General features: G+C 31.8%; 6 protein-coding genes, 2 long non-coding RNA genes and 1 pseudogene across 10 annotated transcripts in view; 5 read left to right on the forward strand and 4 right to left on the reverse strand.

Moving 5' to 3' along the window:
- The first annotated feature begins 13575 nt into the window (after positions 1 to 13575).
- LOC107893181 (uncharacterized) lies at positions 13576 to 17588 on the forward strand. Its single transcript, XM_016818103.2, has 7 exons — positions 13576 to 14337; positions 14424 to 14510; positions 14625 to 14897; positions 15397 to 15567; positions 15823 to 15876; positions 16586 to 16732; positions 16824 to 17588. Exons 1-7 carry the CDS (start codon positions 14104 to 14106, stop codon positions 17199 to 17201), a joined length of 1344 nt encoding a protein of 447 aa, XP_016673592.2. The 5' UTR covers positions 13576 to 14103; the 3' UTR covers positions 17202 to 17588.
- Positions 17589 to 20291: 2703 nt separating this feature from the next.
- LOC121212345 (secreted RxLR effector protein 161-like) lies at positions 20292 to 20981 on the reverse strand. Its single transcript, XM_041084815.1, has one exon. The coding sequence runs from the start codon at positions 20979 to 20981 to the stop codon at positions 20292 to 20294; it is 690 nt and encodes a 229-aa protein (XP_040940749.1).
- Positions 20982 to 29677: 8696 nt separating this feature from the next.
- Positions 29678 to 30313, forward strand: LOC107894779 (uncharacterized; annotated as a pseudogene).
- A 2317-nt stretch (positions 30314 to 32630) lies between these two features.
- LOC121203562 (exosome complex component CSL4) lies at positions 32631 to 35395 on the forward strand. Its single transcript, XM_041085518.1, has 6 exons — positions 32631 to 32918; positions 33370 to 33444; positions 33603 to 33691; positions 34589 to 34673; positions 34813 to 34894; positions 35038 to 35395. The coding sequence occupies exons 1-6, from the start codon at positions 32754 to 32756 to the stop codon at positions 35127 to 35129; spliced, it is 588 nt and encodes a 195-aa protein (XP_040941452.1). The 5' UTR covers positions 32631 to 32753; the 3' UTR covers positions 35130 to 35395.
- Positions 35396 to 36659: 1264 nt separating this feature from the next.
- LOC107894431 (uncharacterized) lies at positions 36660 to 39847 on the forward strand. The gene is made up of 9 exons (XM_016819707.2): positions 36660 to 37008; positions 37093 to 37152; positions 37281 to 37328; positions 38181 to 38313; positions 38410 to 38486; positions 38907 to 39005; positions 39097 to 39167; positions 39254 to 39344; positions 39416 to 39847. The coding sequence occupies exons 1-9, from the start codon at positions 36766 to 36768 to the stop codon at positions 39524 to 39526; spliced, it is 933 nt and encodes a 310-aa protein (XP_016675196.2). The 5' UTR covers positions 36660 to 36765; the 3' UTR covers positions 39527 to 39847.
- Positions 39848 to 39894: 47 nt separating this feature from the next.
- On the reverse strand, positions 39895 to 46494 carry LOC107893182 (uncharacterized). 3 transcript variants are annotated; one of them, XM_016818107.2, is made up of 10 exons: positions 46259 to 46494; positions 45497 to 45553; positions 44661 to 45103; positions 44401 to 44476; positions 44143 to 44218; positions 43470 to 43547; positions 42972 to 43108; positions 41974 to 42229; positions 41369 to 41432; positions 39895 to 40835 (listed from the first exon to the last, which is right to left on the reverse strand). In XM_016818107.2, exons 2-10 carry the CDS (start codon positions 45505 to 45507, stop codon positions 40219 to 40221), a joined length of 1758 nt encoding a protein of 585 aa, XP_016673596.1. In that variant the 5' UTR covers positions 45508 to 45553; positions 46259 to 46494; the 3' UTR covers positions 39895 to 40218. The 3 variants fall into 3 exon arrangements, with proteins under 3 accessions (XP_016673596.1, XP_016673594.1, XP_016673595.1); XM_016818105.2 differs by having other exon boundaries at positions 44655 to 45103; positions 46259 to 46469; XM_016818106.2 differs by having other exon boundaries at positions 44655 to 45103; positions 46123 to 46430.
- A 1140-nt stretch (positions 46495 to 47634) lies between these two features.
- On the forward strand, positions 47635 to 49844 carry LOC107893184 (uncharacterized). Its single transcript, XR_001682755.2, has 2 exons — positions 47635 to 48411; positions 48862 to 49844. It is a non-coding gene; the product is annotated as an uncharacterized lncRNA (long non-coding RNA).
- On the reverse strand, positions 49334 to 50022 carry LOC107893183 (uncharacterized). Its single transcript, XR_001682754.2, has 2 exons — positions 49828 to 50022; positions 49334 to 49667 (listed from the first exon to the last, which is right to left on the reverse strand). It is a non-coding gene; the product is annotated as an uncharacterized lncRNA (long non-coding RNA).
- Positions 50023 to 71018: 20996 nt separating this feature from the next.
- LOC107893185 (inositol phosphorylceramide glucuronosyltransferase 1) overlaps positions 71019 to 72089 on the reverse strand; it is a 3536-nt gene continuing 2465 nt past the window's right edge. The window contains exons 7-9 of the mRNA XM_016818108.2: positions 71725 to 72001; positions 71489 to 71609; positions 71019 to 71369 (exon numbers count right to left, since the gene is read on the reverse strand). Of these exons, the coding sequence (XP_016673597.2) occupies positions 71228 to 71369; positions 71489 to 71609; positions 71725 to 72001 (540 nt within the window). The 3' untranslated portion in view covers positions 71019 to 71227. The remainder of the gene's footprint in view (positions 71370 to 71488; positions 71610 to 71724; positions 72002 to 72089) is intronic.

Here is a 72089-nt window from a genome sequence, read left to right on the forward strand (position 1 = left end):
GTATTTGAAAAATATATGTCTACTTCAGTGGTTATGTGCTCTGGGAAGTGATTGAGAGGTCCAAAGTTCAAGCCTTAGCTTGGGGAAAAATTTTGGTCTTTGATGGATAAAACCTTACTCTTGTTCGGTGGGCTTAAGTTTAAATGCTAGTAGGATTATATCAGAATGGGCCTGCTGGTTTGGTGGTTAAGGTTTATACTGGAGTGAGGGAGGTATTGAGTTCGAATCCCAGCGTGAGAAAGGGATTTATTTTGCTGCTATTGCCGTGTGGAAGTTTGAGATGGACCGAAACTCTGTTAGTAAGGAGGTTGAGGGAGAAAATTAAGGGGACTAAGATAGGGAAGTTATCAGATTGCAGTTTTTTTGCCCAAAAAGTTTCATCTATCATTTTTCCTCTGCAATTGCTCTCTCCATACTTTTTCTATTTCTTTTTCTTCCCCAGCCGAAAAACCCCTGTTGCTGTCGATATTATTTCTTGATAATATCAGTCTTTGGTCATTTTTCTTTATCATTACCCATCTCTATGGTTGGTATGAAATCGATAAGTGTAGGGATACTTTTGGGTCTCGTTATTTTATTATAAGGTCGTTAAGAGACTGTTATTTTGTTTAGGAAGCATCCAAGATGCTGTGTGTTGCTAAAACGGTGTTCTAAACAGCGAGGAATCACCGTATTCATTGAAGGTAAGTAGATCTCTCTTTCAGGATTTGGTAGTTCTTAAGGAATTTGATTTAAGTGATTGATATTGGGCTCGACATTGTCGATTTTAGGCTTTGGAGTGCTCGTGGTTGGATTAGCAGCGAAAACAAACCAGGTGTGTACTCTGATTACGCAGAAAACGAGTTTCAACGAAAGCCGAAAAGTGGCTTGTCGATGCCACACGGGTGTGTGGACTGCTCGTGTGGTAGCCTGCGTCGCGAGACGCAGGCGTATCACTAACGAGCCAGACCGTGCGCGCACCATATGGGCGAGACGGACGCAGGCGTGTGAGTTGCGAGGCCGTGTGTGAGGCACAGGCTCAACCATTCGAGCCGTGTAAGCCACACGAGCATGTGGTATTCTGGGCTAGGCCGTGTAATCCAAACGGGTGTACAGGTCCACACGGGCGTGTAAGCCCAATTTTGTTGAAATGTTCTGTAAGGTTGCACGGGTCATCTAAGTCGACTGTGACCTGACTGTAGGGGTGGTAAGTATTACTTAGTCCTCATACTCTGATTGGTTATTGAAAAGTATTTCAATATAAGCATGTGTATCTGTCTGATTCTATATATCTGCTCTAACATGATGTTGATATGATCTGCTATCTGCATAATAGCATACCATGATATTTATGATGCATTGCATTGGGCTGGGATTGTAGTGAAGAGAAGGAAGTCTGAGAGGTGATTAGCCTGTTGTCGAAACCATTTTTCGACTTCTAAAATCGAAAATGTGAGTCGCCACCAATCTTTTGTTTAGGTGTGATTGGATCACCTAATAAAATATTTTGTTCCACTTAAAACAATTTTGTAAAATTTTTAAAAAATGGGTTCGGGAGTCGGTTACGCATGAGGAAGGGCGAGCATCTTCATTACGCCAAAAAATTGATACCAGATTGATTCAATGCTATCCTTATATCAAAGATTTTAAAAAGGGTCTTTCGAAATATGGTTCTTTTAAAAATGTTTTAGTAGCTCAAGTTAGCTGTCAAAATTCTCTCGTTTCAAAGATATGCAGCATCATATCCAGCACGATTGGACACGATCCTTTATACCTTCAAAAATATGATTGATTTTTGACTTTCAAAAGATCGTACGTTAAAATTATAAAAGGATATCCAAATATTTAGTTCAACGAAAAATCATACCCAGCACGGTAGGGCACAATTTCCCGAATTCCCAAATATTGAATACTGCCTTATTTCAGAACTTTTGAATAATAAGGAATATGGGAAATTAGCTCCAAACACTTTAATTTTTCTTGAAATAAAAACGAGACAACTAATATCAATCAAAATATTGAAATTTGAATCACGATGCAATAATATAGAAAAATCAAAGTTACAAACATGGATTACTATACGAAATATTATACAAGTAAACAAAAAGAACAAATTAACATACACACAATAGCAATGAGCTCGCATCCAAGAAACTAATTAGAAAGAAATATAACAGGTTCCGAACATAGATGGACAAAAATTTAAATAATAGTGTAAAAGGCTAATAATCAATATAAAATGATAATACATGAAACAATATGAAAACTAAAGCAACACATAGCATACAAAACAATTTGGAAATAATTTGAAAACTATAAAATATATGAAAATTTACAAAATGAACAACACATGATTGGGTTTGAAATAATGTACATATATAAAAATAAAACTAAGAATATGTAAATGAGTATTTAAATAAATATTGTGAAAGAAGAAATTTGGAGCCAAAAACATAAAAAAACAAATCTAATTAAAGGTGATAATGTACATGCCATAATAGAAAAAATCAATGTACACAATATATAATGGAAATATAATAAAATAAAGGATAAACAATATACATGAAAAAAAACAAACCGATATATAATAAAACAATATATACATGAGAGAATCTTAAATAACAAAGAAATAATAATATATGTATTTTTTAAAGAATAAATTATATACATAATAAATTTAAAAGGAAATACAAATAAACATATTTAAAAGAAATTATATATATATAATAACATAGAATTAATAGTGTTTATAATATAAAACTAATTTTAATATAAATTATATTTTACTAATATATATATAAGGGTAGTTGAATTAAATATTATGAAAAAATCTCAAACAATATGATAATATAGAATATCTTAAAATAATAACTATATAATTAAACAAATAAAGAAAAAAAAAACAAATGTAGATGAAATAATAGATTGAAATGAAGTAAAAAAAATGATTAGAGCAATTCAAAATGTATATATAAATAATTTTCTAAAGAAATGAATATTAAAAATATATATATATTGAGATGAAAGAAAAACTTAATTGAAGTAAAATCAAACTTAAAAAGATAATTAATAAAAAAAATATTGAAATAATGACTAAATCACAGTACGCGCGAACGTTCAGGGATCAAAACTGAAAATAACCCAGATCTCAAAACATGGCGCCTAGATGCGTCCCTAATTGGAAAGACAGGCAAATTCTAGGGACAAATTGTAACAAAATTAAATGTAAATAAGGATCAATTTAATGGTCTGCGCGAGGAAGAAGGACTAGTCGCGCAATTTGATCATTCGAAGTGCCAAAGTGCGAATCCAGTACATGGATTGGGTGTGCACGCGAATTTTCCCCCTTTTCTACACGGCACCTCTTCAAATATTTCATAAAAAAAAGGAAAAAAAACCTAAAATGAATCCCTAATTTTTCTAAACAAAATCAAAACAAAGAACCCTTCTCATCTCTCTCTCATTCAGCCGAACTTGACGGTTCCTTGCCCCATCACCGTTTTGCTTCCATATTTTAGCCGGCGGACATCGTCCGAAGGCCTAATCTGGCCTCGTTCGAACACGAATCCGAGAGTTTTGCTAGGCTTAACCTCAATCCTCATCTAGGCTTCGACTACCATGAAGCAAAACGCCATAGAAGGTCTGGAGAAAGCTGGTTTTTCATAGTTTTACATCATGTAAGTTTAATTCTTGCTTTTTCTTGATAATTTTTATGTTTTTGTGACTTTTACAACTAGGTCCATATGTTTAATTCATTAGTTTTTGATTATATGGATAATTTTGAAAGTTTCCATGAATAAGTACTGAAAGTTTATGATGATTTATCATGGAATTGAGGTTTTAATTCTATAATATGATGATTTTATGAAGAGATTTTCATAGAAATCATTATTTAGGACCTAATTGTAAAAGTTATAAAATTAGGGTTTTGTGATGAAACTTTGAATGTCAAAGGCTGTGAAATAGTTTATAATGTTTAAATAAAGTGTTATTTGAGAAGAATTAGTTCAATTGATGAATAAATTGAGCAGGGACTAAATTGTAAAAATTGAAAAGTTTAGGGTAATTGTGTAATTTCAAAAATTTAAGGGCATAAATTGTGAAATAGAATAGAATTGAAATGGATGCTAATGAAGGAATGATTTTATAATTATAGATCAAGAAAACGAACTGAATCGTGGAAAGGAGAAAATTCAAGAATAGTCCCTGAATTTCTACGACTTTTGCAAATTAGTCCAGGTAAGTTCATATGGCAAAGTTCAATGTTTTGTTATGAAAATCTTATGATTGTTAAAGTATTTTATTGTTGATGAATACTATCAATTTGCATTAACTAATAAATAATGTGTAACTAAAAGTACAAATTAGTAGGAACAATGGATTTGAGTGCTTCTATTCTGTGACCCTGATGAATTGACGAAAAATATGTGATAAGTGCGCCCGTTTAAGACCATAGCTAGGCTATGGCATCGGTGCAATGTGATAATGTGACTCCGTATAAGACCATAGCTAGGCTATGGCATCGGTATAATGTGATAATGTGATTCCGTATAAGACCATGTCTGGGATATGGCTTCGGTATGATATGTGAACTGTGTAAGACCATGGCAAGGTGATGGCTTTGGTGCGTGATGCGTAACAATGTGAAAGTCCATAGTTTACTATGTCAATGTGATAATGAAGCACTCAATTCCCTTATTGTTCCCTAATTTGACAATGAAGTAAATGAGAAATGGGCCTAAGGGAGTTAAATTGTGAGTAGCCATATGGAAATTATTCAAATGAGTTATTAATGAAATTGTGATTTGGAGGATGAAATATTTAAACTAATAGATATATGATTGTGTACAATATTGGATAAGATTTGTGTTTTTATGCCTATGAGCTTACTAAGCTTCAATAAGCTTACTTGTGTGTGTTTGATAATTTCTTTTGTTGATTGAATTAAAGAGAAGTTGGTAGATCGGATCAACACAACAAGGCACACTATTCAGATCAATTCCGGTAGTTTTTGTTTTATGTTTAAAGATTTATATGGCATGTATAGAGTTTGAATGAATTGAAGTAAAGATGTTATAAACTAGTTAACAATATTTGTACTAAAACAGTTTTTGGTAAGTAGCAATAGTTTGACTTTGAAAATTCACCATAATTGTGAAAATTGAGTTAAGGGCTAAGAAAAAAATGAGATTAAAGCCTAATGAGTCTAGTTTCATATAGAGAAAACGGTGCATGCAATTGGATTTTATGTTATGAGATATTTAAATTGTTGTGAGACAGAGTTTGAATGACTTCGAGTTCCCTTGTTCTAATTTTTAAAAATCATTAAAAATTGCAAAAAAATAATTATGAGTCATACTGTATATGTATGGATTCCTTATTGGGTCTATTTTTAAGAGAAACAAACGGCATGGTTATTTGAATTCTGTACAGGGAGAAATTTGGTTCGTAGTGCACAGGGGTCAAAGTAGCCAAAACCTGAAACAGGGGAGAATTTAACTAATAAACTGTACTAATTGGACCAACCAAAAATTATATAAAAAATTTGTAAGTAGATATATGAGTATAAATTTGGGGAAAATTTACGGATTTGGATTTCGAGTTTTATAACTCGAGATATGATTTTTTTTAGCAACTATGACGCAGTTGGACAGCTTGTTTGAAAAGTATGATATAAATTATCTGAATTTGGTTAAGTGCTCAAATAAGTTTAGTAGTGCCTTGTGCTCGACTCCGGCGACGGTCTCGGGTAAGGGGCGTTACAATAAAGGTCGATCTTAAACATGATATTTATTTACATGTGAGGGTACTATCATATCATGGTGTTCGACAAAGCAAACATTAGCCGCTGCTTCTTTAAATCATGTAGAAATAACTGCAATGCATGAGGGAAGTTGAGGGTGTGCTTGGCTAAGGTTATTGATCCAACATATCTAGAAGATATGTAATTGGTCTTTATAGGAAAAGATGCCAACTATTTTATATGAAGATAATGCAGTATGTATAGCTCAATTGAAGGGTGGTTACATCATAGGTGATAGAACGAAACATATTTCCCCAAAATTATTCTTCACTCATGATCTTGAGAAAAAAGGTGATATAAATGTTCAACAAATTTGTTCTAGTGATAATTTAACAGATCTTTTTACTAAGGCGTTGCCAGCTTTAACTTTTGAAAGCCTACTGCACAAAATTAGAATGCGTCAACTTAAAGATGTAATGTAATGCTACCATTAGGAGGAGTCTAAAACAGGTTGTACACTTTTCCTTTAACCAAGGTTTTGTCCCATTGGGTCTTCATGGTAAAGGTTTTTAATAAGGCAACCTGTAATAAAAGATTGTGTACTCTTTTTCCTTCATTAGGTTTTTATCCCACAGGGTTTTTCCTAATAAGGTTTTAATGAGGCACATTATCTACAAATTGACATATGAATATCTTATTAAGTGGATGTCTATCATGATTAAGATAAAGTTTTGATGTACTTTAAATTCTAATAATTATTAGAATTAGATTTCTTCTTCTTTTATACTTCTTATGCCTATAAATAGATACTCTGATAAAGCATTGTAATCATCCCATCGATCAATAAAATACATTTTCTATTGCTTCCCATATTTTCTTTGTTCTTTAGTCTATCTATCTCTCTTTATTTTATAACATAACTTATTTTATTTTGGGTTTTTAAAACTCTTGTTTTTTTATTTAATATTAATTCGTTAAGTATAGCTCAATACAAAACAAATTTAATACAAATTTCCTCTAATACTATCGATATTTTAAAGGAATTGAGAGCTTTGTGAAGACCAAACTATGCTTTAAGTATGCAGTCTCTCTTGAATCATTCTTTCCATTAACGGTCAAAACAATCTTAACCTCAATGAAAAGTAAAATTTGAGCATAACGTTTATCAAAATATAGAAAATTCCAAATAAATGTATTCATTCCTACCATTATATTCCGTGTCATCTGTCACATGTAAGTCATATATTAGCTATTTTTGTTCCATAAAACATAACATCGTTAGTGTTTTGGGGTAATTTGTTGTTGGACAAAACACGTTAGTGAACAAATATAAATATAAATATTTATATTAAATACAAGATCTAAACAAATAATTATATTTATTTAAAACATCATATCTGAAAAACCATACCTCTGTAGTGATCAATGACAAACTTGTGTGTCTTAAGCTTTTAGGCATTCAATATGGAGGAATTTTGAAAATTTCTATGAATAAAAATATTCGCAAGGCTAGAATGGCTCAACCAGTCTAGACATTTTACGTCGCCCACGTCGTGCAGGTGGCACCCTAATCCCAATTGTAACACCCCAAGCTCGGCCTAGACGTTATGGTCGTATTTGGCAATATCACATGATAGTGTTTTTGAAACCTCGTTGTTACGATGAAACATTTCATGTTATTATCTTTAGTAAACTTTTGTTAGAACTTAGGAAGTCGTCTTTATTCATTTAAAACATTTGTTTTGAAACATCCCTCGTTGTGGAAACTTTAAAAAAGTAGTCTAAGTGATCATACGTTTAGAAAATACTTTAACTTTTTGAAAATCGAATGTTCTACAACCAGCAGGTATAAATCCATAAAGTAAAACAAATAAATAAAAACCCAAATTTAAAACCAAAGTCTCAGAGGGTCCTTAAGTTACAACCCAAATAATCAAATTATAAATTGTAAATTAAAAACCATGAAGTCTAAAAATTATTGTGGTCACCGCTAAGTCTTCCGTTGCACCGATCTGTTTAAATCTGGGGATTACCTGTACAGATTAAACAAAAAGGGTGAGTTTACGTAAACTCAATGTGTAATCCCGCAGAAACAAACAAACAATCAGTATTTACAGTGCACAGTTGAACAGTCTTGGGCCTAAGCCCTTTTCAGTATTAGTGACAGTTTGGGTCTTTGCCCATCTCAGTACAGTGTCAAAAATGCAGTAGGGCCTTAGCCCATCACAATATTAGTAGCAGTAACAGTTATGCATTAGCAAAAACCTACCTAACAACCTCTACACACCATCTCCATCTAACCCTACACTCCATGAGGGGATATAATCAACCCACCCACCCCTACACTCCAAGTAGTACCGAATGCGGCACAAAACAGTAGTTTGCAGCTGAGCTGCCAGTAAATTAGGCTTAAAGCCTTTCAGTACACTTCCTCAAAATAACAACCCCCAACCCAATGCAATGCAACATACAATGGATGATATGCTATTACGCAATTTCAGTACATATATTCAGTTCAGATATTAACATGCTTAGTACAGATATCATTCAATCAATTTCACACATTTAGGGGTCTAAGTAGTGCTTACTGACCTTACAGTAGGTTCACAGTCGACTTGGGCGACCCGTGCAACCTTAGAAAAATTTCGGTAAAAATGGGCTCACACGCCCATGTGATCTGCCCGTGTGGCCCACTCAGCCCAAATTGGCCTTGACCGTGTGATCCATTTTTAATGTAACCCATGCTAGCTAAATATTCATATATGTTTTCACTATTTACTTATATGTTCATTCAAAGCTGTCTACTTGAGTCATTATCACTAAATTATTTATATCTTGAGCTACAGAATTCCAAATTAAGATCCGCTTGATGTTTTTGAAACTAGACTAAAATACCTTTCTACCATAAAATTTTCAGAAATTATAGTTTATCAAATAAGTACAGTAAAAGCTTCAAATTTATCCCTATTCTACTGTTTGACAACTTCAACTATTTTTGATAAAGTTAGACTATTGCTATTGCTGCTGTCCAAAATTATTTTAGTGCAAAATGTTGATTTCCAAGTTTATAACACCCTTATTTCCTTTATCTACAAATTTTTTCGCATCATTTTCTCTTATTTCTCTTATTTCTTGACAGCAAGCAATTTTGGCTTTTCATCGATCCCGTTTTTTGCGTTTCGGGTACACACCTGGTATCTTTTATGATGCGTAAGCACTCCTAAGCCTCCAGAACGTAAAAATCGACCAACATATCTCTAGATTAATCACTTAATTCATTTTTAATCAACCAATTTCGGAAGGAACTTGACTAAAAACCTAACAAAACCCTTACCTCACTTGAGTAACCACGACTTCGCACAATCATAGCGTCGATTCAAAACCACCAACCCCTTGATTAACTCCTAAACACCAAAAAGGAATTCTCCTTTTAGAGATTAACCAAGAACGATTAATAATAGACAAAACCTTTACTTACCAAACACGTGCAACCAACGATGAACAACCGAATCAATTGGAGAAAAAAGAAAGAAACGGAAGGGGAAAAATAATGGAAATTACAGCTGCAACTAGGGGAAAGAATCGGTAGAGGAGAGAAAAGAATAAGAAGAAAACGTTAGAAAAAGTTTGGGTAATTGGAGAGAAAATCGAAACTCTATTATTATTATTATTATTATTTTGCAACAAAAAGATATCAGATTATTTTCTGATAACCTCAAATTGGAGCAAAAATACTATCTCCACACCATCACGGAGAATTGAACACAAGACCTCCAACACTCCACTTAACCACTAGACCCACAAGCCCATTCTAATATAAACTTACCAACAATTAAACTTAAGCCCTTTGCACAATATTAAAGCTTTATTTATAAAAATATCAAAATTTACCCAAGTAAGGCTTGAACTTGAGACCTCACACACACACCTAGAACACTTAACCACTGAAGGAAATACACACTTATGTATCACACATACATGAAATTAAAAATCAAAATTTTGGGGCGTTACATTGATGGATTTGCACCTCCCCTTTGCGCATGAGGGAAAACATTAATTTGGTCTTTCAATAACCACTAAGTTGGTTTACATATATATACAAGTTCCACACTTGATTCCCAATCAATGTGGGACTAATGCTTTTCATTTTCCTCGACATAATTCACAAGAAGCTTATTTTGAGCATCAATTTCTAATTTATCACTCAATCATTTTGAGCATATGATATCATGTTGTAAAGGTCTTATGGGGTAGAACATAAAATCATAATTTTATGATTCAAAACTCCTCATTTACTAATCGAAAATATGCCTCAAAGATTCCAAAAATCATATTTTTCCAACATTAGTAAATATTTGGCAAGTTTAGATATCAATTAAACCCAAAAAAGCTCAAGTACCAAATTAGGAAAAAGTGTTAAGTTCATATTGAATCAAAAAATTCAAATGACAAATTTAAAAAAAAAAATTAAATTCAAATATCAAATAATATCTATTACGAATTGAACAAGTCAAACCTAGGCAAGCAATTTCTTTCTATTTCAGCTTAGTTGGATCCAATTCAATTTTTTTGTCTTTGGTACCATAGAATTTAAAACTCACACGCCTGTATCCACACTTATTTAAATTAGCACATAAACACGACTTGTAAATAGATACTACGACTTTAGAATATAATTAACACTTTTGACATATAATAAAAATGTTATAAAATTTAAATCTCAATTTCACAACATTTCACGCTAAACATAAACATCTAATAAAAATTATTATAAACATTATAAAATATGAATCTCAATTTGACAACAATTCACGCTAAACATAGCCATTTGAATTAACTCTTAAAACATCCAATGTTGCTTAAGTATGTGTTTGGAGGGGTATTGGAGTGTGATGTAGTGGGTTTTTATGATATCTAATCGCATCATTATCACTGTTTTTACACTAATTGTAAATAAATGCATTGTCCATCTAAATTCACCTTAAGTCTGAATTTAAACCTTTGCTATCTATAATTTTTATATCTAATTTTATGTTTTAAATTTTGTTATATTTTAATTTTATATGCTATCAATGAATTTAAAATTTTTAATGACTAGAGAATTGAAACCCTAAAATTAAGATGAATTAGTTTATCTAAAATGATAACAATAATCTTCTCTACACAGGATAAAAAAAATAAATAAATTATAAATAGGGGCATATAGGTTCTTTCATGAAAACATTATTTAATTTATTTTTCATTTGTAATTTATTTCAGTCAAAACCATAGTTCCAGGTTGATAGAGTTAAGGAGGCTGACAAAAAAACAAACAATATATATATATATATATATTTAATTATTTTATGTAGTTTGAATGAAAAGTGAAGAATTCGAGATTCCAGAATAGAAGCATTGCAATCTTCATTTAATTTCATCTCACCCCATATTAAATACCTACATTCATTTTCTTCAATTGCATTCAATATTCGTTAAAATTATTCATTATTTTTTTTATTTTTCTAAATAAAAATAGTAAAAAAGATATGCAAACCATAAATTTTAAATTATTTTAAACTTAAATAATTCATTTTATCGATTTACTCCCTCACATTGATTTAATGTATTTCTAGATGGCATCTCCCCACATAGAGATGAGTGTTTTGCAGCACATTTCAAGGGGTTGGATTGCTTCCATTTTACATTACCCAAAAAAAAATAGTTTAATCTAAACTTATTATAAAAGGAAAAAGAAAGAAAATTACAAGCGTAGAAGCCTCCCCAATATGTTGAAATTTCAACAAACAACACTCCTTTTTATTTTCCTTGAGTTTCTTTAATCTCAAATCCCAAGCACATGTTTGTTTTATAATTTATGTTCGAATTTTGTAACTATTTTTCTCAATAATGCTGTCTCCAAGAGACGAATTTATATTCTCCCTTTAAAAGTGCAACGTGTCTTACCATTATACATAATTACTTATTAGTGTTTAATATACTACTTTATAACAAAAATGTTATTATATTAAATATGATAATTGTAATTTTTTTATTTATTATCAATATATTAATGAAAATTACTATATTTAATTGTCATTGTGGTCCAAAAACAATCAAACATGTCATGACAATTAATAATTGAAATTAACCAAAACTATATATTTATATTATATAGTGAAAATTGAGGAATGGGGATGAAGAATATGGTAAGGTTTCATATTCAAAGAAAATGGCAAAAATAATTATACCTAGAAATTAGGTGTGAGGAAATGTTGATGAGAAGGCATGGACATGCGGTGGCCTTAAAGGGTGGATAAAAAAGATAATACCAATTGAGTGCTACTTGGAGTTCAATAAAAGGTAAAAACCAAAAGAAATGGAGAGACTGTGAAGTAAAGAAAAGCTAAAGGTAGAACAACCTGAAAAGTTGTGTATATATTTTTTAAAAATATATATATATATTTTAAAAATTTTAATATGATATTTATAAATAAGAAAAAAATTAATGCATGAATAAAAAATAATTAAATAATGTTTAATCGGTGCCCATGAGTAGGAGAGTAGGGAGAAAGCTAGGGTTTCATTCTCAATATTTTTTTTAAATTGAATTAATAGTTAAATTGATTAATTCTTCGATTATTAGTACAATTGTTTAATTAGATTTAATTAAATATTATTTTAAATTAGAAAGAAAATCAATTCAATCATCTGATGAATCAATTTATATCAATTTATAAATTAATTAATTCAACTGTTTGAATCCAACAATCTTGCTTTTAAGGTTGGTGCCAATAGGGGCTACCCAGGGCACTTAAAACGGGAGCATAATACTTTTACCCTTTCAATTCTATAAAATTATAAGTTACCAAATAGTCAAATTGTATTTTGTCCCTAAAATAATAAACTCTTAGTTTTATCATTTAAAAATTATAAAAATATAAAATAATGCAATGAAAAATTTATATTTTAGCTTTCATAAAAATACATATTTTAAATTATGTGAGTCTCCAGGCCCAATTTCAGACTTATGGATGTGATTGGCTTACAAAGTCCAATAATAAAGTTTAAAGTCAAGTAAATCAAACCAAGATTCGATCAAAGACAATATGTGATGATGAATCTTTTTGAGAAAATGTGGAATGATACATGCACGAAATGGGTGAAATTTATTAAAGTCTATTTAACCAAACTGTCAATTTTCAAATTGAAAAGATTAGTCAACTTGCGATGAAATTTTGGATGAAATCCAAACATTTATGGGCTTAGATGTCTACATAGTATTTGAAGATATATCTCTTCGTTTTGAAACACACATTGAATCATTCGATTTCGAGGTCAGAAGCTCAAGTTATGACTATTTTAGTGAAGATTACGCGAACAGAATTTCTGGACGGGATTATTTCAGAAATTACGAGTTTTGGGCTTTTAATTTGAGTTTAAATCATATTGGGTTCAGTTTTTAGACTTCATTTTTATTATATATTAGCCTAATATTGTATTTTGTAGATTTTATTATTTTATTATTTATTTATTTTAAAATATTGAATATTATTTAAGTATTTTAAGTTGTTTAGGAATTTTTGTTTCAATAAAATTTAGTTTAAAACTAATTCTTGTTTAGATTAATTAGAGTTTATACCTCTTCAAGTTTTAGTTAAATGTATTTAGTTAGTCTATATAAAAATTTACGATTATTTTTCAAATTTAATTTTTTTAATACTTTTTATATAAAAAATAATTATTTTTATCCTTAAAAATTAGTAATTTAATATAGTTTAGCTTGATGTTTCTAATATAAAATTCTTAGCTGTAAGAGACAGAGAGAGAAAAGAAATATTAATGGCAAAGTATAAGGTGGCAGATACACACATTGAAGGAGAACTGCAATTGAAATAAAAGGGGGACCTGTTTAGTTGGGTAGGTCAGGGATTTTATTAATTGCCTTCAACTCTCTTCTTTCTTCCTTCTTCTTCCTTCCTCATTTCTTTGCTTTTGGTGCAAATTAACAACGCAAACAAATATTTAAAAAAAATGGGGTTTCGATAAAAATATGAATATTTTTAGTTCATTATATGAAACCAATGCAATTGCAGGCAATCATGATTTTGATAGTGAAATAGAAAGCTAGCCTTTCCCTTTGCCATTGCGTTTGTCTCTCTTGTGTTCACTGTTTCAGGGATAATTAAACCCTTTCAACCACCTCTCTTGTCTCCGCCATTAAAGCTTCTGAAAGAAAAAAAAAGAGTCAATTTTCATTCATTTAATTCCTTTGTTTCTCTGGTACAAAAGATCCAAGGGGAGATAAAGTGTTGTTTGTTTTTAGCTATTGTTTTATTTTTATAGTAATGCATTGCTAGCTTCTCCAATTTCATCACTTTCCTTTGGCACTGAATGAGATAATAATGGCTTCTAACGCTTACATTATTGCTAATAAGAGAGCCGTTTCGTCTCATCCTCATCGTCAACCCCATCTTCCTCTTCTTCTTCTTCTTTTCTCTCTCTTTTTCATCGGGAAATTCGATATTGTTTCCGCTCTAAATTACACCAAGTATACTAGGAAAGTGAGTAACTTGAGGCTTCAAAGAATTCAAAAACACTTGGAAAAGATCAACAAGCCTGCTGTCATCACCATTGAGGTATATATATATATATTGCACCCTAAACTATGTACATAATTTTCTTTCATTTCTCATGGGGTTTTTTTTATTTTCTTGTTTTTCAGAGCCCAGATGGAGATATCATAGATTGTGTTCATAAAAGAAAACAGCCAGCTTTGGATCACCCTCTTCTGAAAAAACATAAGATTCAGGTAAATACCCAAAAAAAGGGGTTTGATCATTTTCAATCAAACAGATACATTTAGCACGAAATTTGAGTCTAGTCTTTGAATTTTGAAAGCTTTGAATGGTGAAATATGTAACAGAGAGTTGCACCGGAGATGCCAAAAGTGAAAACGTTGAAAAGAGATGAAGGAAGTGGAGACTCAAAGAGGAAAGAAGGAGAAGATTTAATATGGCAAATGTGGCATAGGAATGGGACAAGATGCCCCAAAGGAACTGTTCCAATACGGCGGAGCACAACTCGTGATGTTTTGAGAGCCAAGTCTTTGTTTCACTTCGGCAAGAAACAATCTACCACCACCAACCCTACTCGCCGTGCCGACGCTCCCGACGTCGTTAGCAGTAACGGACATGAGGTACATCAATTTATTTTAATTTATTCAATCAATAAAATTATTAGTTATAATCAATGAAAATGAGGAAAATTAAAATTTGATAAACAACATGTAGTATATAAAAAAGGGCATTGACTTACTAGGGTTTCATGCTTTTGGGTTATTGAAAAGTGTAATGACACCAAAATTAGTGGATGAAATTTTTAATTAAAAGAAAAACTGGAAAACATGTGATTGAACATCTTCTTGAAAATGGGCTATTGACCTTTCCAAAATGAAATTGGAATTTTTAACCTTCTTTCAATTAATCACATACTTTATTCCTTAATTAACGTACACCAATCAACTCTAAAAGCATCAAGAAACAACTGTAAAAAGCTCAATATATTGTTCATATTTATCATAGCTTATTTTTAAAAAGGTCCCAAAATATTAATTCACTATTGACAACTCAATTTCTTGAATAAAGTCAAGAAGTAATAAGAATTGGATGGTGATGGATGCATGTGCACGTTTGCAGCATGCGATTGCATATACGGGAACATCCCAAGAGGTATATGGAGCAAAGGCTACGATAAACGTGTGGGACCCATCCATCCAAGAGGTCAACGAATTCAGCCTATCACAGATTTGGATTCTTTCGGGGTCATTCGACGGCTCTGATCTCAACAGCATCGAAGCTGGATGGCAGGTACTCCTTCCATTTCCTGTCCTTACATGCACACTATCATTATTCTTCACTTCAAGATTCTTCTTTGATTGTGGATATTACTAATCTATTAAATCTAATAAATACATCCATTTATTAATTATGTATTTTATTTAAATAAACAAGTTGAATTTTTTTTTAAAAAAAAAAAGAAAGAATAATTTAATTTTATAAATATAAAGAATGGAAAATTTAGGTTGTAGAGTATTCTGAAGTTTTGATAATTCTACTAGTCAGGTCAGTCCGGAGCTTTATGGTGACAGCAGGCCAAGACTCTTCACATATTGGACGGTGAGTTCTCCATATTTCTTTTTTATTATTATAAAATTCCACTAATCATTACCAATTAAAATGTTAAAAACACTCATTACCAAAATGCAAAAGAAATAGTGTCCAATAATTAAATTAAACCAACCAACAAAAGCTTCATTATTGTTGCGGATTCTTTAAATTAACTTTCTGGGTTTCTTCCAAACAATTTTCTTTTTTTTTAGTTTACACATACATATATCTACATGAATTTTCAATAATGAATGCTTCTAGGATTTGTTTAAGTATTATTGATACGCTATAATTAGTAGATTGATGGAATTTGGCATTTGTTTGTTAAGGAGAATATATTTATTTTCATATAATATGAAGTCAACATTAATTATTTCAGTAAGATGTGGATATTTATTATTAGTGAATCTCATGTAAGTTGTCACTTTCATAACTGAGGTGAAAATTAATTAGTTTTCTTTTTAATGGTTGGGTGGATTTTATTTTTTATTATTTAAATAATAGTTCCGGCTTAGCTAAATCTTTTTTCGATCGGAGGCGGATCGTTATGGTAGTTTAAGAAACTTTATCCCCCTCGAAATTTAATATCAAAATCCGTCACGATTAGAAATAAGCTTATCTAGTTGTATACGTAATTAAGCATTAGAAAAAATATTACAAGGAATACAATTATTTGAATTGTTAATTCAATTATTAATTAACAATATCTTTTTTACAGTCTGATTCCTATCAAGCAACTGGATGCTACAACCTTCTCTGTGCAGGCTTTGTGCAAACAAATAGTAGAATTGCCATTGGGGCTGCCATTTCTCCTGTCTCACAATATGATGCTAATCAATATGATATTACCATCCTCATTTGGAAGGTAAATCACTTACTTTCAAATAAAAAACTGCAAATATTTAACTTAATATAAGGTCGGTGTTCCAATCTAAGATTTTTTTTCTCAATTTTAGGATCCTAAGGTAGGAAATTGGTGGATGGGGTTTGGTGATAATAACCTGGTAGGTTATTGGCCAGCAGAGCTATTTACTCACCTAGCAGACCATGCCACCATGGTGGAATGGGGTGGTGAAGTAGTGAACTCAAGGGCCAACGGCAAGCACACGTCGACTGAAATGGGCTCCGGTCACTTTGCTGAAGATGGGTTTGGAAAATCGAGCTATTTCCGAAACTTGGAGCTTGTTGATGCCGATAATAGCTTGAGTTCGGTCCACGACATATCAACCCTAGCTGAGAATACAAATTGTTACAATATCAAGAATTCTTACAACAATGAATGGGGAACATATTTCTACTACGGAGGGCCTGGGAACAATCCACAGTGCCCTTGAGCATCACCGTCCGATCAACTTTACGGCAAGATATGATTTTTAAGATAACGTAAAAAGAAATTATTGTCAAAATATTCTTTATTTGTGTAAGTATGGATTATGCTATTCCCAGTCTTGGAATTTTGCTAATTTTGGTTAGCCTTGATTTGGTGAGGAAGGAAATGTGTATTATTAGTGAAAGAAAGACTAAAGGCAAATTGCATAAACAGGCATGGGAGTAGCAATATTTTGGGAATAGGGTATGGTTTAATGTGAATTTTTCCTCGATTGTAACATTTATAGTACAGTTTCATTGTTGTAGACCCAAATGTTTATTGCTAAGCTAAAGTCTAAGCTTTTCAATTAGAAAAATAAAAATGAATTAATGATTAAATTTAATATTTATAATTGTTTGTCTGTTACAATCTATTTATACTAAAAAAAAAAGAGGTTGATTGAGTTTTAACTCGATTGGCATGGGTATTGTTGTCAATGCGAGTTTGAGTGCGCTGAAGCTATTATCTTCCTATTTATTGGCTCGAGAGGAGTTATGAATAATTCTAAGTATTGTATCAAAAAAATAGATATAATCAAAACTTAAAATGAAATTATTCAAAAACAAATATTTACTATTTTATATAGATAAACTCCAATATTTTTATCACACAAATAAACTCTTAAATTTTAATTTGTACCCAAACTCAAAACCAAAACCCCTAAACACTTTAAATAAATCAATCTCTCTCTTTTAATATTAAAAAATAAATAAATCTTTCATTCTAAATGGTTAGGGCAATTAAAAAATGGGCAAAGTGCAAGAAGGAAGGAGCATGTTATTCCCAAGAAATATAAAAATAGTAAGGCAGCATATTGAGTGGAGTCAAATGGATTTGAGGAAATGAAGGCAGGCAGTTGAGTGAAGTAGCATCCTATTCAATGTCATTCAATGTTTGATGTTGGGAATTGAGCCTGCTTATTTAGTTTATAGTTTTCATCTTAAAAATGAATAAATATTGCTCTTTTAAAAAAAAAAATTCCTGGTTCCAATGAAACCTGTTAGTAACAACTATTAGCACAAGATTATCCATTTTTGTGTTTGCAATCAAATATTTAGTAGATGTTAAACATTCAGAAAATATGGTTCAAATTGTGTTTACAATTTACATAATTACATGAATGGACTTGGTGATTCATCACATTAATGCTTTTCTTTCATTATGGGATTAACACATGCTTCTTCATAATGTTGTCAATGTAATCATGCTTCTTCCTCTTGATGATAATTAATTGATGTAAACATGTTTTTCAATACATGTATAGATATGTAAGCATATGGTGATAATACGCTTATTATTAATTGGTTAATATATATAGATATGTACGATTAGTTTATATATAGTTATGTATGCATATGAACTAATTTTAAAATTTTAAAAAATTTAATGGACATGTTATAAAATTTTATTTTAATTAAGTTTTGTACCATATATATATATGTTTTGTGGTAAATATTTTGTCATTCTCAACCGAAGCTACTCCGAGTTACCCATTGAGCAATAAAAAATGTACTGTGGTTGTTTTACGATCATCAACCGTTCCTGCTTCTTTGCATGCTCTGCTGACTGTGTGGAATCTTGTTTCTGTCAGAGGAAGAAGGAAGAAACCGAATGAAGCCGCAAGGGCATGTTTCTTTGTTTGTTGTGGTAGCATTAATGGATTTTTCTCATAACTAGATCTTATCATCTGTTGTGCCACTCAACTTAATTTGAATGATCGAGAATTTGAATAAAAATATAAATTTAAGAATAAGACTTATTTTTTAAATATATCGGGTCTTGAGTAAACTTTTTTATCTTAGCCCAGCTTGACTCAAACTTGCCAAAAAAAAATAATGTTGTTTCCATTGTTTTGGTTATGCTTTGGTTATTTCACTATTATATTACTACTATTTTGTTATTCTTATTTGAATATTGTATTACTTTTATTTTATTGTTAATTTTACCATTGTTTTAGAGGCATTTGCTTGTTAAATTGCACATATCTTAATGTTATTTAAGCATAAATATTAATTTTTTAAAAATTTATTTTTAATTTATTGAGAACATTTATTTTAATGTTTTTAGTGTATTTAATGTATTATAATTTTTAAATTTCTTTTTATATAAAATAATAATATAAATATATTTAATACGAACGGGATGGATTGAACTCGAGTTTTAACATTTTTATTCAAGCCAGGATTGGATAAAATTGTAAACTCATTTTTTAGATGAGCTGAAGCCTAAACCTAAAAAACGAATCTAAAATTATGTTGAAGCCCAACCATGATCACCTGAGTTTTTAGCTTTAATCGAATTGGGCTCTAAATGCAATAAGCCACTACTGGGCTTTGAATTTGATCCATTTAGTTCATGAAATTTTTGTATATCTATCTTCTATACTATATTTAAGTAAGTTGGTATTATCCTTAATCTGTTGTGAAATAATAAAGAAAGAATAAACTAAAATGTGATAGAAGAAAGAGTGTAGAGAGAATGTAGAAGAGAGAGTGTATCTTCTTTTTATATATTATTATTCATGAGTACATGAGCCCCATATATATAGGGGTTAAAAGTAACTCTCTAATTATTATAGGGCATGTAAAGGGTCATGACCTTTTATCTCCCATATTAATGGGGTATAGGAAATAACTTATGGGGTATAGGAAGAGTTTTATAACTTTTGGGGTTGATAATGACTTCCACATAAATATTTCATAACACTCCCCCTTGGATGTTCATTATCTAATTATGCCTCGTTAAAACCTTACTAAGAAAAACCCAGTAGGACAAAAACTTAGTGAAGGAAAAAAAGTACATAATTATACGCATGATATGCTGCCTCATTAAAAACCTTACCTGGAAAACCCAGTGGGATAAAACCAAGGTTAAGGGAAAAAGAGTACAGCGCGTATTAACCCCCCTAATGGCTACATCACTTGAGATCTCGAAAGTGACGCATTCCAATGCAGTAAACAAGTTTTTGAAACACTGATGTAGGAAGTGCCTTAGTCAATAAATCTGCTAAATTCTCACTTGAACTGATCTGCTTAACTTTTATCTCCTTAATCTTCTAGAGGTCATGAGTGAAGAAGAATTTTGGTGCAATGTGTTTTGTTCTGTCACCTTTGATGTATCCACTATCGAGCTGATCAATGCATGCTGTGTTGTCTTCAAACAAGACAGTTGTAGCTTCCTTTCCAGATGATAAACCACAATTATTCCTTATATGCTGGATCATAGATCTTAGCCATACACATTCACGACTTGCTTCATAGATTGCTAAGATTTCTGCATGATTAGACGAGGTTGCTGCAATTGTTTGCTTTATTGAGTGCCAAGAGATTGCAGTACCTCCATATGTAAAAACATATCCAGTTTGTGATTTTCCATTATGAGGGTCTGACATAAATTCTGCATCTGCAAAACCAATCAACTCTGTCTTTGATTTATTAGGGAAAAATAGACCCATATTCTTTGTGCCTTGGAGATAACGAAATATTTGTTTTACTCCATTCCAATGTCTCCGAGTTGGGCATGAGTTAAATATTGCTAGCAAATTTACAGAAAAAGATATATCAGGTCCGATATGGCTAGCAAGATACATTAATGCCCCAATTGCATTGAGGCATGACACTTCAGGACCAAGAAAATCTTCACTATCTTCCCGATGACGGAAAAGGTCTTTACTTGGATCAAGTGATCTTACAATCATCGGGGTAGTTATGGGATGCGCCTTATCCATATAAAATCTCTTTAGCATCTTTTCAATATACGTTGATTGATGCACAATGATTCCTTTTTTTAGGTGCTTAATTTGTAACCCCAAACAAAATTTCGTTCTTCCAAGGTCTTTCATTTCAAATTCTTTCTTCAAGCATCAACAGTCTTTTGGATCTCTTCAGGAGTTCCAATGATATTCAAATCATCAACATATACTGCAATAATTACATATCCAGATCCAAACTTCTTAATGAAAATGCATGGGCAAATTGGATCATTCTTGTATCCTTCTTTCAACAAATACTCGCTTAGGCGATTATACCACATGCGTCCGGATTGTTTCAATCCATAAAGGGATTTGTGTAATTTGATCGAATAATGTTCTCTAGAACCTGAACTCACTACTTCAGGCAGTTTAAATCCTTCAGGGAGTTTCATATAAATGTTAGTATCCAGTGGGCCATACAAATAAGTTGTTACTACATCCATTAGGCGTAAATCAAGCTTATAGCCAGACTTATCAAAAATCTAAATGTAGTTGCATCCACCACAGGAGAATATGTCTCCTCATAATCAATTCCAAGTCTTTGTGAGAATTCTTGTGCAACTAAACGTGCTTTATACCTTACAATTTCACTCTTTTCATTTCTTTTATGCACAAAAACCCATTTATATCCAACTGGTTTCACACCTGTAGGTATACGGACTACAGGTCCAAACACTTCTCTTTTCGCTAGCGATTTCAATTCATTTTCAATTGCTTCTTTCCATTTTGGCTAATCATCTCTTTGTTTACATTCCTCAATCGATTTTGGTTCATAATCCTCTTTATTATTTATAAAATCTAATGCTACATTGCATGCAAAAATATCATCGACGTCAATTTGATTTCGGTTCCATTTTATACCGGACATGACATAATCAATAGAGATCTCTTCATTGTCAAGTACCTGATTTTCTTCTAAAACTATTCTTCAAGTCATGTCTATAGTCTCTTCAGGAGATCCCGGTATAATCATTTTTTCTTTGATTTCGCCATCATTAATCTTTTCTCCTTTCTTTTTTCGAGGATTCTTATCTTTGGAACTAATTGGTTTACCACGCTTCAGGCGTGTATTAGACTCAGTAGCAACTAGATTTTGTCCTTCTGGGACATCAAGTTTTATTGGAGCATTCACAGCTGGTATATGTGACTTAGTCACTTTCTTTGGGTCAGAAAATGCGTCTGGCAATTCATTAGCTAAACTTTGTAAATGAATAATCTTTTGAACTTCTAAATCACATTGCTTAGTTCGAGGATCAAGATGAGCTAATGACAACTCTTTCCAACTAATTTTCTTATCCAGCTGTTTGATTTCTCCCCCTAATGTTGGAAAAATTGACTTGTCAAAATGACAATCTGCAAAACGAGCCGTAAATAGATTCCCTGTAGATGGTTCTAGATATTTAGTTATGGATAGGGATTCAAATCCAACATATATACCCAACCTTCTTTGAGGTCCCATCTTAGTTCTATGTGGTAGAGTAATTGGAACATATACGGCACATCCAAATGTTCTTAGATGGGAAATATTTGGTTCCTGACCATGAACTATTTGTAAGGGGGAGACTTTATGATAACTTGTTGGCCTGATGCGAATTAATGCAGTTGCATGTAAAATTGCATGCCCCCAAGCAGTGATTGGGAGTTTTGACTTCATAAGTAATAGCCTTGCTATCAATAGAAGTCGTTTTATTAAAGATTCTGCTAGACCATTTTGTGTGTGAACATGAGCTACAGGATGTTCAACACTTATTCCAATGGACATGCAATAGTTATTAAAAGACTGAGAAGTAAATTCACCAGTATTATCAAGACGGATGGTCTTAATAGGAAAATCTGGGAAATGGGCTCGTAATTGAATCAATTGAGCAAGCAATCTCGCAAACGTCAGGTTGCGAGTTGATAACAAAGATACATGAGACCATCTACTCGATGCATCGATTAAATCCATAAAGTACCTAAATGGTCCACATGGGGGATGTACAGGCCCACATATATCCCCTTGAATTCACTCAAGAAAAGTAAGTGGTTCGTTATTTATCTTAGCTGGTGATGGTCGGATTATTATTTTCCCCAGTGAACATGCAGCACATGTAATGTTTTGAAGAATCTGCTAGCTCTTCAATGAATTTCCACATGAATTTCCAATTATTTTTCGCATCATTATTGAACCGGGATGGCCTAACCGGTCATGCCAAAGAAAAAAGTCATTAGTAAACTTCTGGTTTACTATAGCATGTGTTTCTATAGAACTGATCTTTGTGTAGTACAAACCAGTAAAGAATGCAGGCAATTTCTCAACAATTTGTTTATTGCCTTGAACAATACTCGTAATTTGAAGGAATTCACAATTTCCTTCGTTTAAAGTCTCAATATGATATCCATTTTGGCGAATATCTTTAAAACTCAATAAATTTCTTTGAGACTTAGGGGAGTATAATGCATTAATAATTTCAATTTTTGTTCCCCTTGGTAATAAAATAATTGCTCTTTCGGAGCCTTCTATAATAGTTGTACTACCAGATATAATGCTCACACTTTCTTCTTTCATTATTAAATGAGAAAAATATCTCTTGTCTTTCAATATGGTGTGAGTAGTTGCACTGTCTGCTAGACATATATTTTCACCATTCATAGCTGATTGCTTTTGCGAGATAATGTACTTCAAAGAAACAAAATAACCACAAAATGTCACACATAATAGTGAAAACAGGTATTCAAAGTTCAAATTACTAAAAGGTATATAAAACAAAATTATCACATAAAACATAGCACTAGTAAAGGTCATAACATCATTATTAAAGTTGCTAAATGAAACATAGAGTAGTAGAGGTTTATTTTATTATTTATCGAAATTTGTGGCCTTAATAATTTCCTTCAGGGGTAGAAAGAAAATCAGCCACTTCTAAGTGGGTTGCATTACCATCATCAAAATCACCTTCGCCATCTTTATACACAAGATTGGTTTCTACTTTCTTTCCCTTCTGTTTTATGGACTGCTGATAAAGATCAACTAGATGCTTTTGTGTGCGACACACACGAGACCAATGTCCTTTTCCTCCACAACGATAGCATACATTAGTCACATTTTCACCTTTTTCTTTCTCTTCCCAGTTACCATTTTTCCGATCCCACTTGTGACAGTCCTAAATTGACCCTAATCGGGAAGTGGTTTCGGGACCACAAAACCTAGTTAAAAATTTTGTAAAATATTAATTTCAGTATTTTTGTTATGTGAATTACCTATTGTGAAAGTTGGGTGGTCTAATTTAGTTAATTGGATGCTAACTTATTTAGTGGGATTTGATTGTATAAAGGAAAATTTTAGAAGTCTTTTTCTTAAAGTGGCCAATTGTTAACATGACTAAAATGTGGGGCTTGCATGTCAATTAGACCCCTTTTATTTTAGTGGACGGCAATGATGAAGGGAATTTTGTATCTTTGTGCTTTTTAAATTAGTAAAATAATGATAATTGGTTTTATAATATGAAATGAATATAAATATTATAATGAACACATGGTGATAAAAACAAAGCTATATGTTATTTCTTCTCACCTTTGCCGAGAATAAAGAAAGAAACTAAGGAAAGAAGGCTTTGGATAATCGACCATGGAGGTCTAAAATTCAAGGTAATTTTTTGATTATTTGAGCTTCATCTTGATGAATTGAGTTCCTTGCTTGGTACCCTCCTTGACCCATGTTTCTACTTACTTTATCTTTGAAAGTGATGTCTTGGGAACATTCGGTTATAGGGGGGAGTTTTGAATGTGAAAGCTGTACTAGAAATGGAATTTGGAGTGTTTAATGGACTCCATGTTGCTAAAATTTACATGAATAGAAATTTCTAAGCTTAAATTGTAAGAATTTAAGTTGTGTGGTTTAAATTGTCAAAGATGCATTTGGCAATTGATTATAATTTGTTAAAGGGTGTAAAGTATTGATAGTTCTAAATGGTACATAGTTAAATGAAGATGGAAGCTTGATAAAATTTTATTAAGAATGAAAGTAGGAGAAATGTGTATTCGGCCATGTTGTGATGAGTTGAATTTGAATGGTTGATGCTTTAGTTTATAAATGGTCATTAGATGAGTTTTAAACTTGTTAAAGTTTGATAATTTGGGGGTGTTAAATTGGGGAAAACGTGTAATAAAAATGGGTTGATAATGTTTGTTTGTTAATTGATGTTTGCACCATTGTCGAATGTGCTTAACATTAAGGCATGATTTAGTTAAATGCAAACTAATGGAAGAATGGAATTTAGCTTCGCGTACATGTGTTAAAATGATGGAATTAGTAGGAAATGGGTATGAGCTTGTCAAATTTTTGAAATTAGGACCTTGTGAACTAAATGATATTCGGCAATGGTACTTTTTACATGAGGAATTCGGTGTTAATTGTATTAAATAAGGTTGAGGTAGTTGCCGAATGTGTTTATAATTAAGTAAGGTTAATAATAGAGCAATGAGTGGCTAGTAGAATCTAGTTAGTCTTCTTGTTATATTCGGCCATGAGTTTGTATAATTGGTTTGTAATAGATTAAATTTGTTTATTCAAGCTCAAGAGCTTAGGGAGTCTAATTCGAATAAGAGAAAAAGCTACCTAACCAAATAGTCGATCTGTAATCGTTCGACAACTTCCGAGGTAAGTTCTTAAGTATTTGAGTTTGATTCCTTTGTAAGTTTTAAGTTTTTAAATGGGATGAATATGAATTAAGTATATACGTTAAGGTCAATGACTTTTCTAAATGATGGCATATATGATATTATGTTTTAAATATGTGAATGAGAACTTTACAGAGTAAATTTGTATAAATCTGTTTGGGACAGCAGCAGTAGTGTGTTTTGGAAAAATTACCATAAATTGTGGGAATTGAGTTAAAGGCTGAATAGATTATGTAATTAAAGCTTGATGCGTCTAGTTTCGTATAAAAGAAATCGTGTAAGTAAAGGGGTTGCCGATAATGAGATTTTTTTTAAGTTGTGTGATACAGAGTCAGAATGGCTCCGAAATCCCTTGTCCAGTATTTGGAAAATCATTATAAATCGTACAAAAATTATTATAAGATAAGGTTTATATGCTTAGACTCCTTAATGAGTCTAGTTTCAAACAAAATAAACGAAAACATATTTTGAATTCTGTACAATGAGAAATTCAATTCTTAGTGAAGAGTAGTCAGAATAGTCAAGCAGTAAAATAGGGGAAACTTTAAGAAAAATCTGGTATTGATTAGCCAAACCAAAAATTCTGAAAATTTTGTGGATAGAAGATATACGAGTCTATTTTCATGGAAAATTAACAGCACATCATTTGGAGTTTCGTAGCTCCAGTTACAAATAATTTAACAACTGTTGCCCAGGAAAACAGCTTGTAGAGAATATGTGATTATGTTGTAAACATTGATAAAACTTGTTTTAGTTGCTCATAAGCTATTGATTAAACCCATACGTGAATTCTAATTTGTGACATTATAAAATGATATATGACTGTTAAATGGATCTTTGATATTAAAATTGTGAAATTGTAAGTTTATAAGTATTCGAATATAAAATGATAGTATGGCTTGAAATTGAATTATTCATTGGAAAATGATAGATGTAGATTCAGCCAAGACAAAGTGTATACATGAAAGTTTATGTGGTATATGAAGTATATTTGGATAATTGTGATGTGAATATATGAAAATTTATATTTTGATTCAGAATTTTATGTGATGAATGTGAATGTGTATATATGAGATAAGGCCGAATGGCCAATGTGATGAACGTGAAAGTGTATATATATATTGTGGTCAAATGACAAACTGTGGAAGGTGTGTTTTCTTAGATATTTGATGAGGCAAATGAATTACAAATATGATAGTTGATGTGAATACTGTAACATGTGAATAAATATGCATGAAACTTTGTGATGTAAATCCGGGATTTAAGACCCGATGACTATATGTGGTGACTATGTCTGGGTTAAGACCGGTTGACTTCGTCTGGAGATTTCATCTGAGCTAAAGGTCTCGCCGATAATCCGAGTAGAGTTTAAAGCTATAAGACTTCGCAATAAGAATTGCTTATAAATATACTCAATGCGAAAGGTTAAACAGGTATGTACTCCGAGCTTATATGTGAGCTTGATTTGAACTAAATCATAAGGTAGTTATGTGATGCATACGTGAGCAATCTATGAGACTATTCCTATGATTATGTGGCATCGGATCAGTGTGAAAGGTTATGTGAAATTATACAATATATCTATGTTACATGAGCTCACTTTTATGTGAAAGTTTATCTGTCTATTGTATATGATGAGATGTGCATATTCGGTAAAGGGATGATATACCCAAAGGAAGAGTGAAATAAAAATACGAACAACCATGTTATAATTTGATTGTTATCTGTTGACACTGCTTAAAACTTACTAAGCATTGTAATGCTTACTCCGTTTACTTTGTTTCCTCTGTTTTATAGATCTCATTTGGAAGCTACAGACTCGGGGATCGTCAGCAACTTGTTACACTATCACTATCCACTGCTTTGTAGTGTTATGTTTTGGGTTATTTTATGGCATGTGTAGAATAGACCAGTGGCAGAAGAATATTTTAGTTAACGTATATAAGCTATGCGAAAATGGCGTCTTTTGAATGTGTACTTATAGAAGTTTAAATTGTATCTCTGGCTGTCTTTAGTATTTATCTAAAGGAATGTTCTTTATTTCAAAAAAAAAATTCAAAATTTTTACTGTTCTGATATGAGTTTCAAGTCCGGCAATGCCCCTTTACCTATTCCGGCGACGGATACGGGATAGGGGTGTTACACCACTTCTGGTAGGAATGTGAATTTTTAAAACGACCACCTCGACCATATCCATATCTATGTCCGCGGCCACGCCCACGCCCTCGGCCACGACTACGGCCACGCACACTACTATTTACATGGTGTGTTTCTTTTAATTCTTGCCCATTGTGTAAACTCACATTCGCTTCAGGGAATGGAGCAGAGCCAGTTGGGCGTAATTCATGGTTTTTCATTAGCAGCTCATTGTTTTGCTCCGCCACTAGGAGACAAGAAATTAATTCAAAATATTTCTGGAAGCCTTTTTCTCGATATTGTGTCTGCAGGATAACATTATTTGCATGGAAAGTTGAGTATGTTTTTTCTAACATTTCTGCATCAGTAATCTTCTCTCCACATAAATTCAATTGTAAAGTGATTCTGAACATGGCCGAGTTATAATCACTAACAGACTTAAAGTCTTGCAATCTTAAATTCAGCCATTCATAACGAGCTTTAGGCAAAATCACAGTTTTCTGGTGGTCATATCTTTCCTTTAGATTGGCCCAAAGAATTTAAGGGTCCTTAACAGTCAAATATTCGGTCTTTAGACCTTCATAGAGGTGATGGCGAAGGAAAATCATGGCCTTGGCCTTATCTTGTGTACTTTCTTCATTTCCTTCCATAGTCTCACCAAGACCCTTTGCATCTAAGTGAATTTCAGCATCTAGTACCTATGATAAATAGTTATTTCCAGTGATGTCCAGAGCCACAAATTCGAGTTTTATAAGATTTGACATTATAAAACTATAAGACAAAATATACAAGTCAATAATGTAAAATAAAGCATGTTAATATGCAAATGAAATAACACATATGCAAATGAAATAGATCAACTTGTTACCCTTACTTCACCTAAGCGTCCTTCGATAATCTTTAAAGAAAAATTTGTTAGCCTTGATTTCTTGTATTAGAGACTCGTGCTGATAACGTGTTGTGAAATAATAAAGAAAGAATAAACTAAAATGTGATAGAAGAAAGAGTGTAGAGAGAATGTAGAAGAGAGAGTGTACTTCTTTTTATATATTATTTTTCATGAGTACATGAGCCCTATATATAGGGGTTAAAAGTAACTCTCTAATTATTATAGGGCATGTAAAGGGTCATGACCTTTTATCTCCCATATTAATGGGGTATAGGAAAAGTCTCATAACTTATGCGGTATAGGAAGAGTTTTATAACTTATGGGGTTAATAATGACATCCACATAAATATTTCATAACATAATCTAATTTATGAAATTATAGAAATATTATTTTTTAAAATTATAATTAATATTATTATTATTTCCTTTTCATATTTTTATATAATCTTTAAATGAAAAAAAGTTAAAAATAAAATTTTAAGATTTCAACATACTTTAATAATATTAAAATCTAAAATTGCTACTACTTTACTTATATTTATTATTGAATAAATTTTTAAAAAAATATTACATATATATATTATGTAAAAGATGTTTGATCATGTTCGAAGTACATAAGACTGCTAATGTATTTCTTTTGTTTGTTTGTATTTTTGGCAGTAAAATTAGACTAGATTTCACTCATCTCTCTTTCTGCACCTCATCTTGAACCCAAAATTATTAGTGGAATTGAGGTTGATTGTATGGTAATGGACATCTCTATACCTAACCAAAAATACGAATGGTAAAGCTAGAAGCTGCCGCCCAAACGTTTCCAATCTTCTTTATCCACACATGTTTTAGACTAATACGAAAACGTTGGAAATAGTAATATAATAATTAGAATTAAATAATAAAATAAAATAAAACAAAATGTAAAATGGGGGGCATTGATTCGTATGGTGATAAAAATTTGCAGTAAGTAACAAGTTTTCTCATCACGGAAAGATTCCTCCATGTCCTGGCAGGCAGCTAAGCCAACCTTATTATATATATAAATATATAAAGGCAAAGCCAACGAGCATATTTGTTAATCTTGTTGTCTACTTAGCCAACTCTTTTATTTATTCTATTCTATTCAATTCAGTTCAGTTCCGAGCCCTGTTCTGTGTGCGATGGCAACAACATCAACGCCACAACCAGATTCATCTTCAAATTTGAGTATAACAGTGGAAAGCAATCCTTCCGATTCAAGACTATCTGAACTGGGGATTCAGTCATGGCCTAAGTAAGTGTGTTTTCATTCCTATATATGTGTTCTGTAAGTAATTGATGATGATGGGTGTTTGTGGTTATGGTAGATGAGGATGTCCACCAGGGAAATATATGCTGAAATTTGAGGCCGAAGAGACATGTTATTTGGTGAAAGGGAAAGTGAAGGTGTATCCAAAAGGGTCGTCTGAATATGTAGAGTTTGGAGCAGGTGATCTTGTCACCATCCCTCAGGGTCTTAGTTGTACTTGGGATGTCACCGTCTCTATTGATAAACACTATAAATTTGCTTCTTCTTCTTCCTCATAAATTCTACCATCTTCTGTACCATCTCTAATCTCTCCTTTTCTAACCTTATCTATTAATATTACACTAAAGAGATTATCTAAAATTAGATTCAACTGTTTCCTTCAAGTAGTAAGTCATATGAATGATTTTTTTTCTTAAATGATTAATCTAATGGTCCAAAGTTCAATTTGGAGTTAAACTCTGACCTCCTTTGATGGGATTAAATAATTTGTGGAATTTTTAAAGGTTTTTAGTTTATGACATGTGATGGCCAACAAAGCTTTCTAGAAGCTTACAAACACTATACCGCTAATTGAGAATAAAATCTCCAAATAATATATTTTTAAATTTATTTAAAAACATTTATCATTATTCTAAACATCAAATAATATTATATATTCAATAATTATTTTGTTCATTATTAAAAAACTCCACAAACAAATTTTAAATAATAGAAAATGTTTCCTTTTTAAAATTATTTATTATACAAATAATATCATTTTAAATCTACTTCTGAAGAGAATTTTGTTATACACATAATTTACATGCTAGTCGTGACCAATGAAACCATGCTCTTCACCATTACACCTTCGGCAAAAAATGAAGGTTTTGTCAGACAAATGATTTGCAAACACTGCACAAGGCACCCTTAATTAGCATAATCTTGATTTCTTTTCTCTTCTTCTACCTTTACTTCTACGCATTTCAAAATTCTCAGCTTTTTTATCCGGGTTTTTCAGAAAATAAGATAAAATGTCTTTTCTTTTACGGGTTTTTAGTCCTATTCCACAATTTGGATTTGGGTGCTAAGAAACTTGAAGCTTTTCTCTTACAGTTTATTATAATGGCTATTTGTTGGCCATATCTCTTCACTTGTGATGTTTCCATGGGGGAAGTAGCCGTAGAAACACTTCATTCAATCATATATAACTCCCAAGTGTTTGAATCTTTGTTGATAACGCACACTAGAACTTAGTTCTAATCACAAGTTTTGCTTTTCTTCAAATCACTCCAATGGTTGCCTGAGATGAGTGATAGACCTTCTTTTTCTTTTCTTTTTTTTTTTTTATGATTGGAAGGGAGCAATCTTGAACTCCAAAACAAAGCAGCACTTCATTTTACAAGAAGACGTTGAATAAATGTTAATTATCAAAATTATTCCACGTGTTGATTTTAGATTGGTGGTGCACAAACTAGGGACAGTCGATTTTTATCCTTCTAAAACCCAAATGAAACGACAAAACCATATTACTAAATGTTGACTTTGCCCGTAAATTACATAATTCAATTAAAAGAAATTTTCAAAATTTAATTTAATATTAAATTTTTTTTTGTCTCAAAAAAATATTAATATTAAATTTTATATCACGAATCTAGTCTAGTGACTCAATTCATTAGTTTAACATTATTATTAATTTTAAAATGTATCTGACTTTTTTTGCATAAATAATTTTGTATTTATTATATATTGAAAAATATTTTCCACCGTAAATCTATTCTCCTATAATTAATTTGAATGCCCTGAAACATGCCTGCCCATTTGCTTTTTTTTTTAAAGAATAGTTCACAAATTTAAGTTTTAATTTTTTTTTTATTTTTACAATTTCATTATTTTAATTTAAATAATTAATATTTTGATTATACTGATTAAAGTATTGATATTGGATAGGTGATTTTAAGAAAAAATAGATGCCAACGTTTGCAATGTCAATTTTATATTATATAGTTGATTTTTTTTAATGTCAAAATGTTACTGTAATAAATTTAACAGAAAAATTTTAATGGTGATGATAATTAGATTTAAATTTTTAAATTTGAAAAATAAAAAAAAAATAAAATCCTAAAATAAAAGCAGAAATTATATTTCAAATATAAAGTTTTGAAACATATTTTGACATTCAAATATTTGTTTTTAAAATTGGCCCAAAATGCATTAGAAACCATTTTATTTAAAATTAATTTGGATGCTTATAAAAATAAAAATACTTTAAATAGAATAATAAAAATTAAAAAATTATATATAATATTTAATGTATTGTTAATATATAAGTCTCATACACCATTAATGAATAATAACATGATACATTATCATTAAATTAAATAAAAAATATAAACAACTTATAAATAAATATTAATAATTTTATTTAAATATAATCAAATATTATAAATAAATATAAATAATTCTAAAATTTAAAATCTTTTAAGTTTAAAGGTTTAGATTCTTAAATCTCGAGCATAAGATTTAAAATTTTAAATATAAAAAATAAAATTTTAATATTGACTTATAATTAATTATTATTTAATTATGTTTAAATAAAAATATTAATATTTATTTATATATCATCCACTATTTTTTAATTTTATTTAATAATTAAATCTCGCATTATTATTTATGAAATATTCTCCCTTTTATTTATCAATTCAATTAAATGAAACCAATTTGAGTTAAGAAGAGTATAGGTAAGCAAAAGGCAGCCTCCGACCAAGAAGGAAGCAGCAAGCAAGGGCAGAGTTTGGGCTCAATTCATTGCAAAATAAAAAAAATGGAAGAAGCAGATGAGATGGTTACGCCAGGAGAGGTATTAGGAAAAGCCACTGATCTGAAAGCAGGGAAAGGAGCGTATGCCGCCTCTCACAACAACACCATCTACGCTTCCCTTACCGGCTTCCGCCGCATCCAGGCCCCTCCTCCCGCTTCCAATGACAAGGTTTTGGGTCTTTTTTTATTTTTCTTGTTATTTTTATGTTCATCCATTAATAAAAATTCTGGGTTTTAGATTTATTAGAGGGTTTTAGCTTAAATAAATATGACCCATTATTGTTTTTCCTCGTCTGGTCATATGTTGTTTCTCAAAGTAATTTGTGGGGTTTTAGTTTAGACTACTTTGAACAATTTTTGCCCACTTTTAATTACGATATTCTTACAAATAATGTCGAAGGTTTTAGCTTTATTATTTAGGTTTGATGAATTATTCTCTCTTCCCCCCGCCCCCAACCCCACATTGGGATGGAATATATTCTTATAAGTTTAGGTAGGTATAATTCATACTTTTAGACTTTTAATTGAATCAGTGCTTTGAGAATCAAAATTAATGTTATAGAATGTGTTACTATTCTGGACATTTGTACTGATAATAATTTTATCGTACTCATTTACAGAGACCAACTGTGGAAGTAACTGGTCACAAAGCCCATGGTCCTGTTCCAGAACCTGGTTCGGTTGTCATTGCCCGAGTAAGTTCTAGATTCATGTTGTCAAAGAAGCATTTTGACATAAAATCACACTTAAGTTTTTGGTTGAATGTATGATGTTGATTGCTTGTGCTTCTTTATATGTTGCAAGCATTTATTTACTTTGTGATATCAAAATGTTTTTTTTATTTGAATAATAGGTTACAAAGGTGATGGCTAGGACAGCATCAGCTGATATTATGTGTGTTGGTCCGAAATCTGTGAGAGAAAAATTCACTGGTATAATTAGGTACATGATCTTCTTTTCTCTTTTATTAGGACTAAGCTCGGAGTTCTCTTCTTTGAAAATAATGTAATTGTTTAACATTCAGATATCGATTTCAGTCACAATTACCCGGGAACCGGTTTGCCGATAATGATTGTTAAATGTTAAATATATCCTTGTTGAACTTGTTACCTGCAAACTTTATATATACCTTCTCCCCTCTTGTTGAATTTGTTACCTGCAAACTTTATATATACCTTCTCCCCTCTTGTTCTAACATGAAAGAACTGTTTTCTTTCCTTTAGAATCACATGGTTTACTTTGGTTCTATGATCCAAAGGCTGTATACCCATTTGTTTTTGGGAAATTCGTTTTCTTTCCTTTAGAATCACATGGTTTACTTTGGTTCTATGATCCAAAGGCTGTATACCCATTTGTTTTTGGGAAATTCGTTTTTCCTTGTAGCCCATGATTCATTTAATAAAAATTATGTTAGGCAGCTAACGGTTCCATGCAACCAGGTATTCAAACCTTAAATTGATTGATGAAATTCTCCTTGTTTAGCATATCCTCGCCGCATCTGTCTTTTTCTCGATATGGATATATTGTCCCATTGATAGTGTGTACTGTCTATTATAAGTTTAAAAAATGCCATTTTCCTATCACTTTTGAGTTGTATAGAGTCCATGAGATATTCTAATGTTTGATAAATTTATATACTTCTGGCTAGATGTTGCAAAAGGTATGTCTTCATTGAAAGACTGTTTATTTTAACAGGCAACAGGATGTTAGAGCTACTGAAATTGACAAAGTGGATATGCATTTGTCATTTCGTCCATTCTAATGTTTGATAAATTTATATACTTCTGGCTAGATGTTGCAAAAGGTATGTATTCATTGAAAGACTGTTTATTTTAACAGGCAACAGGATGTTAGAGCTACTGAAATTGACAAAGTGGATATGCATTTGTCATTTCATCCTGGCGATATTGTCAGAGCAGTAGTGGTATCCTTCATGTTATAGGATGTCTTATTCATGAATCGTAACATTTCATCCAGTCAGTTGTTATTTTAGTGAAATGTATTGCAATGTATTTCGTTTTGTTTATGCAAATGGTTTTCCTTAACATTGCTCCTTTATTAAGCTGTCTCTTGGAGATGCACGGGCTTATTACCTATCCACGGCTAAGAACGAATTGGGCGTCGTGTCTGCTGAAAGCTCAGCTGGTAAGATTGCTCTTCCTTTTCTTTTCTTTTTAACTTTGGCCCGAACCATAGATGTTTCTTATTAGTCCTATTGGCTTCCTACTGTATGCATCCAGTATTGTGTTCAATGACTACTCGACTTCTGTTTCCATTGTATACTATAGGTGCAACAATGGTTCCGATAAGTTGGACTGAGATGCAGTGCCCATTGACTGGCCAAATCGAGCTAAGGAAGGTGGCGAAGGTCGTTAACTAACCCAACTGATGTCAAGCTAAGCTAGTAACAGCCTCAAATGTACTCAATTTCAAGTTTTGGCTATTTGTGAAACATGGTTTTAGGCAATTTTGTATCACAAAGCCCTTCCCTCCCTTATATGTACCTATATTTTTAGGTTTTAACTTTCTTGTTCCGTTTTGTTGAACTATATATTGCTGGAGAATTTGAAACATGTTTTCTTTGTGTTTGACTTATTGAATGATATTCCTTTTATTTTTCAGAAAGGAAAATTCCTTTGGTTTTTACTTGTAATATGGTATGGCTACATAAATTTCATGTTGAACCAAAAAGAAAATTTTCATGGTGTGCATAATGTTAGTATCCGAAAATAGGAGTGAGTAAAACTCGATTCAACTAAAAAAAATAGAAAAAAAATTAAATTTCTAGTTAAACGAATCGAGTTATTCGAGTCAATTCGAATTCTTTTTCAAATTTTGAGATCGAATTGAGTTTAGTTTTCAAATTCGAATAACTCGAATAAACTAAATATCAAACTATAATAATTTATATTATTACCCCAAACTCTTAAAGCTCTTCACTTTCCTCTAAAAATTTGTACTTCTTCACACTTTTGCTCTCCTCCCATCCTATCCCCTTCTACCCTAAACCCATCCCCCCATTTTTTTTAAATATTTCCCTTCCAAAATTTTAGTCCTTCAACCTCTAAAATTTTTTTATTTTTCCCCTAAACTTTTATTTCTCACCTTTTACCCCTAAATAAAAAATTAAAATCATCAAGAAAAAAAAGTCCTAAACCTAAATAATAATAATTTTATTTATATTTACTATTTATATTGTTAAATTAAATTTCACATTTTGTATTATTTATATTATTGAATTGTTTTATCATATGGAATCTTTATAATTTTTTGCTAAAATTGAATTATTAGTGGTACCATAAAATATTTGTGTTAAAATTTTATATTGGTATCAATTTTATATTTTATCTTTAAGATAATTTTATTAAAAAATCCTATTTTTTACAATTAATATATTTTTAAATTTCAAAATACATAGTGACAAAAATAATAAAATAATTAAAGCAATTAAGCAAGTAAAGAAGTATAAAGAAGTATTTTCTAATATATTTTTTAATTTGATTATGGTGGACAAATTTAATTACAGTGGGTGACAGTATTACAAGCACTCAAAATATTTTTTTTAATTTAACTCGAACAAATATATTCTATTTATTTCAATTCGAATTTTATTTCACTCGACTCGATTTAAAAAAATTTCAAATTGAGTTAGGATGATAAAATATGATTCGTCAACTCGATTAACTCAAAATATTTTTATTCGATTCAATCAAATGCTCACCTGTATTCGAGAATGGATCGTAAAACGGAAATGAAATAGTAGTAAAGGAGATAAAAATAGATCTTAAGTATAAAAAAGATTTATTTCATATACAAATGAGTTAAAAGATTATCCAAAAGATGAAAAAAAATCAAATGTGGGACTGCAATCATAATAAAACCCCAACCCATATCCATAAGAAAACTAATTTATTTTTAAAAGAAAGGTATAAAAATTAAGTGGAAGAAGCTAACTTCCAAAACGATCGAAAAATCCCAACAGCTTCTGGCTTTGAACAACTCAAAAACTTTGAAACATGTCTTCTTGTTCATCATCTTCTTTTTCTTTGCTTAAACCTCTAACCTTTCCTTCAACTCCATGCCCCTCTCCTGCCCTTCTATTTCACAACAATCCCATCTACATCCCCTTCAAAACCACTGCCAACCACTCCAAAACTCTCCACCTCTCAAAGCGTCTAACCATTCCATTTGCTCTCACTGAATCCGACTCTCCCAAGTCCCTTCAACCCGACCTTCAAACCCTTCTCCAACAACTTGCTGTATGTGCTAAATTCATTGCCTTTTTTTTTATCGAATTTTGTTCTTTGCATTTGTTTTCGTAATGCCATTTTGGATGTTTACAGGATAGCTTTGATCTTCCATCGGATTACTTTTCCCAGTTGCCGAACGATCTTCGTTTAGACGTAAGATGAATTTTGATGACCCTTTTGGATATAATTAACAATGTTTCTTTTTGGTGGGGGGTTATGGGTTTTTTAAAGCAGGTAAAAAAATTGATGGTGTTTGTGGGTGTTGTAAATGTGTGTTTTAGTTGAATGATGCTGCTTTTGATCTTTCAAATGGACCTGTGATTGATGAGGTTAGTTATCTTTACTCTTTGTTTTGGTTGCTTAATTTCTTCAATTAAAATTTCAGTCTTCAAAATTCTTTTGAGATTATTTGAAAAAGGATGAATTGCAGGATTATATAGAAAGATTAAACCATATATGCTTTGCTAGAAAGGATTCTGGAATATGGTTTTGAGAAATGGTGTTGTTTCCTTATTGAGAGTCTCATTGTTAATGACTCCAATTGTGTATCATATACATAGGATGCAAACAATGGCTTCTTATCTAGTTATCTTCTTGTTAATGATCTTGTCCCACGTCGATTAATTCTTAGATTTCCCAAGGTCATGTATTTGAGTTCTGTGTGTTATGTTCTTCCTGTCTGAATTCATGTGAGGTTGTTAGCGTATAGGCCATCATCGCTCTTGTTAATTTACACGAGAGAAATGTTATATCACATCTATTATGTCCTGGGTTGCCTGTGATCTTGTATTCAGACTGTGCCTATGTGATCTTGTATTCAGACTGTGCCTATCTACCTTTTTTGCCAATTGGTTTTAAATTGTAGACTAAAACACGGTTTTAGGTTGAATGCTTAACACTGATGTGTCATTTCTAGTTCATGACATCCCTCATTGGGAGATATCCACCATTACTAAGTCTAAGTTCACATAATTTGATGCCTGAACCAATTTGGGGAACAATCCTTATTCTCTATCTTGCTTTCAGGAATTGTACAAAATGTTCAATCAACGATAGGAATTTTTTTTAGTGGCTTGTACAAGTTTCGATATCGACTATACAGTGTTGTTGATAACCTTTTTGTTACGAACCAGAATAAAACCGGTCATAAGGAACTTATCTTTTTGAATGATCTTTTTCAGTGTGGTATGGAGTTGGGGAAAACATTATTAAATCTCTCAAGAGCTTGGGAGTCAGCTGATACATCAACTTCGTATGCATTAGCAAGCAAGGTCCCGTTGCTTGCCAACTCTTTGACTGACAGCGCAAAATCAGGTAAGAAAAAGGCATCTGCAAATGACATCAAAATATCAATCTTAGATAAATTTATTTCTGAAATCTTGTTTGTTTCCAACTATTTGCTGCTTTTAGCATTTGGAAGGCGATTGGTAGCTGCTGGAAGAAGGTTCCAGGCTATGGGACAGTATGGTCAAGGCGAACTTCAAAAGGTATTTCGAGTAACCCGGAAATAGATACCTTTTGTTGTATCGTTGTCAATTTTATGAGCCTATATTATTCCAATTCTTCATTTTCCTTGAAAACTTCCATTTCCAACGAATGTAGATTTGGAGGTATGATCCTCTAAATGTAAGGAAAGCTTCGAAAAATTCCATATTACCTGTATCTGGTACCGAGTCTATGGAACATAGTCATGCACATTCTAACTTATTTTCATACAGATTGAAGAGATACTGAACTATTTATTGTAGCTCATGATCAAGAAACAAGGAAATTGCACAGAGGACCTCAACCTCAACTCAGATCACGAGTCCCATGTCAAAAAGTTTTCTTGAGATTTTTAACCCCAACCCTAGAAAACTCTTATATTGTCTTAAAATTTGAATAAGATTCACATTGAACCATTGTAGATAGCAAAAGCAATGAATGCAGCTGGAAAACTTCTGCCTGCAAGTTCAATGTCTGCAACAACTGAAGAACAACCAAAAACGGAAACTAGAATGTTTAAGGTAGATGGAATTTCTCCACTTGTTCTAGAACATATATTCAGTTGAATGCACCTAAAGTAATTATTGAGTAGAAGTTGTTTTCCACTTGCAGTTTGGAGAACTTCAGGTTGAGGTAACATCGGAGAAAGCTAACATTGGAGCTGCAATAGGTTTCGTTTTCGGGTAAACATCTCATTCATGCTGTAATTTCTATTAAATATATCCTAAAACAATGTTAAATAACAGCTCTTACAAATTGAAAATTCCAGGATTCTTTCATGGCAAATAGCTCAGGGCATCCAAAGCATTCCGGAGAGTTCATTGGAATATGCAAATGACAATGCTCTGCTTCTAGCTAAGGTGCCTGAAAACTCTCTCGTAACAGTTAAACTGTTGCTATTGATACTAAAACTTGAAACTCTATGATGCAGTCATTAAGAGGAGCACTACTTGCAGTTTTCTATTCATCCACAATCTTGTCCGTTTTCACCACCATTGGACTTCTCTTACTTGGAAGACAACTAAAGTCCGAGGGAAAGTAACCTTCTTCAAGCTTTCTTGCACCAATTTTACTTGTGAGTTGGCTAGACTTGACAATGAGCTTCCACCAGGAATAATGGCATCAAGGATCAGGAAGGCTGCTATTCGGCCTGTCCTTCAAAATTACCAGATTCCAACTTGTTGCTGATTTCTGGTTAGTCATCTGGGTTATTCATTTCCACGTCAACAAAAGAGATTTTGGCATATAAGCTGCCAATGTTTCTCAAAGTTCGATTTTAACTTGTAGAATAACTCTCTATTAGCCTACTTTATTTGGATATTATTTGTAAGGGTCTTTGGTTTAATATTGGGACTTGAGTGCAGATGTTACCATCTAAAGTAGATGCAAATCGAAATAGTAACAAGCAGATAATGAATTGAGATATTAGATAAATTGAGTTCAAAAATTAGGATCTTTCAAACATTAGTAATATCCACCCGACTATCATCCCCAAGAAAGAAGAGATTATAATAAGAGCAAGATGGCAACTAATACATCTAAGGTAAACAAACCATTTAAATTAACCTTAGGCCTATCTATCTAAATCATTGTACAATGATCTTCCCACTTCACTGTTGCTAAAACTATCAATGCATCCACCCTTTGTCTAGAAATCTTTACAAGTTATGTGGGCCACAGGGGGTGCTAAACAATCATATCTAGTGACAAAATTGAAAGTTACAACAGTGCCATTCACCACCGGCTGTGATATCGATGGCTACTATACCGAGATGAATAATCCAGGTAGCTGTTGTCCCATCTTTCATCGGTCTCATATTCAAATCCATGAGCTCTTGGAGAATATCTTGAACCGTAGGAGCCATGACTACCAAAATCTTCATATACCAAGGGGCTCCTTCTACCCCTCTCATAATACGACCTTCCCGAGGTGGGGCTTCGTGGCCTTGGAATAGGATCTCTTGGACTGTTAAAACCGTATGGTGAATCATAATTACCATACCTTGGGGGATAGGATGAGCTAACTCTGGAGTCAACTCCGGGAGCGCCTTCATCTTCATAATCACTAAAATACCTTCGTTCCAGCCCTCTGCTGCCAGATTCAGAAGAATGGTTCACTCTATGGTGCGACTGTGACCTACTCTTGAATGATTCAGAACTTCGACTAGGAGCCCAAAGTTTTTCATCTGCCTCAACAGGGATTGGTGCATTTATGCCTGGAAATTCAACCGTCATTTTCATCCGTGGTTCAGGCTGCTGCACCATCTCAGCAATTTCTCCATCTTCCTGTCCTTCATCGACTTCGGCATCAGCATATATTGTAATTCCAGATGGCTCATCCTCGTCAGGGGCTGAAAATTTTAGAGATGGTCAATTTAAAGTAGCATGAGAAAATAATAAGTCAATGTTTAAGCTGCTAACGCATAATTTAAATTGGCATACAATGGTTCAATCTAGATACGGTGGTTAGAGATCAGAAGATGCGAATTTAAGAGCAAACTATAAGGGGAAGCCATTTTTATTTGTGGCCTGGAATTCAATAAAATTTGTAGACTTCGCGTCTTTTCCTCTACCAAACACTTTGCTTCCATATTTTATTTTCTTGATGCTTAAGATGTGGGGCCCTTAGGACATTGTCCTAATTATTTGCAGCAACTAGTACATGTTTATTGGTCAACCCCTCATCTTTATCTCTAAACCATGACACATTATGTATCTCAAACTATTTATCACACAAGACAACTGAAACAGTTGGGGCAAATGGCATGGCCCTTAAGAGAAAGCAGACTGCAATTTCTTCCAATCGTGATTATTTACCAATAACGTTTCAAGGCAACAACTTCAAATATGGTTGAAAGTCTATAGATCAGATGTGTTTAGTTACCTAGATAACCCGGTGGGTACCCAATTTCTCGCATTCTATTAAGCCACGGTGGAGGGTCGAACTCCTGTGGAAGCAAATGAATAAGGAATTTTAATTCTCAAGGGAAAAGGCAGTCCCAATTCCATCATTATCTATGGATGAATATATTAACAAAAAAGAGAAACAACTTAAACAGTTATTACTATCGAATTAAACATAAAGGCATAACTAGAGATATGGCAATATTTCATGTTTAGCCAGAAAGTTTTTGCTTTTCCATCAAAGGAGAGAATGTTTTTTGTTAGCTGTGTAGAAATAAGCCAATAGTCCATGCCCATTATGCGCAACAAGAGAGAATGTGTTTGTTAGTGATGTAGATTAAGAACAAAAGGAAAAGGCAGAATATGTTCGTTAGCTAATACTTGGCACAAGTTAATGGAGTGAACATGCTTGGTATTAATGCTAATCATACAATTGAGAAAATAAAACGAAAGCAAGAGAAAAAACTTTTGGAACTTCAGCACTGGGCTCAAAATCAAGTTGATTTCCAATATATTTGGGTCTATCATTAGGTACCACAAAAAGGGGGCAGGGGGAGTTGTCATGGAATGGAAGGAGAGTATTACCCCAAGGCCTAATAGTTGTCGTGTTTCAGCACCAAGAACACCAGGCTTTAGATCATCATACTTTCCACCTTGAGAGTTCTGATAATAGCGAGTTGCATTGCGAGAAGCAGCACTCTGATTACGTTTGGACTTTTGGTGTTGCTTTCGAGCATTGTTGACAGCAACATTGTCACGAGGCTTTGGGCATTGCTTCAGGGAATGACTATAAGAACCACAGTTGAAACAACGGGAAGCCTCGTCTTTTATCTCCAGGCCTCTACAAGTTGCAACATTAACAGGTAAGAGAACATTGAACATTTAAGGTGGAAGGGCAAACATAGAAGTAGGAGAGCCACGCAGGCCACAAGCTGCACCATGCTTATAGTAACATCAACCAAACTAACAGACTACTTTTTTTGGAAAATTTAATATAATTTATTGGCAAGAAAAAGGTTTCCTTGCTACGATTTCTATTTTGTATTTAATAATTACAACTGGTGATCAGTATATTAACTGATTAAACTGTCAACATACCACTGCTATATTTATTTGTGCAATGGAGATTGCTGCATTTAGATTGCCATAACTGAACAAAACAAAATTTACTAACAAAAACAAGAGGAACTTGCTAAAGCAGTTAAAGTTGACTCTGATTTCCAAAACCCACATCCAATGTATCAATCTGACCAACCAAACATTCACATACTTTGGGATAAAAAATACAGCTGCTAAATGAGTCAGCATTGCACATGCAATAAAGCAACAATAAGAATGAGCAAGAGCATAGATAAGTCGAAACAATGAAATAAATGGCAACTTGCATGCAATTTTTTTGGAAGAGTTTGTATGCATGCATCTATTCTAAGCACACAATTGTTTTGGATGCTATTGTGAACTATAAAAGAGCAGTCATGAAAGTGCAAGCGCATAAAATAGGCCCTTGAATCTTATAACAAACTAGCATGTCATTATCCATTTATATGGCGAACAATATTACAAAAAACACAAATGATACTTACCCTTCCAAATTAGTTGAAGCATCTGCTGAAGTCAAACCCATTGCAAACCCACGATCATAAAGTGGCACAATATTACCATCCAGAGGGATGAACTCCATATCATGCAGATTCCTTCTTTGATCGTCAATCCAGAATGACTACAAATCCAATAAAAAACAAAACTAATATATTGAGAGAATACAATAAACTCTAGCGCAAGAATCAGCCCTTTTAAAACAGAAATTGCAGATCTCAAGAAACTTTAATCTGCATAAAATTTATAATTATTAGGATTGAAATGTCAGATCCCTTTTTCAAGAGAAAGGAATTTGCTCATGATTTAGAATTCAGATAATGAAGAATTAATTACACAATAACAGATTGCCAATGACATTAAAGAAAGGGAAGGATAAAAGGTACAAAACTGTACCTCTAATAACAACCATTCCAATAACAAAAATCAAAATACATACATCAGGCACAGAACATGGAAGTCTAGGGGATTAAAGACAAGCTTACCACGGCAGAGAGCTTATCTGCACCAACACGTAGAGCAGGAAAGTAGGTCTTTTCTCCTGATTCTGTAAGTTCATTTTCCTGACCAGATTGGATTACATTCAGTTTCATTTAATGTGAAGGATAAAAATACTGCACTATGGAACAATATAAGGTGCAGATGCATACACATGCTTATGCACCCACATGCTCAGACATTAATCCATCTGCATATGCATATTCACTTAAATGCATACCTATTGACACACCATCCTTCCATCAAAACAGACACAGTCAGACAAATATAAATGCACCCATCCATCTATCACCACAGATTTCAGTAGGAGACACCGATTGAGATATAACATCTCTTTGAAAGTTACAGTTAATGATTAAATTCAAAATTCAAACAAATGAACACACTTAGAAGTACTAGATGGTCCAAACGAACACCACAAGTTCATAAAATACCTAATTCAATCTAAAATGCAGGTACTGTAAAACAATAATTGCCATTATATTCTCAAAAAAGGAAGAATATGATACCCTCAAGGAAAAAAACTAAAACATACAATCTGGAGATAGGGAATTATGAATGATAAATCCAACCTATATCCTCAGTTCTAAATTAGACAAAGGATTTAAATATGATGAATGGAGATAGAAAATTAAAAACCAAGAATTTAACCAGACATACTTGCAATGATGAACCATGTTCAGCTTGCCATTCTGACCATTTCTGCAAAAGCTCCTCAAGCTTCTGTTTACTAGCTCTGGAAAAAAGTAAGGGGGAGATAACAATAAGGAATATAACCTAAAAGAATGTAAAATATAACCCAAACACACTCTATCTTAATTAATCATATTTCTGTCTATTAAACAGAACTTCAAGAAAAGGAATAAAAACATGAAACTTTTCATGCTTTGATTTTCAGAATTAATCTCCGGCCCTAACCTTGTTAAGAAATTATACACAATACGAATAGAAGGTTGCTGGTCATCAAATGTCATCCGAGGTCTCTTAACAACAGCTGACACATTGAATTATGGAAAACAAAAATCATCATGCCATAGGCTCTACGGAAATATTTACTAACATTATATGGAATTGAGCTTATGAAACATACAAATACAGAAGCAAAGCTCTTATATGAGAGTCAGCTAATACACAAGAAAGAAAGCAACAATAACAACTGAGAAGCAGGATACAAATACCATCCATTGTGTGGTTCTGGATGGGACTTCCATTTTCGAGATCAAGACACCGCTTTTTGGTAGACATTGAAGAGCCATCCAATTTCTCTTCAACCTTAAATGATTCAGAATGAGCTCCAGAGCTAACCTCATCCAGTTTCTTTTCAACTCTAAGAACTTCAGTTATTTCATCACTTATTTCCATGTCAGATGAATCGCCAGCAAGAGTGTTGTCTACCTTTGCTTCCACAATTAAATTGTTCTGAGGATTTCTAATATCTCCTTCATTCAGCTGCAGGATCTCAGTTTTCACTTCACCATCTTTAGCCTCTGCATTATTAGGTTGAGAATCTACTTGATGAAGTCCATCATCCACATCCCGAAGTTCACCACTTTCACTTCCAGACATAGAATTACTAGACGCAGGAAGGGTGATGAAATCCTGACCTCCCACACTTGTATTACTGCATAACATGAGCCCTTATTAGCAAATTACAATGTAATCAACACATAACCAGCTACTATCATGAATCAAAAGACGAATTATTTTCAGTGCTTTGATCCCATATATGTATTTAGAGTTTTGTATTTGGAATAGTTTTTAGTAAGGAAGAGTTCAGGTCTTCTATTATTTTCTTCTTAAAATTCATAAGCAATCTGTTATCATGAAACATTATTTTGTCATCAGTAAATTCAAAATCACGAGTGAAATTCTTTTTCTCTTCAAAAAAGTGATTGTTCAATTATTTACTCCCTTAAATAAAACAACAAATAATGCAATAAAATTGGATATAAATGAAAAAGACAACCTATAAAGGTTAAATAAAATGAAGGAGTCTAGTTTTTGCACTACTAACCTTTCATTCATGATCTACTAATTTGGACTTGTAGAGGATTGAAGGATGCAAGTCACACTGCAAAAACAGATATCAAAACACCCATAAGAACTAAATCCCATTCCAATCCCCAGAAAATATAAAACAAGTCACATGCAAGTTTGATATCAAAAACAAGGCATAGAGCAGCAGAAGAAGCAGAAGAAAAAACAAATAGGTAACTCAATCAAGCACTTACAGAGAAAATAAGTCAACTAGTGAGTCCATAAAACCAAGATAATATAACCCAATTTTCCCAAACATTGAGAAGCAGATCTCCACAAATGAAAGTAATAAAGGTAACCAACCGTAACGAATATCAAATAATAAAGAGACAACAAGAAGATCAATTTAATACCAAATAAAGCTGAAATCAAATTGTTTAAGTTCCCAGATCACTTCTCATCCTTGCAAAATATATCTCTTTCTTTAATGCACTTCTAAATTTAACTAAACTAAAAAAAGTTTTAAAAAAAAAGAAGAAGAAACTTCTTTCATTATTTCCTTTACATGCAAACTATAAAACATGTTTTGCTTTTCTTTTCAGATCTCAATGGCTCATTTATAAGAGAAAAAAAACGAAAAGGAAAAGGAAAAGAGAAACAAACCAGCAATTTTAGGAATGAGCACCTAAAATTTTATGGGTCAACCGAAAGTTTTCAAGAAAATAAAATTGAGAAAGGAGGAAGTTGAAGAGAAATTTTTTAAAACCCTAGAAATTTCATAATTATCGAAAGAAATTACCAAAGTTGGGTGATGGAATTATAGTAACGAGGCTGTGATTCGGGAGAAGATGACAAAGAAAAGGAAGTGCCAGCGGGGTAAGTAGGGAAATCCGGCGCGGCTGGTTGAGGCTGTGAAGAAGAAAATATGTGAAGCAAATTGAGGTTTTTATAAATCCAAAGGCATAAAAGAAGGAAGAAGAGGAAGCGATTGGAGGCTAAAGGCCAAGCTCAAATATTAGGTAAAATTACAAAAATAGTCACGTATCTTTGTTTAAATTTATGTTTTGAAATTCCTAAATATTATTATTATATTTTTCCCTCTTTTATAAATAAAAATAAAAAACATATTATACATTTTTTGATAATATTATTAAAATAATTTATTTTCTTTTCCAAATCACTAATTATATTTGATAATTAATTATTAGATGTCTCCTAATTGTCTTTTTAACTTAATTTAAAATGTATAATTTCAATCATTTTGTGAATGATAAGGAGTATAGTGAGATAATAATATGTGGAGACATTCGTACTAGAGATGTGTTTTTTTATATATATAATTAATTATTAAAGATGCCTATCATTCAAAATTTTTCAAAGAGTGCTCTATCAAAGTTGACTGAGGATGTGTCATAGATTTCAAACTTTTGAGCTGTATTAAATGGTTTCTATTTTGGAAGGATGAGTAGTGAGGAGGATTTCCCTTCTCCAACAAAAAGATTGTGAATTTATCTCAACAAAAGTCCCTTCTTTAGTTTGGATCGCATTCAAATACGAGTCCAAAGAATGTTAGGTTATATCTATAGATTTATTTTTTATATTTTTGAGTCTAAGACAAAACAATAAATTGAGACTCTTTTAAAAAAATTATAAAATATAATACAATAAAATAAAAAAATATACTAGTAATTTCATTAAAATAATACATTTTATTACATTAAGCGAATAAGATATTTTCTAACATAATTTTAAAAAAAAACATTTTTCATTCAATCACATAAAGTCATAAAGAAAAAGTATGCAGTAGTATATTACGGGGAGAAGCTGAATATAAAGTTGACTTAAATGACTTTATTAGTTAAAACCCAAAGATATCGTCAAATTAAGAATAAAAAGATTACAAGAAAGAAGAGGAAGGAGGTAGAATTATATTTATAACAATAGTAGATTCAGCAGACCACGAATGGGAGTCACCATGGGCAGCAAGCAGGCGCAGCGGTTAGTTGAATACCTGCAGCCCACACAACCACGCAGGATGACAGAAGAGAGAAGGATTATCGCACCAAAGCCGACAACAACCAGCGAAAAAATTATTTTAGAATCTCAAAGTCTCATCTCTCATATATAAAGTAAAACTAATAACTTCAATTGATTATGTTAATGGATGATGTATTACTTAAATGAAATTTGACCTTATTTAACTTGTAAAAAATTTCTTCTATTGCCATGGTTATAGGAAAATAGAGAAGGTTGAATTCTAGTAACCATTGAATTTTTTGGGAAAAGTTGAAATTCTTCATTAGTTTTAACGTTAGGAGTTGGAATTTGGGAACTAGTGGAGGTTTGGAGAAGTCAAGGAGGTGGACATGAAGGCGAAGAATTTAAGGCTCCTTTTAATTTATTTTCTTTTTTTTTTCTTGTCTTCAATGAAGCGTTGATAAAAAAACTTAAAAAGTTAAAGATTTTTTTCCGACATTAAAAGCTGAAAAAAATACTCTCAAACTACTCCCAAAGTCGGGCCTATATATTTGATAATGATCAAAAGCATAGTTTGGACTATGCTTGACCTTTTACAATAGTCGATGAGGAAACCAAGGGCAAGTAAGAGTCTTCACCCTAACTTCAAGCTTCTAACTTCTAACTTCGGGTCCGTTCTTCAACCCGGCTGAGATGAGCTTTTAGTTAAAAAAGCGCTTTTCATTAAAAAGCAAAGGAGAACGCATTTCATTTTGAGAGCAAAAGGACAGCTTCTTAAAAGGACTTCTCGGCAGATGAGAAGTAGATTTTTTAGCTTTTCAGCCAAAAAGTCCTTTTGCCTGGTTACTTTACCATTTTAGCCACACCGACGCTGGTTCCCTCTGCTGCTAAACTTCTCTCTGCTCTTTGCTCTTTGCTGGTTCCCTCTGCTGCTACACTGTTCTCTGCCCTCTGCTGCTACACTGCCCTTTGCTGGTGAGTTTATCTTTTCTTCTCTTCTTCTCTTTTTTTAATTTGTTAAGTTTATGTTTTCTATGTTATGTTAATATCTAATATGAGTTATATATTCAAATACATTTTAAAATAAAATAATACAAATATGTTAAAAACATTAATTAAAAATAAAAATAATTTTTATAATAATACAATCGTGTCAATATCTAATTATAAATATTTAATTTTTATATTTAAATATTTAAATATAGTTTATATATTCTAATTAAATTTTATAAATAATTAATATTAATTACTTAGAAATATTTAAAATTAATATTATATATTAAAATATTAACAATAAGTTATAATAATTTATTTTTTTATATTTTTGCTAAAATATCATAATATTAACTAATTTGAACATTATTTAAATACATATTTGCTACTTTATAATCTCATGTCTAAAATGGACATTTTATTCTTCAAAAGCACTTTTTGACAGCAATGCCAAACACTCAAAATTCTCAAAAGCACTTCTCAAAAGCACTTCTGAAAAGCACTTCTCAAAAGCAATGAAGAACTGGCCCTTCGTCCCTGACGATGGCATTAAGGGTCGAGTCATATTTTGCAGGGAAGGAAGGCCATTAGTTTTTAAACGAGCAGAAGTGAATAATCTATGATACTGAGGTTAGAACTTTGTTCGTCATATTTTGGAGTTACAAGATATATTGCACCATGCTTTCTATTTACTTTTTACGCTTAAATAGTTTTCATATTATGTGTTGATTATTTTTAATTTGTAAGAAAATATTTATTAAGTGATATTTATCACGATTTTATGCTAAAGAATAGAAGTTTTTTTAAGATAAAACTAGGCTAATTATGGAGATACGGGAGTCAGATTTTATCTCTTTTCTTTTATGATCATCCTTTGACTTTGATTAAGAAATATTTCAAGATATTATGGAGGATTATTCTAAAATTTTACTAAAGTACTATCAATTCTCTACAATCATGCTACACATATACGTTGTACAGGCCCAAATTTGCCCGCCCAGACTCAACAGGCCCAAATCCCTAACCTAAACCAAAACCCAAAATAACCCAATAATTAGAAAACCCTAAAGGCCCAACTGACCCAAAATTTTAAACTGAACAGAACCCTTGCCCTTGACCAGCAGCCTCCACCTTCCGCTCACCCATTTGCCTCGAGCATACCGCCCACGCCTGGCCCCGAGGCCTGACCACCTCTACTCGTCTTTGCGCCAACCCCGTCCTATTACTTCCGTCTAGACCTGCAAACGAAACAAGAAAAAGTGCAGAGAGACACGCAAAGTAAAGAGAAAAACAGAAGCAACAAATAGAAAAAGGGTAGCAAAATAAATAGGCATTCGGCTATGAAAAAAGGGGGGGATGATTTTAGGGGGTTTTCGAATATAAAAAACGTTGTATTACAGGAGATCGGGGAAATCCCCTCTTTGCGCGACCACGACCACCGCACGCGGTGGGCCACGATGGAGGCATAACGGCGGTGCAAAGGCTAGGGTTCAAAACCCTAGCAGAGAAAAGAGGGGAGAGTTCCAGAATTTTTTTTAAAAAGTGGCAGTGGGAATGAATTTTAGAAAAAAAATTTGTTTTTTATAAGGGCACAAAAACGGTGCCGTTTTGAACCCAATGCCCTAGCGCCGAAACGGCGTCGTTTAGAGCAGATTCGCGCGCGACCCGACCCGCTCCAGGGGGATCCGCGCGTTCTGCTCTTTTGGGGATATTTATCCCTTTGGTCTCCTGCCTTGTACAGTTGTTGCAAATTTGTCATGTTTCCTTTTCTTTTATATTCTTAAATTCACCCCGCTAAACTTGAAAAGTTTTATTTTGGTCCTTTTTAAACGCTGCGCAAATGGGGAGGGATTATTTTCTCATTTGATCCTTTCATGAATGCACGCGTTACAATTTGACCCTTCCCTTTTATTTTAGTTTAATTTACCCCCAAGTACTTATTTTAACACTCAATTTAGTCCTTTTTTATTATTCATTTATTTTATTATGATTTAGACACTAAATTTTATTTTAATCCCAACCTAATCCTTTATTTATTTAACTTCAAGCTTATTCCATATATATGATTGTTCTGCTTATTTTGTTTCTTTATTTGTTCGTCTTCTTTGATTTTTTTAAATTATCATTATTTTCATTTTATTTGATTATGTATTTTTATGCCTTTTTTTTCTTTCCTTCGTCATTACTGTTATTATTAGCATTTTATTTATTCATCTATTTTTTTTTATATTATACATCCCTCAAACATATATATATTAGGGATTTTAATACTTATTTTCTAAATATATGTTGTTATTTCATTTTCAATATTCGTCATTTCATCTTCTACTAGTATATTTATTATTATTATTATTATATTATTATTATTATTATTATTATTATTATTATTATTACTACGTTTCCATACATTTTCCTATTCATCACTATTACTATTTATCTAATTTTATTTATCTATTTATACTTCTATTGTTTTTATATTTCTATGTATTGTATTTCTATTTATGTTTATTATTATTATTATTTTTTTGAACATATCATGTATTTTAGATTATTATCAATTTTAAATATTTTACATATATTATTTCTTTTAAACTATTATACATATTATTTATTTTGAAATTTTTATATGTATCTTTGTATTTTAAATTATTATATATATACATATTATTTTTAAAAAAATATTATTATATATTATTTAGTTGTATCGCTTTATATGATAATTGTGTTAAATTCTCCTTATTATTTATTATAAACCTTTCTACTATTATTAATTTTAAAATTTCATAAGTTATTTATATTAAACTTTTGTATATATCTTTTATATGTTAATGATTCTAAATTCTTTTATGGATATTTTTTTTAAGCTTCCTATATATTACTTATTTTAAAATTTTTTTATCTTAAATTTTATTTTGGATTACATTTATATATAAATTTTTATTTAAACTGTTTTTGTACGTTGTTTATTTTAAAATTTTCATTTATACATTATTTATTTTAAGCTCTTTTATATGAAAGGGTCCCTTTTTTATTTTACTTTGTGAATTATTTATCTTAATTTATTTAACATATTATTTATTTGAAATTTGTTTTATATATTATTTTATTTCAAATTATTTTATATTTTATTCATATTAAATCTTTTTCATACGCCATTTATTTTGAACCATTCTTTGGTATTATAAGTTTTAAATCTCAATTATTTTATTTGTTATCAATTTTAAATTTTTATCCTATTTACTTTGAATCATTTTTTGCATGTTATTTTATTTCGTTTGTCTTTGATTATTGATGAGTATTAAAAAGTAATATACATTGTGAATATTGCCATTACATGTACTAGAAATTATTTATCTTCATATTGTGACATTCATTAATATTGTATCTAATTCGTGTTTCATTATTCCATGCTCTATTATTTTACACTTTTGTTTTACTTAGCTCAAATCATATTGTGTAGTAAACCCCAACATATTTATCCAATTTAGATCGCTTTATTGTACTTCAAACAAAATAAGTGCATGCCTTTAAATGTTGTATTCGCTATTACTAAAAAATAATATATTTCAAATGAGGCAATATTTCACGTTTTAGGAAATTCGAGGAATCGTGCCCTAACTTACTGGGTTTCGATTTTCTTGTTAAACCTAAAAAGTCAAATATCCTTTTAGATTTCAAAATACACAAGCTTTCGATAAAGATTAAAGGCAAACTTGCTCTCAAAGATTTAAACGTCGCGTCCTAACTTACTGGATGTGACACCTTACTATCTTGGGACAAGTAAGCCTTTGATGCTCGTTTCAACATAGTTAGACGTTTTAAAATGAGCATTCACAAAAAGGGATCATATTCTAAATTCTTTTCGAGTTTTTAAATTTCGACATTAAGACATTAATTAATCAGTTAGGTACCAATTTTGGGCGTAAAATTTCTTGTACATAATTGACTCTCGAACCTGTTTTATTAAAATGACCAAATTTCTAGGTAATCCGATCACACCTAAACAAAAAAGAATTGGTGGCGACTCCCGTTTTAATTTTCATTTTCAAATAAAGTCGATTCTTGTTTTTTCAAAAAAAAAGGTTTCGACAGACGTAAAATAGAATTATTATTTTGTGAGCACTAATATTTTACTTTCAGAGACTTTTTTTTTTGTCTTTTGTGAAAACTTATTGTACATATTTTTTAGTGTGCTTACTGGTTTTCGATAAGAAAGTTTGAATTGAGAGTGAGTGCATACAAACTGTATAATCTTTGTGGTTGCAACATTAATCCTTGGTGAGCTTGGGTAGATTGGGTTGGTTAACAAAACTTGTATTGTTGAAGTATATATAATGGATTCATGCTTTAGATAAGGCTTTGTTGATGTAAGTTGTTGATCCGAACTAAATATTTCAAGGAATCAATAATGACAATTTTTTAAAATTTTAACTGATACTTAGGCTAGTTAAATCAAAGCTCTCATAACCTCAAATTCATAAAAATTACAAAAAAAAGGATTTGAATTCACTTACTAATTAATGGTCGAATGCTTAGGAGAATTTTTAAAGGTTTTTTAAGCTCTCACCTATAATGGACGATGGAAAGAAAGAAAAGATGAATTCCCGCATTTTTTTTCCTTTTATACATGTTTAATTATTAATTAGTCTAGGTTAATTAACTTAATCATGTTTTTATTACTATAATTTAACTACTAATCTTATTAATTGCAGAGTGCGTGTCAAGTCTAAAAAAAATTATGTATCCTAATAATTTAGTTACTCAATTTGATGCATTCTTTTTATCCTAATGAGTAGTTTTTGAATAAGACACTTTTCTCATTATATATATAGTATTAAAGTTATCTTATGTGTAACAAAAATTATATGCAAAAATAAAAAAAATCATAATAATTTTTAGTAACTTTGGATTAAAATTTATTGTTTTTTAACTTGATTTTTATTTTACAAATCAATTTCATTTGCAACCCCATGGTATGCACCCATTTTTTATACTACATGGAGTAAAGTAGCAAATGTCTTCTTCACGAAATTGCTATTGAGAAGTATCAATAATCACCTCCATGGCCTTCGCTCCATTAGAGCCCTTATTCAATTGGAACTCATGGTTGATGATGAACCTATCCTACTAGATATTATCATCGTCACCATCTAACTTGGTAACGGCCACTAACCTTAACAGTGTTTGTTACTTGCCGTGGTCAAGCCATGAAAATGAAGCACATGTTGTTCTGGTTCCAACCTAACAAAATCAGCACCAAGCCCCCCGACTTTATCAGATGCGAAACATGGAGCATAAGAGGACCCTCTTCACCACATAGTGCAAATGATGATGCAAAGGAATCAGTCTTCATCATGTCTTCCATTTACTTGTTATCTATTGAATTCTTTAATCACATCCATTGATAGATAGGTTTCCCTTTTTCTTTCTGTCCAATCATATAGTGTGCTAGGTTATGAAATTTTTGGTCCTTGTGAAACTTGATATGTATTAGTCTACTTCTATGCTTAGCCCACTACTGTCCTCTGATTATCTTATGCTATTTTGCTGATTCAATTGCCATTTCATGAGAGATATCGATTGGAACAGCCCCAAAATCCGATCTGAACCAACCGGAATGTTCGGATGTCGTCCAAGGAATTCATCAATGCACAGAAGAGTATGAAACAATACGCAGAGAAATCAGTAGAAGTAGAAAAACTCTGCTTTTGAGAAAAGTGCAAATAAGAAAGAGGGTAATCCTACAAGGTTCGAGTGTTATTACATGCAATTAGGATATTTTTATAAAATATATATGTTCAAAGAAGGGTCGGACCTACTTTTAACAATGTATTTTTAAATTTAAGATAATCTTGATTATCAAAATTTAAGAAAAGTAAAAGTTAAATGCTCAATTTGTATGAGATATTATAATTATTTAAGTTTATTTTTTACTTAATTAATATTTAGATACTACTTTGCATTAGTTTACTAAATTAAACCAAAAAATTACCAAATTTATCATTAAAAAATATAAATTCTATAAAAGAAATCAAATTTAAAAAATCTTGCCAAACACAAATTTTTCCTTTTCCTAGACACTAATTATAATATCAAAATAAAATATTTTAAAACTTAAAGGGGCTTAAAAGAAATTTTACAAAATTAGAGGGGAGGCCCCTGCCACCCCCCCAAATTCATCTTTACATGCATGGGTCTCTAGTTCCACCACGCTCAGTTGGTATATGTGGGTGGGTTCACGGGTGATTTTAGGAAATTTTTGTGGGGGCCAAAATTAAATTGTATATTTTAATAAGAGCTAAAAATACAATTTTATCATTTTAATAGCTTATGTTTTTTTTTAATTTTTAAAAGATTAAATCAAAATTTTATCATTTTGAGAATCAAAGTGAATTTTTACCTTGTACTAACTTAAAATTTCATAAATTTTAAAAGGTTAAAAATGAGATTTTACATTTTAAGGGGTCAAAGCCCCTGCCAACCTCTTGATGCTACTCTTGTGTGAGTTTTGTTTGATTATATTTCACTTGCTCGATCATTTGTACTTTATATTAATTTGATCATTTATACTTATATATATATATTGTATTTGTGATTATTTTATATTTGTATTTGTAAACTTTGAAGGAAAAAATCTAGTTTGGGGCACTTACGGGTCTAAACCCTAAGGTGAAGTCCATGTCGTTTTTCCTTACTAGGAGATTTTTCTTCAGTTACATATTCTCTCTAGGAGTCGTAGGCGCATCTCATTTACCCCCTAAAGGCTAACACAAATGGAAACTCCATCACCTAAATGAAGTTATTTTTCAAGATTCCTTCATCTTGATCAACATTGGGAAAGTACAATCTCCTACCTACCCTCAAGTGTTCAATGATATCTAGCAAGAAAGATACAATGTGTGTTAATATAGGTGACTAGGTAGGCCATTTGTTTTGTTTGCTAAACAAGAGCAGATATAACTATTGTGATTACATTGAGTTTTAGCCTAAGGAGAGTGGACTACTCATATCTTATCTCACGAAGGTCTAATTTAGGAATACTTATCAAAAGTGCTTTTCACAGGGAGAAACTAAAATTATTAGCTTCTGAAAAAAGTACTTTTGGGCCAATTTTTGGATTAAGAGAAACACTTTTTCTCTCAAAAAGTAGCTTATTTAAGAATATTTTTGTCCCAAAAGTGTTTATTAAAAGCAATACTAAATAGACCCGAATCCATTCCATTTATGTTTAGGTAACATTTTTTGTTTTAATTGTATTTATCATGTATTGTATTTGTATAACTTACCAGATATTTTGTATAAGAAAAAAAAAACTTTCAACATTATTTTTTTATTATGTTTATTTTTCAATAAGTTTGTATATTTATGTTATATCATTTTGTGTCTAATCGTATTATAATATTGTAGATGCCAATTAAGTCTTATCTCGATTGGTATGAGTATTGTTGTCAATGCAGGAGGACATAGGTTTGAGTGCGTTAAAACATATTATTCTCCTATTTATGGGTTGGGAGGTACTATAGTAGTTTTAGAAATTGTGTTAAAAAGAGCAAATGTAACACCCCTAACCTGCAACTGTCACCGGAATAGGGTTACGAGGAATTACCGGATTATACACTATCATTTATACAAAACCGAGTCATAAAATTTGCATTCAAAATCAATTCATTTCAAATTTCACCCTAAAGTCCTTAATATGGGCCTACGGAGCCCAATACATGCTTTAAAAATGGTTCGGGACTAAACTGGAAACTTCAGAAATTTTTCCTTGGAGATAGGGGCACACGTCCGTGTGGCCAGCCCGTGGGGATCACATGGCCGTGTAGCCAGCCCGTGTGGAATTTTGACTTGCAATTTCTTACGTATCAGAGGGGCACATGGCCTGGGCACGTGCCCATGTGGCTAGGCCGTGTGGTACACTTATTTTTCACCATTTTTAAGCCATTTTCACACGATTTTGACGCATGACCGTGCTTGAAACCCGTGTCCTTTACACAACCAATATACACGGTCGTGTCTTTGTCCCGTGTACTATCCTGACTTCACATTTAAGAATGCAGGGGACACACGGTCATATCACACGCTCATGGGCTTACCGTGTGGACGAAAATAGGCCATTTTTCTCACCCTTTCATCCATTTCTTGCACTTAAACACAATTACACACTAATAGAATCCAACCAATCAATCATTTCAAGCCAAAACATGTATATCTCATTCTCAAACACAAAATATCACATTCAACTTACTTTGCATACTTAATCGTTCCTACAATTACATTATCAAATCAATCCCTATACATGCCATATAAATCAAAAAGTTGTTTCACAAAATCTACCGGATTAAATCTTGATAGTGTGATCCTTCATGTAGATCCGATGATCCGTTTGTATATAAATCAATCTACAAAACAAATAACATACACAAGTAAGCTTATAAAAGCTTAGTAAGCTCATAGGCATAAAATATAAATCTTACCGAACATGGTACACAAACATATATCTTTTAAGTTAACTAATTCATCCTGTAAATCACAAATTCATTAATAAGCTCATTTGAATAATTTCCATGTTGCTATTCACAATTTAACTTCTTTGGGCCCATTTTTCATTCACTTCCATTGACAAATTAGGGAACAATAATAGAATTGAGTGCTTCACAATCGCATTGCCATGGTAAAACCATGGACTTGCACATAGTCACATATCACACACAGAAGCCATAGCCCTACCATGGTCATAAACGGATCACATATAATACCGATGCCATTTTCCAGATATGGTCTTCTACGGAATCACATTATCACATCACACCGACGCCATAGCCCAGCTATGGTTTTATATGGGAACACGTTTCACATTGCATCGATGCCATAGCCCAGCTATGGTCTTATATAGGTGTACATATCACATCTTTTCTGTTAATTCATCATGGTCATAAAATGAAAACACTCAAAACCATTGTTCCAATTAATTTATACTTTTAGTTAAACATAATTTAGTAATTAATACAATTTGATAGTATTCGTCTATAATAAGATACCTTAGCAATCATAAGATTTTCATAATAAAATATTGAACTTTGGCATATGAACTTACCTGGGCTAATTTGCAAAAGTCGTAGAAATTCAGGAACTATTCTTGTAATTTCTCCTTTCCACGATTCATTTCATTTTCTTGATATGTAATAAAAATATAAGAGACCAGCTTAAAAGAACCCTTCAATGGTGTTTTTACTGGAGAGGATGAAGAAAAATGAAGAAAACTCTAGATTTACCTAATATATCATATTTTACAATTAAATTTTTACCCTATTTTCAATTTTGCCCCTTGTTCACACTTGATTTTTATTTTTCCTGCACACTCATGCAGTCAACCCATCTAATTTGGGTCTATTTACATTTTAACTCCTTCTATTAAAATCTCTCAAGCTATTTAATCATATTTTATAGTTTTGTACTTTATTCAATTCAGTCCTTTTTCTTCAATTAACTATCAAAATGGTAAATTTTCTTAACGAAACTTTAATAATAACTTATAAATACTCCATAAATATTTTTAAAAATATTTATGGCTCAGTTTATAAATTTGAGGTTTCGATACCTAGTTTTTATCTCATTTAATCTATAAATTTCCTTTAATTCATAATTTCACTAATTCAAAAATATTTCTAAAACCACATGTAACTTTTACTTACTAATATCTAAACTCACATGTCGAATTTAGTGATCTCAAATCACTATTCCGACACTACTGAAATTTGGGCCGTTACAACTCTTCCCTCTTAGGAAATTTCGTCCTCAAAATTTCGTACCTGAAAACAAATGCGAATATTGTGATCTCATCGATTCCTCCGTTTCCCAGGTTGCCTCCTCCAATCCATATCGATGCCATAATACTTTTACTAATGGTACTTGTTTATTCCGTAGCTCTTTAACTTCTTGAGCTAGAATTTTTACTGGTTCCTGCGAATAAGTCATATCTGATTGTAGCTCTATCTCAGTATGAGGAATCACATGTGAAGGGTCTGATATATATCGTTTCAACATAGATACATGAAATACATTATGAATTTTCTCAAGTTCCAAAGGCAAGGCCAATCTATAAGCTACTGGACCAATCCTCTCAATGACCTCATACGACCCAATAAATTGTGGACTAAGCTTTCCCTTTCTACCAAACCGTAGAACTTTCTTCCACGGGGAAACTTTGAAGAACACATGATCGCCCACATTAAACTCTATATTTCTTCTTTTGAAATCTGCATACGACTTCTGACGATTGGAAGTAGCTTTCAAACTTTCTCTAATAATCTGAACTTTCTCTTCAGTTTCTTGAATTAAATCCACTCCCACTAATTTTGATTCACTTAATTCTGACCAATACAACGACGTTTTACACTTCCTTCCATACAGAGCTTCAAACGGTGCCATTTTGATACTAGCTTTATAACTATTATTATAAGCAAATTTAGCTAAAGTTAAATACCTTTCCCAGCTACCACAGAACTCGAGTATACAGCACCTCAACATATCTTTCAAAATCTGAATCACTCGCTCTGATTGCCCGTCGGTCTGAGGATGAAAAGCTGTACTAAATTTTAACTTAGTACCTAAAGATTCTTGTAGTTTACTCCAAAATCTCGAAGTAAACCTTGGATCTCGATCAGAAATAATTGACGTTGGCACTCTATGTAATCTCACAATTTCTAACACATATAATTCCACTAATTTTTCAAGCGAAAAATCTGTTCTAACCTAAATAAAATGCGCTGACTTAGTCAATCTTTCCACTATCACCCAAATCGAATCTTTCTTCTTAGGAGTCACAGACAACCTAGATACAAAATCCATCGTCACATGTTCCCACTTCAATTCAGAATCATTACAACCTGTAACAAACCCGTAGGCACTTGATGTTCTATTTTTACCTGCTGACAAATCAAGCATTTCGCTACAAATTCACAAATTTCTCGCTTCATACTAGGCCACCAATACATTTTCTTCAAATTACAATACATCTTCGTATTGCCCAGATGAATCATGTACATGCTACTATGAGCTTTTGATAAAATGTCATTTTTCAAATCTGGATTATTCGGAACACAAATTCTATTGCGATAGTATAACATACCACTATCATCAATAGAATATTCTAAGTTCAAGTTGTCCTGAATCATCTGTCGTTTCAACACTAACTTCAGGTCTTCATCTTGTAACTCCCGAATTCGAGGAAAGAATACTGATTTTGCCTTTAATTCTGCTACCACAGAACCATCTTCATTAACAGACAAATGAGTATTTAACGCTCGAAGAGCAAATAATAATGATTTCCAACTAAGTGCATCTGCCACTACATTTTCCTTTTCTGGATGGTAGTCAATAACAAGATTGTAATCTTTCAATAGCTCTAGCCATCGTCTCTGTCTCAAGTTCAGCTCTTTCTGCAACATTAAATACTTCAGACTTTTATGGTCTGTATACACATAACATTTCTCCCCATATAGGTAGAGTCTCCATATTTTTAAAGTAAAAACAATAGCAGCTAGCTCAAGATCATGTGCAGGGTAGTTCTTTTCATGTAATTTCAATTGCCGAGAAACATATGCTACAACTTTTCCTGACTGCTTCAATACATAGCCTAAACCATTCAAAGATGCATAACTATATACCACATACAGCATACCTGATTCAGGCTGAATTAACACTAGAGCCTCAGTCAACATTTTCTTCAACTGATCAAAACTTCGTTGACACTCATCAGACCATACAAATTCAACATTCTTCTGTAGTAACCGGGTCATCGATGAAGCAATCATTGAAAAATATTTCACAAATCGGCGATAGTAACCAGTTAATCCAAAAAAACTTTGTACTTCTGTAACATTCTTCAGAGTTTTCCAATTAATCACTGCTGACACCTTACTCAGATCTACTCGTATACCATCAGCTGACACAATGTGACCCAAAAATCCCACTTCATGAAGCCAAAATTCACATTTGCTGAATTTTACATATAATTGTTTTTCCCTCAAAATCTGTAGTATAATTCTCAAGTGCTGAGCGTGCTCGGATTCTATCTTTGAATAGATCAATATATCGTCAATAAACACAACCACAAATCTATCCAAGTAAGATTGAAAATTTTGATTCATTAAATCCATAAAAACAGCAGCAGCATTTGTCAAACCGAATGGCATAACTAAGAACTCATAATGACTATATCGAGTTCTAAAAGCTATTTTCGGCACATCACATTCCTTTATCTTTAACTGATAATACCCAGATCTGAGATCTATTTTCAAAAACACCGCAGCATGCTTAAGTTGATCGAATAAATCATCAATACGAGGCAAATGATATTTATTTTTAATCGTTACCTTATTTAACGACCTGTAATCTATACACATCCTTAATGAACCGTCTTTCTTTTTCACAAATAAGATAGGTGCACCCTATGGTGATATACTCGGTCTGATAAACCCTTTGTCCAACAACCCTTGTAACTATGTCTTCAACTCGTTTAATTCTGCTGGAGCCATTCTATATGGCGTCACTGATATATGAGTTGTTCCCGGAAGTACATCTATTACAAACTCAACCTCTCTATCGGGTGGTAAACCTGTTAATTCTTTAGGAAATACATCCATGAATTTATTCATAACTGGTAATTGCTCTAACTTTGATTCAGAATTTCAAGTATCAAGAATATAGGCTAAATATGCCTCATTTCCTTTGCGCAACAATTTCTGAGCAGAAATAAATGAAATCATTCTAACAACATCACCCAAATTTCCAGACTCAACCAAAATAATATCACCTGTCTGACATTTCAAACTGATTCGTTTTTCTCGACAATTCACTACCGCATCATGTTTCATTAACCAGTTCATGCCCAAGATAATATCAAATTCTTGGAAGGGTAACAACATCAAATCAGTGGGGAATTCACGGCCCTTAACTTTCAGTAGACAGTTATGACATATTAGATTAACTACCACACTTTGGCCTAATGGATTTGTAACTTGTACATCATAATTAGTAGGCTCAACAAATAAATTCTTTTCAGATGCTAACATAGTACAAATATATGAATGTGTAGACCCACGGTCTATTAAAGCATACACAAGAACATCATAAAGATAGAAAGTACCAGCAATTAAGTCCGGAACTGTCGCTTCTTCTCTTGCTCGAATGGCATAAGTACTAGCAGCGACTCTAACTTCTGATCGACTAGTAGTATCTTTCATACCCGAACGAGTAGCCCCTGTAGCACTGCTCTGACCAGAACATCTTCCTTTTTGAGGGGGAATTTTTTGTTTCTCATTCTGTTCAACTTCTTCTACTTGTAGTTGGAAACAGTCACGAATAAAGTGATCAGTAGCCCCACATTTATAACAAGCCTCTAGCTTACTTCTACATTCACCGGGGTGACTTCTTCCACAATGTTGGCATTTAGGCCTTTGGGTATTTTGTATACTACCCACGCTAACAGTAGGTCCGTCAGATGCCTTGTAATCAGATTGTCTTGGTTTACTCTTTCCTAATCTTTCCGGTGCTGAAGTGGCTCGACTAAATTTCTCTTTAGATTTCTTTGCTGGTAAAGCAGAAAATGACTTAGATGTACTTCTTTTGAAAGATTCTTTGTTCCTTCTATCTCGTTACATCTTTTTATTATATACTTCTTTAAGTTTCTATGCACGATATGATAGAACAACGAATTCTCGTATTTCAGTGCCCCCTATCATCATTCTAATCTCATCATTTAGCCCTTCTTCAAATCTGATACACATTTCTTCCTCAGTGGCTACAATATATCGTGCATATTTGCTCAGATAAACAAATTCTCTTTCATATTCAGCCACTGACTGGTTTCCTTGTCGCAAGTCGAGAAATTCTCTTTTCTTTTTATCCAAATATCTTCTACCAACATATTTCTTCTTAAATTCATTCTGGAAAAATTCCCAAGTAATTTTCTCAGCTGGTACCACAGCTTCTATTGTTTCTCACTAGTTATAAGCTTCTTCTTTCAATAATGACACAGCATATATTAAGTAATCATCCGGTAAGCATGACATTTGTTTAAAAACCCTCATTATACTTTGTAACCAATACTCAGCTTTGACAGGATCATCATCTGTTCTTCCCTGAAATTCTTCAGCCCCATGTTTTCTGAGCTTTTCAAACGGAGAACGTTTACTGGATTCCGTTGTTGGGGGGAGGTAGAGAAGCAACCAGGGGTACTACTACTGTTGAAATAGGGGGAGGAGGTTGCTGAGCCTGATTTCTTTCTCTCACATTCTCATTATACCACTGATTCATAAATCAATAAATCATATTTTTGAGTTCTTGTTCCCGCATCAATGAAATTGAAACTTCACTACTTGTTCCTTGTTTAGAAACTTGTACTCTGCTGTTAACTTCTTCTTGCTCAATTTGTTCTGGTCTATCTGACATCTTTTCAAATCGAAGATAATCTATAATAAAAGCAAGGATTAAACCGGATCATACACATCACATTATCTCAGATTTATATGGTATGCATTTTTAAGTACTGTACACATCACACACACTCCAAGAATCGGCTAAAACGAAACTCTGATACCACTAAACGTAACACCCCTAACCCGCAACTGTCACCGAAATAGGATTACGCTGCATTACCAGACTTATACACTATCATTTATACAAAATTGAGTCATAAAATTCACATTCCAAATCAATTCTTTTCAAATTTCACCCTAGAGTCCCTAATATGGGCCTACGGGGCCCAATACATGCTTTAGACGTGGTTCAAGATTAAACTGGAAACTTTAGAAATTTTTCCTTGGAGATAGGGGCACACGCCTGTGTGGCCTGGGACATGGCCGTGTGGCCAGCCCGTGTGGAATTCTGACTTGCAATTTCTTAAGTATCAGAGGGACACACAACCTGGGCACACGCCCATGTGGCTAGGACGTGTGGTACACTTATTTTTCACCATTTTTAAGCCATTTTCACACACGACCGTGCTTGAAACCCGTGTCCTTCACACAACCAATACACATGGTCGTGTCTTTGTCTTGTGTACTATTCTGACTTCACATTTAAAGATGCAGGGGACACACAATCATATCATACGCCCATGGGCTTACCGTGTGTCACATACGGCCTAGACACACGCCCGTGTGTCTACCCGTGTGGACGAAAATAGGCCATTTTAAGCCACTTTTCTCACCTTTTCATCCATTTCCTGCACTTAAACACAATTACACACTAATAGAATCCAACCAATCAATCATTTCAAGCCAAAACATGTATATTTCATTCTCAAACACAAAACATCACATTCAACTTACTTTGCATACTTAATCGTTCCTACAATTACATTATGAAATCAACCCCTATACATGCCATATAAATCAAAAAGTTGTTTATTAAAATCTACCAGATTAAATTTGGATAGTGTGATCCTTGATGTAGATCTGATCCTCTGTTTGTATATAAATAAATCTACAAAACAAATAACATACACAAGTAAGCTTATAAAAGCTTAGTAAGCTCATAGGCATAAAATATAAATCTTACCGAACATGGTACACAAACATATATCTTTTAAGTTAACTAATTCATCCTGTAAATTACAAATTCATTTATAAGCTCATTTGAATAATTTCCATGTTGCTATTCACAATTTAACTCCTTTGGGCCCATTTCTCATTCACTTCCATTGACAAATCAGGGAACAATAATGGAATTGAGTGCTTCACAATCACGTTGCCATGTTAAAACCATGGATTTTCACATAGTCACATATCACACACTGAAGCTATAGCCCTGCCATGGTCTTACACGGATCACATATAATACCGATATCATATCCTAGATATGGTCTTATACAGAATCACATTATCACATCACACCGACGCTATAGCTTAGCTATGGTCTTATACGGGAACACGTATCACATTGCACCTATGCCATAGCCCAGCTATGGTCTTATACGGGTGCACATGTCACACCTTTTTCGTCAATTCATCATGGTCATAAAATGGAAGCACTTAAAACCATTGTTCCAACTAATTTGTACTTTTAGTTAAACATTATTTAGTAATTAATACAATTTGATAGTATTCGTCTATAATAAGATACCTTAGAAATCATAAGATTTTCATAATAAAATATTGAACTTTTCCATATGAACTTATCTGGGCTAATTTGCAAAAGTCGTAGAAATTCAGGAACTATTCTTGTAATTTCTCCTTTCCACGATTCACTTCGTTTTCTTGATATGTAATAAAAATATAAGAGACCAGCTTAAAAGAACCCTTCAATGGTGTTTTTTCTGGAGAGGATGAAGAAAAATGAAGAAAACTCTAGATTTACCTAATATATCATATTTTACAATTAAATTTTTACCCTATTTTCAATTTTGCCCCTTGTTCACACTTGATTTTTATTTTTCCTGCACACTCATGCTGTCAACCCATCTAATTTGGGTCTACTTACATTTTAACTCATTCTATTAAAATCTCTTAAGCTATTTAATCATATTTTATAGTTTTGTACTTTATTCAATTTAGTCCTTTTTCTTCAATTAACTATCAAAATGGTAAAATTTCTTAACGAAACTTTAATACTAACTTATTAACACTCCATAAATATTTTTAGAAATATTTATGGCTCGGTTTATAAATTTGAGGTTTCAATACCTCATTTTTATCTCATTTAATCTATAAATTTCCTTTAATTCATAATTTCACTAATTCAAAAATATTTCTAAAACCACATTTAACTTTTACTTACTAATATCTAAACTCACATGTCCGATTTAGTGATCTCAAATCACTATTCCGTCACCACTAAAATTTGGGCTGTTACAGCAAATATGATTAGAACCTATAATGAGTTTGATAAAATAAATGCAAATTTTGTTAAAAGAAATAACGTATAAAAAAAACTTTTTAAGGGTTGGATAATGGTGAATGAAACTCCTTGGAAGAGGGCAATAGGGATTCTTTATTGCCTCTAGTTAGGATTATATTAATGCCTTCATTTTCTCTTATTTATTATATTTATTTCCATGATAGTTTATGATAGATGGAGTCATTTATAAAAGATATGGTTTACATTGAGATCAATAGGAGTAAAAATTACTGTTTTTCTTTTAAATAGATATGATATATACTTGTTTTTATCTTCTTCTTCTTTTTTTTGTAACAAGGAAAGAGTTAAAAAAACTACCAAGAAATAACAGGGTTCGAACACCCAGACATGCTATCCATCCTGACAAGATGACTGACCAAAGAGGGGCACTATGAAATATCTGAGTACCAATCGACACTTTCTTCATCAGACCAGCCAACGAGTGTGTGACGAAGTTTACCTCTCATGGGATCTGCTTAAAGACAACATTCCAATCACGACTTATTAGCTCCCAAATTCTAATGACCGAATCTCTCTGAACACCCCTTTTCAAGTTGCCAATGATCTCTTTAAAAGCAAAAGCACAATCTGTTTCCACAAAGATATCTTGCCATTGGGCATCCCATGCCATAATAAGTCTATCATAGATCGCCCAGAGCTTCGCTTGCTTCACACCACATCTACCAATATTTCTACCTATCCCACAAACTCAATTACCAAAATCATCTCTCGTCACTGCTGTCGAAGCTGCCAAACCAATACTAGATCACGAGCCCCATCAAAATTTATTTTAATGGTGCCCGTCGAAGGTGGAAGCCAGCAACTACACCTAGCTTGTCTTCTATTGCAGTTAATTGGTCTTCTAGCTGTGCATCTAAGAGCTCCAACCAAGTTCCATGAAGAGTTAAGGATAGACTCCTTACTGAATAGAACATCCTAAAACACATATCAACATATTTGTTTCCAAATCCTCCAAGAGTATACCAAACAAAGATCTCCAATCAATTTGAGAATAAGTTAAGCCCAATATTATGCCATAAATTCATGTACTTTTTTAAGAATTTAATCTTTTTATTTTTCATATTTCAAAATTTAAATCAAACTATTTTTATTAAAATTTTTTTATCCCTAAATAACCTCACTTCTTTCTCCATTTTTGTAAAAGAAAGTTTTTAAAAAGCTAAACACAAGAAAAATATGTTGAGCATGGCTATATTTGGATTCAATAAGACATTGTTATTTTTTTTCCTTCATATGTCCCACTTAATCTGTCATTTTCCTTTTGCTAATTTAAGCCAAAAGTAAAGATTAGAATAATAATTTGCTTTTTAAAAAAAAATATTATTTTATTTATAATAACCCCTTCGTGTTTGTGGTTTTGTAACTTTTATTATGCCAGTGCGAGAAAGTAAATAAATAAAAATAATAAATTAATGTAAAAGTTATGTGTGAAGAAAAATCTTATTTGGTGGATATCATGATCCTGTAGGGACCAATGTCTACTTGTATGCAAATCCTGATTTTTCTCTTAAAATTAAACTTTAATTCAATATTTAATTGAGTAGGATTAACACTAGCTTTTGAATTCTAGGGGTGATTATTAGTGCATTAAAGATTATTATTGTAATGGATTTTGGTGTTACTTAATATACAATAATTATTTGAGAAATAATTTCATTATAGGTTCTAATCATATCTATTCTTTTCTTAATATTTCAATATACTCGAATCTATGCCCTCCTATATTCATAATAATATTTATATCAATTAAATTAAGATTTAATCAGCTAATCTATAAATTTTTTTAATACATATACAAAATAATGATCTTCATGTGAAAAAAAAATATTATTTTTTAAAGGAATTATCTAACAAACCCAAATAAAAGGGTTTTCTAGGTTGAAAAAGTTTGGTTTATCTGATATTTTAGATTGATAGATTTCATTCTGTTGAATTTTCTTTATGGTCAAATGTATGTGACCCACCATTTTTCCTTTTCTTTTCTTCGCTATTTAAAAAAAAATTAATTATATAACATGCATGAAAATACATACTATTAATAATAAAACGCTTATCATACAAAAATAAATAAATTTATAAACGAAATCCTAACAATAAAACATAATAAATTTTTTAACAATTTCACTAGACGCTATGATAACATCTGTTATTTTTAATACAATATCTATAATTATTTATAGTCCATTTCCAACTTATAAATAAGAAGATAATGCGTTTCAACGTACTCGAATCTACATCCTCCTGTATTAATAATAACACCCATATCAATTGAGTTAAGACTCGTTAATAATTTCTCTCAAAGGAAAGTTTGTAAATTTTCCTTCTTTTCTCTGTTTAGAATTCATTGCAATTTGTCTGGCAAAAAATCTTCCTCTTCTCTTGCTTCTTGCCTTACTGTATGTTGGGTTTCCATTTTAACATCGTTTAGTCCCACTACTACATTTTACTAATGTTTCTTTCTCAGTTTTATTTTCTCTCTTTCGCTCATCGTTATCTAATAACTAGTTTAACTTGTTGCCATTCTAGATTTCATTGGTGGTGCGGAAGGGGGAGAGGGACGGAGTGGAGAGGTTTTTTTTTTTTTAATATAAATATAAATATAAATTTATTATTATATTTTTTAAAAACATTTATGTATTTTTTATATATTTTTTTAAATTTTAACAAATCCAAGTTAAATTGAGAATATTTGTAAATTTTAAGGGTTAATATTTTAAAATTATAACTAAATCAATATAATATATAAAAATTGAAGGTTAAATTTATTATAGTACCGATTTTTTTAACTGCCATGTTAGCTATTTGTTTGTGATTTTAATAGAAATGACCAAAATGATCAAATTATATGACGTGAGTGTTTAAATTGTAAACTTTTTATCATGGGTGCCTAAAATGAAAATTTTTTATAATTAGATGACTATTTAAGTAAATTGCCCTTATTTTTAATGCTAATTGATCTAATATCTTTACCCTTAAAAAAATTATTTTTATATCAAACAAATAATTAAATATTTTAACTTACATAAATGAAATGAAAAAAATATAAAATAGAATTTGCATATAAAGTTGAAAAATTATGCAACACTAATTTAATTTTACTTTAATAGAAGTGGATCCCCCATATTTTTTATGATAAATATGTGTATATTTATAGACACACATGAATCATCCTTCATTCTTGAATATTCTCACCTTCTTCTCTAATTAGCTTCTGGTTTCTTCTTCTCAAACTCTTTTCTTGGGGGGTGGGTTTAATTATTAACTCAAAGGAGGAGGAGAGATGATGAGAATGGAATTACTTGGAAAATCATTTGAAGGCCAAGTTTTGAAGAAAGATTTTAAATTTACATTCGAGTCATGGCCTATATAAAAAATTTGCAGCAAATTAAGAAGAAGGTGATGATGCTGATGACGACTTCGAGGAATTATTAACCTCCTAGGCAAGTCTAATGCTTGGCTTTTTATCCTCCTTTTTTTTATTTCTTTTTCTTTTTTGGGGTTTTTATCATGTTTGGTTGCTGAGAAAATGGAGGAGGATAGATACTATATGAATAAGATTTCAAGGCTATGTATGTCTTTCAGTAACCAAACAGCTCTTCTTCTTTTTCTTGATTTGGAGTTCTTGGATGCTCCGACATTGTAAGAGAAAACTTTGTGAATGTGAAGACATTAAATTACTTTTAATTCATTGTTCTTCCTTGTTTTCATTCAGTTATATCATCTTTCATTGACATTATAAAAGTCTAAGGATGTTTGAATTAGGTGGTGAATGAATATTCCAGCTCCATTGTTTCTCGGGAAAATTAAAATTTTCAGTTCTGAGAAAATTCAACTGTTAACAGAAAACATTACTCAAATTTTGATTCAAGACACACTCTTTTTAATTTAATTTTTATGGAATTAATTACATGAATCATCTCTGGAAATGCTGATTAAATTAATCTAATGATTCGGATTCCACACATGTGTTCAGTCAATTAAATTATTATAATTAATACAAATATATTCAATCTTTTTATACCTAATTTAATTAACATCAATATTATTATTAACATAAAAAAATACGAATTCAAACCTGCTAAAACGTATTTATTTTTATATTTAAGTGTTGAGTAAAATTACATTTTATACCCACAATTTAGGTCAGGGAAATATATGGCATACTAATTAGAGTAGTACTTGAGGATAAGTATGATGTTTCATCTAAACTCCACTTAATTTCATAATTAAAGTTAAGTTTAGCTGACACGTGTGTTAATTAATTGGAAGTGACACATAGCTGCAAAGGAAAATAATTAATCATCCATTAATTAACAATTTTGTATTCGTTAATGACTCATCAAAGGCTCACAGCCAAAAACTTAATACAATCATATTTTCTTTTTAATTATAACAATTAATGGTGGATTAGTTCAACTACAGTCCATTACAATTCTAGAATATTAGGACCCCCATAACATTTTTATTAAATTTGGTTATTTTAAATTAAATTATATAATGTAAAATATACAGTAAATATAAAAAATAATTAAATAAACACTGAACAAATTTATGTAATAAATTTGATATAAATTATTTAATTGGTACCTCATCAATATTGACTGTATCGATTGGTATGCATACCATTTCGGTCTTCAATTGATAAAAAAATTATTGAAATAAAAAATTAAATTAATATATACTTAATTATTTATGTTAAAAAATAAAATAAAAGTACAAATAATCATATTTACATTTTATTACCTTTTTTTTTAAAGCTTAATTCCCACTCATACTTTTGAAGTGGATAGTGGCAAAAATGAATGATAGATGAAATATAGTTTATTGAATTGCCTTTCAGTTGGGTGGATTGCCTAGTTGTCATGTTTTTTTTTGTATTACTTTTAAAAAATAATATATGAAAATTAAACAGTTTTGCAGCCTTTAATTATAATTTTTTTGGTCTTACTTTAATTATAAAATTTACTTTTGTGAAAAGTGCTTTTTATATTGGTGGATGACAAAATGCAGAGATGAGATTTTATTTAGCAACTTTCTTATTTTAAAAAAAATATTAATTTTACCTAAATTATTAAATTTATTTGAATTAGGTACTTAAATTATTATTTTGAATTTAAGTATTTAAATTTTGATTTCATTACTAAAGTTGGTATTTATTGTTAGTATGTTAAAAAAATTTATCTCAACTAATTAAATTTTACCATATCATCATCTCATTAAAATATAATTAAATATAAATTTTATTTTAATATTTATATTAAAATTAAATAAAAATAAATATATAAATATTAAATAAAATAAAATTTATCTCCATGGACGATGAGTACGGTTTGGGGTTAATCGGAGTATCGAGTGAAAAGGAGAGATGAAGTGAGATCATGTTCAGCCATTTCTGATGAATCAAAAAAGAAGAAATTTAGTTTAAAAAAAAGGGTTTTTCTTTTCTGAGATTTAAAATGTGAGATTTGAAAGAAAAGAATTGAATGAATATTTAGATAAAATATTAATAAGATAATGACGTGATAAATTTTGATTGGTTTTTTTTAACAAACGGTAGATATCAACTTCAGTTTCTCGTGATAAATTTCTCCTTTTCAAAATTGATAAAAATTAGAGGAATTAAATTAAAAGAGAAATTTCATTCCCGATGAAATAAGGATCAGAAATATGTGAATTATGATGGTATTATATGGGAAACTGAGTATTTTTCACAACAAAGTAGCAATGGAAAAAAAAAATTACATTTCTAATTAGCCAAAATTGACTGCAATATTTTACAGATCAACTGTTGTGATTAAATGTTAAATAGAACACAAATTTGAAGGAAAAATGATGCAATGCTGGTAAGAATCATGATCATTTTGGAAGTTTTCTTTCAACATAAGAAACATGCACTCCTCGACCGAGTGGTGTTCCGGTCTTCAAGACCTTTCAAGAATGACCTAATCGCTAGATGTTCCGAAGCATATGTCATGAATGCCGCTAATATAAGCCCTCCAACGACCATCAGACCCAACCTGGCGAGTAAAATTCACGGACCATGAAAATTTGTACGACTATGAACAAGGACTTTCAAACATCTAACTGGATTTCAAAAAAATACGGGAGAAAACAAGATCATCTCGGTAGAAATTACCTCATGAACAGAGCGGTGATTCCAAAAATACATGGTAAGGATGGGGCTGCGATAGCCAAAAAAGCCATCCCCAACCCATAATACCAAGTAACAATATCGCAAGAGGATGCCTGTCGATAACCTGTAAAGATCATAAGAAAATCGTCAACCAATGCTAAATTTATACAAAAAGGGAACGGACGTCATATTTTATCATGACCATGCATGATTTATGCATTTACTCCAAGTAAACAAACCTTTTCTAGAATCCGAATCAATAGGATCCATACGAGAGGAAACTGGCCCTGGTTCTCTTTTTCCCCACAGATAAATCAAATGAAGAAATGCTCCGAATGAAAGAAAGAAGATTGAAAACGTCCACTCATACATCAAGAGCAAACCAGTCCATGGCATCACTTGTCGAGGCACAATTGAAATAGAAATTCCAAGGGACACCAAAGCAGCCATAAAGCATACGAAAACTGAAATTGCACCCAAGTATGCAGGCACCTTGTTCTGTGCACTGTTAGGAAACTGGATAGAATCACACCAACTTATATAAGTGAGAAATTAACTAGTTTACAACAATTTCATTGGACAAACCAGAAAGAGATCAGTGTAA

The sequence above is a fragment of the Gossypium hirsutum genome, chromosome A13, assembly GCF_007990345.1.
Source record: "Gossypium hirsutum isolate 1008001.06 chromosome A13, Gossypium_hirsutum_v2.1, whole genome shotgun sequence".
In the NCBI taxonomy this organism is placed as follows: domain Eukaryota; kingdom Viridiplantae; phylum Streptophyta; class Magnoliopsida; order Malvales; family Malvaceae; genus Gossypium; species Gossypium hirsutum.

Coding starts and splice junctions, on each gene's coding strand:
- LOC107893181 (XM_016818103.2), top strand. CDS start 14,104: ATGGCTTCTAACGCTTACATTATTGCTAATAAGAGAGCCGTTTCGTCT. Junction 14,338..14,423: donor CTGCTGTCATCACCATTGAG/GTATATATATAT, acceptor CTTGTTTTTCAG/AGCCCAGATGGAGATATCAT. Junction 14,511..14,624: donor TGAAAAAACATAAGATTCAG/GTAAATACCCAA, acceptor AATATGTAACAG/AGAGTTGCACCGGAGATGCC.
- LOC121212345 (XM_041084815.1), bottom strand. CDS start 20,981: ATGCTAAAGAGATTTTATATGGATAAGGCGCATCCCATAACTACCCCG.
- LOC121203562 (XM_041085518.1), top strand. CDS start 32,754: ATGGAAGAAGCAGATGAGATGGTTACGCCAGGAGAGGTATTAGGAAAA. Junction 33,445..33,602: donor GTTCGGTTGTCATTGCCCGA/GTAAGTTCTAGA, acceptor TTTGAATAATAG/GTTACAAAGGTGATGGCTAG. Junction 34,674..34,812: donor ATATTGTCAGAGCAGTAGTG/GTATCCTTCATG, acceptor TCCTTTATTAAG/CTGTCTCTTGGAGATGCACG.
- LOC107894431 (XM_016819707.2), top strand. CDS start 36,766: ATGTCTTCTTGTTCATCATCTTCTTTTTCTTTGCTTAAACCTCTAACC. Junction 38,314..38,409: donor GACTGACAGCGCAAAATCAG/GTAAGAAAAAGG, acceptor TGCTGCTTTTAG/CATTTGGAAGGCGATTGGTA. Junction 38,487..38,906: donor GTCAAGGCGAACTTCAAAAG/GTATTTCGAGTA, acceptor GAACCATTGTAG/ATAGCAAAAGCAATGAATGC.
- LOC107893182 (XM_016818105.2), bottom strand. Junction 44,477..44,654: donor CCACACAATGGATGGTATTT/GTATCCTGCTTC, acceptor TCAATGTGTCAG/CTGTTGTTAAGAGACCTCGG. Junction 44,219..44,400: donor GTGTATAATTTCTTAACAAG/GTTAGGGCCGGA, acceptor ACTTTTTTCCAG/AGCTAGTAAACAGAAGCTTG.